This window comes from Panthera leo, chromosome A3 (assembly GCF_018350215.1).
Source record: "Panthera leo isolate Ple1 chromosome A3, P.leo_Ple1_pat1.1, whole genome shotgun sequence".
Taxonomy (NCBI): Eukaryota; Metazoa; Chordata; class Mammalia; order Carnivora; family Felidae; genus Panthera; species Panthera leo.
In genome coordinates this window covers 108,894,327-108,966,415 of record NC_056681.1, presented here as the reverse complement: position 1 = coordinate 108,966,415, position 72,089 = coordinate 108,894,327, and the positions used below count along the sequence as shown (strand labels likewise).

At 43.1% G+C, this 72,089-nt stretch overlaps 1 protein-coding gene across 1 annotated transcript; it reads left to right on the top strand.

Moving 5' to 3' along the window:
- Positions 1 to 32,128: 32,128 nt before the first annotated feature.
- On the top strand, positions 32,129 to 70,386 carry LOC122215264 (NADH-quinone oxidoreductase subunit I-like). Its single transcript, XM_042930337.1, is given in 6 exon segments — positions 32,129 to 32,332; positions 35,607 to 35,671; positions 36,587 to 36,641; positions 69,739 to 69,927; positions 69,929 to 70,094; positions 70,097 to 70,386. Coding segments are annotated over 6 exon segments (708 nt in total). The 3' UTR covers positions 70,126 to 70,386.
- Positions 70,387 to 72,089: the final 1,703 nt, after the last annotated feature.

The window sequence follows — 72,089 nt, the reverse complement described above, 5'->3', positions numbered from 1 at the left end:
GAGATGGGAAAGGTCACACAGGCCGGATTTCTAAGAGGAAATGCCATCCCTCTTTTCTCCAACATCTCTGGCAAAGTTGTCACCCAAAGGTAACAGGCCCAGCCAGTCGTGGAGGGGAGGGAAGTGATCTCCATCCAAAAGGAAGAACGTTTGACTTGACATTTGAATGAGTTACTTTAATTCTTACGAAGGAATGGTGCAAGAGAAAGGCAAAGAAAGCAAGGGGGTAGATAAGAATCGAAGGAACAAGAAACAATAAGTGGTGAATGAGGTTGATGCTGATAATTTCCGTTTTATGATAAAAGGCATTTCTGCGGAGGGGCCTGACGGACTGTGTTCCGACAGCAAGCACGACTTAGCGTCGGGGAGGTCATAAGTTAACAGCTCTGCTTGGAAAGCAGGAAGGCTGGAGGACAAAGGGAGGGAGAGCTGCTGAGCCCCCGGACAACAGAGCTCAGCTTGGCGGGGAACAAAGGCGCTCGCCAGCGCCATCTCCCCCGCCCATCCCCCAGCCAAAATCCCAAAGGGAACCAGTTCCTGCCAGGGAACTTGCTCGCTCCGCGCAAACACCCAACTCTGTGCTTCTGCGGAGCCAAACCTCCGGCAGCGGATCTGACTCCCTCCCGCTGCCACAGGGCCCCTCCTGAAGTGGATCACCTAAGGAGAAGCGAGCTAAGCCTGCCCCTCCTGCCCCCGTGCACCTTGCCTACCCACCCCAGCTAATACGCCAGATCCCCAGCACCACAAGCCTGGCAGTGTGCAAGTAGCCCAGACGGGCCACGCCACCCCACAGTGAATCCCGCCCCTAGGAGAGGGGAAGAGAAGGCACACACCAGTCTGACTGCGGCCCCAGCGGTGGGCTGGGGGCAGACATCAGGTCGGACTGCGGCCCCGCCCACCAACTCCAGTTATACACCACAGTACAGGGGAAGTGCCTGCAGGTCCTCACCACTCCAGGGACTATCCAAAATGACCAAACGGAAGAATTCCCCTCAGAAGAATCTCCAGGAAATAACAACAGCTAATGAACTGATCAAAAAGGATTTAAATAATATAACAGAAAGTGAATTTAGAATATAGTCATAAAATTAATCGCTGGGCTTGAAAACAGTATAGAGGACAGCAGAGAATCTCTTGCCACAGAGATCAAGGGACTAAGGAACAGTCACGAGGAGCTGAAAAGCGCTTTAAACGAAATGCAAAACAAAATGGAAACGACGACAGCTCGGATGGAAGAGGCAGAGGAGAGAATAGGTGAACTAGAAGATAAAGTTATGGAAAAAGAGGAAGCTGAGAGAAAGAGAGATAAAAAAATCCAGGAGTATGAGGGAAAAATTAGAGAACTAAGTGATACACTAAAAAGAAATAACATACGCATAATTGGTATCCCAGAGGAGGAAGAGAGAGGGAAAGGTGCTGAAGGGGTACTTGAAGAAATTATAGCTGAGAACTTCCCTGAACTGGGGAAGGAAAAAGGCATTGAAATCCAAGAGGCACAGAGAACTCCCTTCAGACGTAACTTGAATCGATCTTCTGCACGACATATCATAGTGAAACTGGCAAAATACAAGGATAAAGAGAAAATTCTGAAAGCAGCAAGGGATAAACGTGCCCTCACATATAAAGGGAGACCTATAAGACTCGTGACTGATCTCTCTTTTGAAACTTGGCAGGCCAGAAAGGCTTGGCACGATATCTTCAGTGTGCTAAACAGAAAAAATATGCAGCCGAGAATCCTTTATCCAGCAATTCTGTCATTGAGAATAGAAGGAGAGATAAAGGTCTTCCCAAACAAACAAAAACTGAAGGAATTTGTCACCACTAAACCAGCCCTACAAGAGATCCTAAGGGGGATCCTGTGAGACAAAGTACCAGAGACATCACTACAAGCATAAAACATACAGATATCACAATGACTCTAAACTCGTATCTTTCTATAATAACACTGAATATAAATGGATTAAATGCGCCAACCAAAAGACATAGGCTATCAGAATGGATAAAAAAACAAGACCCATCTATTTGCTGTCTACAAGAGACTCATTTTAGATCTGAGGACACCTTTAGATTGAGAGTGAGGGGATGGAGAACTATTTATCATGCTACTGGAAGCCAAAAGAAAGCTGGAGTAGCCATACTTATATCAGACAAACTAGACTTTAAATTAAAGGCTGTAACAAGAGATGAAGAAGGGCATTATACAATAATTACAGGGTCTATCCATCAGGAAGAACTAACAATTATAAATGTCTATGCGCCGAATACCGGAGCCCCCAAATATATAAAACAATTACTCACAAACATAAGCAACCTTATTGATAAGAATGTGGTAATTGCAGGGGACTTTAACACCCCACTTACAGAAATGGATAGATCATCTAGACACACAGTCAATAAAGAAACAAGGGCCCTGAATGATACATTGGATCAGATGGACTTGACAGATATATTTAGAACTCTGCATCCCAAAGCAACAGAATATACTTTCTTCTCGAGTGCACATGGAACATTCTCCAAGATAGATCATATACTGGGTCACAAAACAGCCCTTCATAAGTTTACAAGAATTGAAATTATACCATGCATACTTTCAGACCACAATGCTATGAAGCTTGAAATCAACCACAGGAAAAAGTCTGGAAAACCTCCAAAAGCATGGAGGTTAAAGAACACCCTACTAATGAATGAGTGGGTCAACCAGGCAATTAGAGAAGAAATTAAAAAATATATGGAAACAAACGAAAATGAAAATACAACAATCCAAACGCTTTGGGACGCAGCGAAGGCAGTCCTGAGAGGAAAATACATTGCAATCCAGGCCTATCTCAAGAAACAAGAAGAATCTCAAATACAAAATCTAACAGCACACCTAAAGGAAATAGAAGCAGAATAGCAAAGGCAGCCTAAACCCAGCAGAAGAAGAGAAATAATAAAGATCAGAGCAGATATAAACAATATAGAATCTAAAAAAACTGTAGAGCAGATCAACAAAACCAAGAGTTGGTTTTTTGAAAAAATAAACAAAATTGACAAACCTCTAGCCAGGCTTCTCAAAAAGAAAAGGGAGATGACCCAAATAGATAAAATCATGAATGAAAATGGAATTATTACAACCAATCCCTCAGAGATACAAACAATTATCAGGGAATACTATGAAAAATTATATGCCAACAAATTGGACAACCTGGAAGAAATGGACAAATTCCTAAACACCCACGCTCTTCCAAAACTCAATCAGGAGGAAATAGAAAGCTTGAACAGACCCATAACCAGCGAAGAAATTGAATCGGTTATCAAAAATCTCCCAACAAATAAGAGTCCAGGACTAGATGGCTTCCCAGGGGAGTTCTACCAGACGTTTAAAGCAGAGATAATACCTATCCTTCTCAAGCTATTCCAAGAAATAGAAATGGAAGGAAAACTTCCAGACTCATTCTATGAAGCCAGTATTACTTTGATTCCTAAACCAGACAGAGACCCAGTAAAAAAAGAGAACTACAGGCCAATATCCCTGGTGAATATGGATGCAAAGATTCTCAATAAGATACTAGCAAATCGAATTCAACAGCATATAAAAAGAATTATTCACCATGATCAAGTGGGATTCATTCCTGGGATGCAGGGCTGGTTCAACATTCGCAAATCAATCAATGTGATACATCACATTAACAAAAAAAAAGAGAAGAACCATATGATCCTGTCAATCGATGCAGAAAAGGCCTTTGACAAAATCCAGCACCCTTTCTTAATAAAAACCCTTGAGAAAGTCGGGATAGAAGGAACATACTTAAAGATCATAAAAGCCATTTATGAAAAGCCCACAGCTAACATCATCCTCAACGGGGAAAAACTGAGAGCTTTTTCCCTGAGATCAGGAACATGACAGGGATGCCCGCTTTCATCGTTGTTGTTTAACATAGTGCTGGAAGTTCTAGCATCAGCAATCAGACAACAAAAGGAAATCAAAGGCATCAAAATTGGCAAAGATGAAGTCAAGCTTTCGCTTTTTGCAGATGACATGATATTATACATGGAAAATCCGGTAGACTCCACCAAAAGTCTGCTAGAACTGATACATGAATTCAGCAAAGTTGCAGGATACAAAATCAATGTGCAGAAATCAGTTGCATTCTTATACACTAACAATGAAGCAACAGAAAGACAAATAAAGAAACTGATCCCATTCACAATTGCACCAAGAAGCATAAAATACCTAGGAATAAATCTAACCAAAGATGTAAAAGATCTGTATGCTGAAAACTATAGAAAGCTTATGAAGGTAATTGAAGAAGATATAAAGAAATGGAAAGACATTCCCTGCTCACGGATTGGAAGAATAAATATTGTCAAAATGTCAATACTACCCAAAGCTATCTACACATTCAATGCAATCCCAATCAAAATTGCACCAGCATTCTTCTCGAAACTAGAACAAGCAATCCTAAAATTCATATGGAACCACAAAAGGCCCCGAATAGCCAAAGTAATTTTGAAGAAGAAGACCAAAGCAGGAGGCATCACAATCCCAGACTTTAGCCTCTACTACAAAGCTGTCATCATCAAGACAGCATGGTATTGGCATAAAAACAGACACATAGACCAATGGAATAGAATAGAAACCCCAGAACTAGACCCACAAACGTATGGCCAACTCATCTTTGACAAAGCAGGAAAGAACATCCAATGGAAAAAAGACAGTCTCTTTAACAAATGGTGCTGGGAGAACTGGACAGCAACATGCAGAAGGTTGAAACTAGACCACTTTCTCACACCATTCACAAAAATAAACTCAAAATGGATAAAGGACCTGAATGTGAGACAGGAAACCATCAAAACCTTAGAGGAGAAAGCAGGAAAAGACCTCTCTGACCTCAGCCGTAGCAATCTCTTACTCGGCACATCCCCAAAGGCAAGGGAATTAAAAGCAAAAGTGAATTACTGGGACCTTATGAAGATAAAAAGCTTCTGCACAGCAAAGGAAACAACCAACAAAACTAAAAGGCAACCAACGGAATGGGAAAAGATATTTGCAAATGACATATCGGACAAAGGGCTAGTATCCAAAATCTATAAAGAGCTCACCAAACTCCACACCCGAAAAACAAATAACCCAGTGAAGAAATGGGCAGAAAACATGAATAGACACTTCTCTAAAGAAGACATCCGGATGGCCAACAGGCACATGAAAAGATGTTTAACGTCTCTCCTTATCAGGGAAATACAAATCAAAACCACACTCAGATATCACCTCACGCCAGTCAGAGTGGCCAAAATGAAGAAATCAGGAGACTATAGATGCTGGAGAGGATGTGGAGAAACGGGAACCCTCTTGCACTGTTGGTGGGAATGCAAATTGGTGCAGCCGCTCTGGAAAGCAGTGTGGAGGTTCCTCAGAAAATTAAAAATAGACCTACCCTATGACCCAGCAATAGCACTGCTAGGAATTTATCCAAGGGATACAGGAGTACGATGCAAAGGGGCACTTGTACCCCAATGTTTATAGCAGCACTGTCAACAATAGCCAAATTATGGAAAGAGCCTAAATGTCCATCAACTGATGAATGGATAAAGAAATTGTGGTTTATATACACAATGGAATACTACGTGGCAATGAGAAAGAATGAAATATGGCCTTTTGTAGCAACGTGGATGGAACTGGAGAGTGTGATGCTAAGTGAAATAAGCCATACAGAGAAAGACAGATACCATATGGTTTCACTCTTGTGTGGATCCTGAGAGACTTAACAGAAACCCATGGGGGAGGGGAAGGAAAAAAAAAAAAAAAGAGGTTAGAGTGGGAGAGAGCCAAAGCATAAGAGACTGTTAAAAACTGAGAACAAACTGAGGGTTGATGGGGGGTGGGAGGGAGGGGAGGGTGGGTGATGGGTATTGAGGAGGGCACCTTTTGGGATGAGCACTGGGTGTTGTATGGAAACCAATTTGACAGTAAATTTCATATATTAAAAAAATAAATAAATAAATAAATAAATAAATAAATAAATAAAGGCATTTCTAAGTGACTTCTAACCATTTTTATCAAGAAGAAGGAATGAATTAGCTAACTTACGTTCCACTTAGAAATGCATGTGTATTTTCTCTGCACGTGGAATTTGTTTACAAATTAGGCATTGCATGTTTTAAAATATATGGATATATTCTGGACACACACAATCCATCTGATATCATCTTTCTTCTTCTCTTCCACATACCATTGCTTTTCCTGCCAGCTTCGGACTCAGAGCAGATACTGCACCTGGTAGTTTGACACCTGGTAGTTTGTCAACCGTTGTGGAATAGCCTAGCAACTCAGAGTCTAAGACGAGTCCAGGCAGGCCTGCAGCTGCCACACTGTGATGCATTAAAACTACAACAAGTGGCTAAAACATGAGCTCTGGATCCAGATGTCCTTGGCTCAGAGTTTTACTCCATCATTTCCTAGACGTGTGACTACGGCAATGACTTACTTTTTTAAGACTCAGTTTCTATATCTGTAAAGTGAGGCTAATAATAATACTCGTCTTAAAGGGCTGCAGATTGAATGAGACGGTACATGAAAAGCATTAGCCCAATACACACCAATAATGTTCAATACGTAGCTAATTACTAGGTTTTTTTTCTTTTTCTGGGAACCCTGAGATATAGACCTTTATGATCGGTCCCAAGTTCAAGGATATGGGTAAATGTAAATGTAAGATTGTGGAGGAGGTGGGTTTTAAAGGATATATGCCATGACCCCTACTTTATATCCATTTAATACCTACTTTCCACTGGAATCCTAGAAGACAAAAAACAATTTTTTTTTGTAACAATCAGGAACATGATAGCACTATCAAAAGTATATTCATTTAGTCAGGCACATTGTAAAATCACAAGTAATAATTTTATTTGGCCACAATTTAAGAGAGGAAATTTCCTGTAAGAGGAAGTAAATAAAAGCAAACAAAACAAAACAAAACAAAAAACAAAAAAACCAACCCAACATTGAATGACATCTATGGAAGAACCACTAATCCAATTTTTTTCAAAACTTTTTCATTGGGGTAAAATCTATAATAACGTAAAAGTTACCATTTTAACCGTTTAAGCATACAGTTCAGTGGGATTAAGTACATCCCTATTGTCACACAACCATCATCACCATCCATCTCCAGAACTCTTCATCTTACAAAACTGAAACTCTATGCCCATTAAATAATAACCCCCTATAACCCTTCCCCCACCAGCCCCTGGCAACCACCATTCTACGTTCTGTCTCTGTGATTTTGACTAATTTTAGTACCTCATATATGTGGAATTATACACTATTTGTGTTCTTGTGATTGGCTTATTTCATTCAATGTCCTAAAGTTTCAGCCATGTTGTAGCATGCATCAGAATTTCTTTCCTTTGTAAGGCTGAGTAGTATTCCATTATGTGTATATACTACATTTTGCTTACTCACTCGTCCATCGGTGGACACTTGGGTTGCTTCCCATGCAGCTATGAACATGGGTGTACAAATATCTCTTCAAGACTCTACTTCCAATTCTTTTGAGTATGTACCCAGAAGGGGAAATTGCTGGATCGCATGGTAATTCTATTTTTAACTTTTTGAGGAGCCACCATAATGTTTTCTACAGTGGCCAATCCAATTACTATTACCCTGTCCATTTTCACCATGTTTTCACAACACGCTCATGAAAAATTAGAGGGATGCCTGGGTGGCTCAGTTGGTTAAGCACCTGACTCTTGATTTCAGCTCAGGTCATGATCTCATGGTTGGTGAGATGGAGCCCCGTGTTGGGCTCTGCACTGACGGTGCAGAGCCTGCTTGGGATTCTCGCTCCCCCTCTCTCTCACTCTGCCCCTCCCTCACTTGTGCTCTCTCTTTCTCCCCCAGAATAAATAAATAAACTTAAAAAATCAATCATTAAAAAAAATTAAAAATTAGAGTCACCATTTATTATCCCAAACAGCGTGCTATCCAAGACGTATCTGAAATAATGGTGCACTGTTTAGACTCGAGTCTTCTTAAGCAGCTTGATACTTCATGGAGTCAAGTGTTCTCTGGGCCAAATCACTTCCCCCCAAACATTGCAATATGCCTAGCCTTCTCATCATATGAGGTTCCCATATGATTTCTCCACCGTTTCTCTAAGATTCAGAATGTTTTTACATATAAGCCTTCATGATCTGACCAAATCACCTGAGAAATAGGCAACAGACAGGTAGTATTATTTTCACATTATGGACTGAGAAACTGAGATTTACAGAAAGAAATAAAGCGGCCACGTTTGGAAAACCGTCTGCAATGCTGTAAAAATGTCTCACCAGACTCTTGACCACATAGATCATGACTTTTATTGCCCTCTCCCTAGATGAGACACGGATTAGTTGGAGAGAGTTGTTTATAGTTTGGCAAGCTACTAAGTAAAAGAACCTAATTTCGATTCTCCATTCTGGTGGGTGGTAGCAATAAAGGGAATTTAGGGAAGAGGAAATGCTAAGCATTGGGAGGAAATGTTAGACCTGAAAGTTTTGTTTAGAATCCTACCAGATGGTCCACAGATTTAATTTAGCCAAGCATGGGTGTGGGGTCAGGTGGAGTTGGTTGAATTCCCAAGTCACCATTATGACCCTCAGTTAATGTTACTACTTACAACCTCCTTTCCACAGTAACAGCTCAGTGAGTTAACGCGTGACTAGGGTGTCACAAAGGAGAGGTCCAGAGGCAGAGGACAGAAAAATAGCTCATTTCTTCCATCTTTCTCAGTGTTTTTTCCTCTCTCTATGTTGTTCTCATCCATTTTTCACTCCATCCCATTTCCTCTTTCTTCCCTTTCATTTCCTCATTTGGGGACAGTTAGAAGTCACAGTCTTGCTGCCAACAGTTGCAACACTCTCAGGAGTCATGGCAGCCACAAAGCCCGGGTTGGACCCTGCCTAGCAGCCTTGAAGGAGTGTCTGTCTGGAAGAGTGTGGGGGAGGAGGTGGGGGGAGAGGGCCCTCAGCTGTCATGTAGATCCCTCATTTTAATTTGGCTCACAATGTCTTTTGCCAAAGAATATTTAAAATTTAAGGGTGGAAAAGTCTAATCAGTCAATCTTTTCTTTATTGTTTCCAGGTCTGTGTCTTTCTTAGGAAGACCTTGTCAATACTAAGATTATGTATGTAAATAGATATATCATATTTCTCCCAACAGAAATTTGGGCAAACTGACACACTGGAAACAGGGTTATCTCATAACATTTGCTTGTGTGGATATTGTGCATGTACTTGCACTCTAAGATTTAGTCTCTCCAAAATGTGCCCCGAGTTGTCTTTCCTCGTGGCTCCTTCACTCACTCCCTGCCCTGAACCCCCATCCCAACCATTTCATCTTAGGGTAGGGGAGCATTCAGTTGCTGTGACCAGAAACCCACTGAGACTAACATAAGTAAATGGGAATTTCTTATACATTTGTAAGGGAATATTATGCAACCTGATTTTGAGAATTCTTCCTGTGGCACTGAAGAGACAGCATCCCCAGGTAGCTACTCTTCCTTCTCCTTTCCTCTCAATTTTCTTTGTCTCTGAACATCTGTTCTGTTCTTCCCTCGAGTCCAGCTTCCTTCATTTATGCATGAGTGAAGATGGCTGCCTGCCTCACACGGGGAGCCACAGTGTCTCATGGGTTCAGCACCTACAGACAACTAACAGTTTCAAGGCTCTTGGTGTCCCAACTCCAAGTTCTACATCAAGAGATCTGATAGGCTCAAGGTGGGTCAGATGTCCACATCTGGTTCAATCACTGATGGCCAGGGGTGTCAGCCATGTGGTTGTCCCTTAGGTAAGTCTAGGTAAGCTAGGTAAGCTTCTAGAAGAAGGGAATATGGCAGCGAGGAAATGACTGGTGTAACTAGTCCAGATCCCACATCCATATTACTCTGTGACTTCTGTTCCCTTCAAGTTTGCCCTTGATGTTGTCTCTGATTGGATTTCCTTTCCACCCATGATAGGATTTATACTAGATCCAGGACCTTTTCAGGACAGATTTTAGTCCCATTGACCCGGGACACTCTGACCTACCATTACATCCTCCTGAAAGTTAGGGAGAGGGGGGAAACTCCTGGGATATAGATGGAGGAAGATGAGTAATTCCAGCGGTTCTGGCCATGGGCACATCTGGTGACTGTCTCACCACCATGCCAGCCACCAATGGGGGTGGGTGTAGGAAGAACGGCTGTTTTAGTCCATTTCTGTTTTTTCTTTCTTCTGCATGCTACTCTTGTCACATGGCTGGTGGAGTATGGTGGTGGCAATGAGCAGAAAAAGATGAACTAAGAGTTGCTTCCAGAATTCTCTTCATAGAGTCAATATAGCCTAAATAAATTTTCCTCTGAAAAACCTTTTCCATTTTTTGCAACCAGACTAAGGATTTGGTTGCAAATCCAAAAGGAAGGAGAGGATATGGTGGACCCTTAATCAGGCACACAGCTTCCATAATGCTCTGTTTCCTTATCTATAAAAGCCTGGTGATAGAAGCTCTTTTGAGATACCACTAACTTCAAAGTAACATTGTTGTATTAGTATAATTTATAACATAAAAATGATTGAATCAATATGCCACTTTTTAGCGCACCAAAAAATATTCACTGCTGAGATGCTCTTTGGAAAAAAAATCTGGGGGCTACATGTTGAGACGAAATACATATGGAAACTTTGTTAAAATGTGTGTCTCCAGTTTGCCTGTTTTTAACCAACCACCTTCCTCCAGAACATTCCTCCAGAGTATAAAATGCTTCATCAGCATGAGAGAAAAGCAAACGTTTGTAGTGATTCTCCATATGGAGGCTGTTACATAATCACCACAAAGGCACAGTTGGGTTTGAAAACCTCTTCGCACACCAGTTTTAAGCATTGACCCAGATTCTGTTGCTTACACAGGAATTGGCAGATGACTTTGGAAAAATCAATCATCCTCTGTTAACACATGATTCTTTTGGGAAACTCTGATACGACAATGGCAGTTACCTGCATTTGGATTTGGATTTAGAACCTCAAGGTGTGAGTGTGGTGAATATTCAGGAGCTCAGCAGGGTGTAAGGTTATCTGGTATCTTCTGAGCCAAGGTAGGTGGAAAGGGTTTGCAGTTCTGTCGTTTGGGCTACCTCTGACTGAAGGCACAGGCCTGGTTTGTGGAAGTTCTGAATCACATATGCCCAAACGTAACCCCAGACGCCTTCACGTCAAAGCGATTGTAATAGGCTTAAGTGGATTCATGGCATGTGAAACACAATCATGAAATGCTTATTCTTTTTCTTTTTATGTGAGTGGGCCCCAAAGAGTCAAGATTCCCTACTGTGCGAAACTTTTGTTCTTTTTTTTTAAATTTAACTTTATTTTTTATTTTTTAAAATTTACATCCAAATTAGTTAGTATATAGTGAAGCAATGATTTCAGTAGATTCCTTGATGCCCCTTACCATTTAACCCATCCCCCTTCCCACAACCCCTCCAGTAACCTTCAGTTTGTTCTCCATATTTATGAGTCTCTTTGTTTTGTCCCCCTCCCTGTTTTTATATTAGTTTTGCTTCCCTTCCATTAGGTTCATCTGTTTTGTCTCTTAAAGTCCTCATATGAGTGAAGTCATACAATATTTGTCTTTCTCTGACTTTCACTTAGCATAATACCCTCCAGTTCCATCCATGTAGTTGCAAATGGCAAGATTTCATTCTTTTTGATTGCTGAGTAATACTCCATTCAATATATATACCACATCTTCTTTATCCATTCATCCGTCGATGGACATCTGGGCTCTTTCCATACTTTGGCTATTGTTGATAGTGCTGCTATAAACATGGGGGTGCATGTGTCCCTTCGAAACAGCACACCTGTATCCCTTGGATAAATGCCTAGTAGTGCCATTGCTGAGTCGTAGGGTAGTTCTATTTTTAGTTTTTTGAGGAACCTCCATTCTGTTTACCAGAGTGGCTGCCCTAGCTTGCATTGCCACCAGCAATGCAAAAGAGATCCTCTTTCTCCGCATCCTCGCCAACATCTGTTGTTGCCTGAGTTGTTAATGTTAGCCATTCTGACAGGTGTAAGGTGGTATCTCATTGTGTTTTGATTTGTATTTCCCAGATGATGAGTGATGTTGAGCATTTTTTTATGTGTTGGTTGGCCACCTGGATGTCTTCTTTGGAGAAGTGTCTATTCCTGTCTTTTGCCCATTTCTTCACTGGATTATTTGTTTTTTGGGTGTTGAGTTTGATAAGTTCTTTATAGATTTTGGATACTAACCCTTTATCTAATATGTCATTTGCAAATATCTTCTCCCATTCTGTCGGTTGCCTTTTAGTTTTGCTGATTGTTTCCTTCGCTGTGCAGAAGCATTTTATTTTGATGAGGTCCCAGTAGTTCATTTTTGCTTTTGTTTCCCTTGCCTCTGGAGACGTGTTGAGTAAGAAGTTGCTACGGCCAAGATTAAAGAGGTTTTTGCCTGCTTTCTCCTCGAGGATTTTGATGGCTTCCTGTATTACATTGAGGTATTTCATCCACTTTGAGTTTATTTTTGTGTATAGTGTAAGAAAGTTGTCCAGGTTCATTCTTCTGCATGTCGCTGTCCAGTTTTCCCAGCACCACTTGCTGAAGAGACTGTCTTTATTCCATTGGATATTCTTTCCTGCTTTGTCAAAGATTAGTTGGCCATACGTTTGTGGGTCCATTTCTGGGTTCTCTATTCTATTCCATTGATCTGAGTGTCTGTTCTTGTGCCAGTACCATACTGTCTTGATGATTACAGCTTTGTAGTATAGCTTGAAGTCTGGGATTGTGATGCCTCCTGCTTTGGTTTTCTTTTTCAAGATTGCTTTGGCTATTCGGGGTCTTTTCTGGTTCCATACAAATGTTAGGATTATTTGTTCTAGCTCTGTGAAGAATGCTGGTGTTACTTTGATAGGGATCGTGTTGAATATGTAGATTGCTTTGGGTAGTATCGACATTTTAACAATATTTGTTCTTCCTATCCAGGAGCGTGGAACCTTTTTCCATCTCTTTGTGTCTTATTCAATTTCTTTCATCAGCTTTCTATAGTTTTCAGTGAGAACCTTCTGTTCTAACTGCATGGAATGAGCAAGATGAAGAGCCCAAATCAGTAAGGGCTTGTGACATCTCAGTCGACCACCCTGGTTGTGCTCACCAGAATCCACTGGAGAGATGGCCTACCTTTCCCACCCACCCCTACCAGGAGCATTGGCTGAAAGCAAAGAGAATCCTGGACCGCCAGAAAAAAACTGGTCTTTCTCTGAAGCAGGGGCCACCAAATGGTCTCTGTAAAGGGCCAGATACTAAGTAGTTTTGCCTTTGTGAGCCTTCCAGTCTCTGTTACTCAACCTTGCCATTTGCAAGCAGTTATTAGACAAAATATTTATATGAATGAGCATGATCAGAGCTGGCCTGTGACCCACAGCCTGTAGTTTGCCAGCCCCTACAAGAGACGAACCCTTTAGGAACTAGAGCGTTCTACGTGTGAAAAATTGGGTGCGGAAAATAAGGGAAGGCAAACTTCACATAGCTGATGTCATGTGCCTCCTAAATAACCTGTGTCACTGTTGGTCCCCAGGAAGGTCTTGGGCACCAGCCACGTGTTGGCCTTGGGAAGAAAGGGCTATTGGAGTAGGAGTCAGAGGATGAGTACCTTGTCTCCCCACCCCGCCCAGAGCCTCACTCTCCAGACTGGCACAATAGACCATAGTCTCCTAAGTTCTTTGACTTGAAGTGTAGGAAACGCAGAAGTATAGGAAACCCCTGCCAGGCGGGGGCCCCCGGCTCTGGGGTGGGGCTGACAGCAGCAGTGAGAGTTGGGCGCGCACTGTGGATGCTTAGCTTGGGTCTAGTACAGGGGAAAGAGTGCTGAGCGGCACTCAGTCAACAACTTTCAAGTATCACGTCTCTTAATTGTGTTACCGGATGTGTATCATCATCCTTTTTAAAAAGAGAAACAATATGAGCCTCTTCCTGCCAGCTCAGACTGTATCAGACAGCAGTCTTCAGAGTAGGATCTTGACACGACCACAGGCCAGCAGCTTTCCGCTTTTGTGTCTCTCCTTCAAACTGCCTGCCTCCGGCTGTGTCCTGCAGGGACCTATGCTCTCCTGACCACTTGTATGGAAGCATATCACCTGTCCACCTGGCCCCACCAAGGATCCAGGTTGCCTGTCTTTGTTCCTACATGGGTTGGGGGAGCATCCCCTATTTGGGACCTCTCTCCTGGGGCTCACATTCCCACTCAGTTCAGAAAAGCAACAAAGTAGCAAGTGTATGGGCCGGCTTCACATATATCCTTTCAAAGAATGTCCTGGGAGCTTCCACTTGTCAAAACATTTTCAGAAACGTTTTACTGAATCTTTTACATTATTGCCACAGGGAAGCCCCTAAAACTAAGCCTAGGGTTACAAGGAACTTAGAGGCTTCTCTCAATGTGTTTCCTTTTCACAACAGGCTGAAGGAACAGATCCAGGAAGGTATCACATGAATGATGCCCAGAGATGCAATAAAAAGAGTGAATATCTATAGTATTATGGAGAGATTAAAGAGGTTGGGGATTACCCTCTAAGTTCATGTTTTAAAAGCTCATTATTTACTTTGCAAGTACTGTTTGCACAGAACCCAAGGACAGGAACGCACTGAGCCATCCTTCCTCTGGCTGGCTGCCTTCCTGATGACCGTAAATATAAACCCCAGCAGCAGGGTAGTCCTAAACCGCCCAGTGGAAGCACAAATTGGAAAGTATAAAAAACGAGCTTCTTCAAGCCTCTGACTTCGCCAGGATCATGAATATGTAAGACGCAATGGTTCATTAGCAGACTCTAAGACATCGCAGATGCTGGGCGTGGGCGAGCGCCACTGACGCAAAAGTCAGGGTGTGTGGGACTCTTTGCCAAACTCTGGGGCCCTGTCTTGTTTGTGGCACACATGCTGGGGTCTCCATTAGGGCTGGGCAGAGGCCAGGGAGAACTCAGTGGCTGGGGTTGGGGAGAACAAGACAAAACTGAACGGATGCCTCAGAGTTCAGGATGCAGAGTCGTGTGTTTGAGAAATGTGTCTGCCCAGAGTCCTCTCCAGCTGAGGTCCTAGGGTCCCCAAAGAAGCAGGATGATGTCAGCAAAGAGGGGCCAGGAAGGCCAACCTGCCTACAAAACTTAACAGGTTCTCATAGGCCAAAGATCTCAAGGTTTCAGGCAGTGGGGCTAAAGGAAATGCAGTTCAAGACAGCACTGAGTTCAGGTGCCTTGTTCCAGGACCAATGTGGGATTTCCCTGAGGTCCTTCAAAAGAGTGAGGTTGACAGGCCTCTTGTGAAGACCTGCCTTTTTTTTTTTAAAGTTACCTTTTTATTTTTGAGAGAGAGAGAAAACAGAAGTAGAGGAGGGGCAGAGAGAGACAGAGAGAGAGAGAGAATCCCAAACAGGCTCCACACTGTCAGCACAGAGCACGATGCAGGGCTTGAACTCGCAAACTGTGACATTATGACCTGAGCTGAAGTCTGACGCTTAACTGACTGAGCCACCCAAGTGTCCCAAAGATCCGCCTTTTCATGCATTCTCCGTTCCATTCTCTTCGTTTTTTTTTTTTAATTTTTTTTAACATTTATTTATTTTTGAGAGACAGAGAGCACAAGCAGGGGAGGGGCAGGGAGAGAGGGAGACACAGAATCAGAAGCAGGCTCCAGGCTCTCAGGTGTCAGCACAGAGCCCCATGCAGGTCTCGAACCCATGAACTGCGAGATCATGACCTGAGCCAAAGTCAGACACTTAACCGACTGAGCCACCCAAGTGCCCCACTGTCTTTGTTTTCAAGGCAGCATAGGTTTATAGGTGAACTTGTTTAGAAGCACAGCATTTATGCAAGGGAATGTTTCATATTCTCTTAGTGTAATATCATCAAGAAGCTAGTAGAAATCAGAGATTACTGGATGGGGATGGGGGTGGTGGTGGTGGTTCAGAATATGCCCTTAAAGCTGCCACAGATCTCATACCCAAGAAACATTTGGGAGGCAAAAGGGATCTAGATTCCATAGCTCAGGCTATGCGGTCTTCTTACTGGAAGTCCTATAGCCTTTCCTCTTCTACTCCCCAAGTTGTGGTACAAGAGCCCCCTCTGCATTGCCCCGGTCCGAATGTAATTTGCGATTAACCACAGTGCAATGCCATGGCAGCGGGGCTATCAGAAACCCAGGATATGCTTCTCTCTCATCATGCTGCAGACTTTTGCAGACTGTTGTTACTGGCAGGGATTCCAGAGAGCTCTTCGGCTGGCCTTTCCGATTCTCCAACGAGATCCCTTACTTGGTGGGTCTGAGAAGCAGGTGTCTTCTTTCGGGAATCTTCATTTCTTCAGAGTTGATGGACTAAACTCTCCCATGGAGTTAGTTACAGGCAAATTCACCATGGCACTCACTGTTGTGAATGCCTGTACAGGCAAGTAGCGCAAAAGTAGCCACTCCTCTGGGCTATAGGCTGTTGAAGGACAGAGGTGATGAAGACAAACAATGGACTACCTACCATAAAGTAGCAAAGAGACTCTGCCTTGGGGTCAAACACATTTATACTTCAAGCTTGGTACCGTTTCTTTGGAAGTCAACCAGTACTAATGAACATCTCTGCTTCTCAGTTTGCTCATGGATACAAATAACGCCTCCTTCTGAAGTGAAGCATGACGTCTTACTATAATGTGGCCCAGCAGGCACTGACATAGGAGGTAATCAGTGCAAGGCAGCTGCTGTCCATTTTCTTAAGTTTTCATTCGATTTAAGCACATTAGCGGGTCTATTCAGCTGTTCCGTGAGCAAAAGATAAGTTGTTTTTCAGGATCGTTTAATTTTCTAAATGAAACACTTGGTGTGTGGGAGCCTACCACTTGGGTTTAATTTTCTTGTTTGGGACGAAGCTAAAAACTAAAAAATCAGCTCCCTTTGTTTGTGGCAGAATTTCATTTCCAAATTTGTTTTTAAAATGCTCTTTGTGACATGGAAATGGCTAAATAAGTTTTCCTTGTTTTTTTTTTTCTTAAAAATGAATAAAAATAAAAACCCCCTTTTGGGTTTGAGACGAATCACACTGGAACTTTGGGGAATGTAAGTTATTTTTTCAGAAATGTGGCTTTAGTGTGGGAGAAAGGAAGGGAAAGAAAGGGCTCAGTGAAAATCTATTTGTCCCCTGGTGGTTCCCGGCATGTTGGTGGCTCAGTAACTCACTGACTTATCTCTTCTTAGCTTTTGTGATTCACAGGAGGGAGTCATCCTAAATTATTCTTTACTAGGATTCTGGAGTCCCTTCCTCCCTCCCTCCCTTCCTTCCTCTTCCTTCTTCCTTCTTCCCTCCCTTCCTTCCTTCTTTCCCTCCCTCCCTCCTTCTTTCTTCTTTCTTTCCTCTCTTCCCTTCCCTTCCTTTCCCTTCCCTTCCTTTTCCATCCTCTCCCCTCCCTTCTCCTCACCCCCCTCCTCTCCCCTTCCTCTTTCCTTTCTTGCTTTCTTTTTACAAAACTATGGCCATAGATACCAGCTTATCTGCCCTTTTCTTGCACACTAAACACACATTATGAGAGAAAGTGTTTGGGTTTTGTCCCCTATCTCTACCCCTCTTTACAGCAAAACTCTCTGTCTTAGCTTGGGCTGTAATAAAAAATTCCATAAACTGGGTGGCTTATCGACAACGGACATTTATTTCTCACAATTCTGGAGGCTGAAAGTCTGAAGCCAGGACGCCAGTCCCATCAGGTTCTGGTGAGGGTGCTCTCCCAGGTAGGCTGTAACTAACTGCTGACTTCTTCTGACCTCATATGGCAGAGAGCAGGGAGAAGAAGCAAGCTCTGTCCCGACTCCTAAGGGCACTGGTCCTATTCATCAAGGCTTAACCCTCGGTGGCCTCACTTAATCCTAACTTCCCAAGGGCCCCACTTCCTAATACCATCACATGGGTGGGGGATAGGGTTTCCACATATGCATTTCAGGGGGAAACAGACATTCAGCCCATAACACTCCTATTGTCTATAATTGCTATCTTTAACTCCTCTTCTTCTATATGGGGCTTTGAGGACTGTGGGGAAAGTGTGGTCTTTTCCCACAAGACCTATCTATGTTTATGGTGCTTTCGGCCAAAAGAAGCATGAGGTCCTTGGACATGGGGACCCCTATGTCACAGGGCATGCTCATCTGGGTGACAAGCCTTTAGACTCCCTCAGTTTACTCTTATGGAAGGTGATGATATGCATTTTAAGTTCTCCAAATTTACTGCCACTTGGCTCTAGGCAGTGGCCAATTCACCATCTACACAGAGAGAGCAATCAGAGACAAGAGAACAGAGAGCAGAGAGAGCAATCAGAGACAAAAGACTAGGACATCTGCAACTGCCTCATTGCAGGCCTTCCTGGGCCCTGGAGCCTGCACGATTCTTTTGTCCTCCCTGGATCTCCCATCTTCCTGGCTATTTGGTCACTACCCTTGCATCTGGCCTATTTCTTATTTCAGTTCTAACAGATCAGCTTCATGTATTTTGAAGCTCTGCTATCAGAAGCATGTACCTATAGAGTTGTTATATCTTCTTGATTAATTGGTTCTTTTATCAATATAAAATGTTCTTTAACACAATCTGATAATACTCCTTGGTTTTACCAAACCTCATCTCAGTAAGATGGCAGAGCTCTGTTTGAGCTGTCCCTCCCTTTACTGCAAACTGCAGACTGCCTCCAGACATTCGCGGGGGCAATCAGGGTTCACTTTGTTTGTTCTCCTCCTCTTAATCACTACAAATCATGGGGAGCCTGATGTGTGGCTCAGTTGGTTAAGCGTCCGACTTCAGCTCAGGTCATGATAGCGTGGTTCGTGGGTTCAAGCCCTGCATCAGGCTCTGTGCTGACAGCTCAGAGCCTGGAGCCTGCTTCAGATTCTGTGTCTCCCTCCTTCTCTGCCCCTCCCTTGCTCTGTCTCTCTCTCAAAAATAAGTAAACATTAAAAAAAAGTAATCACTGCAAATTGTGCTTTCTGTCCAATGTTTGAACTTTGTTTCATGTATTTTGTATACTCCTCCCATATTCTAATAACTAAAGGCTGGGAGTGAAGATCTCTGTTTTTCCCTTAACAGGTAAATTAAGCATTTTCATATTTATTGATGTGACCGGTATTTTTGGACGCAATTTTGTCATATCATCTTACATTGTGATTGCTATGAGATTGTGTCATATTTACTGAGTTCATTATTCTATTTGGTGTACTTATTTACTTTTTGGAAAATTTCTTTTGGGATTAAGAAAAAATTTTAATTTTTTCTCTAATGATTACCTCTGTAGTGTTAATTGCCTTTATTTTAAATTTATTCTATTTTTAAATATTATAATTTTTTATTTTATTAAAAAATGAAAGCAATTTTTAAAAATTAAAAAACTTTTACTATCTAGTCTGTCAATTTTAAATGGTGTCTTCTGACTCCCACCTATTACTTTTAGGTGTAAAGTCAATAATCTTATTTCTACTTTCTTTTCTCACTCCCTTCTCTCATTTTTAAAAATTACATTCTCGGGCGCCTGGGTGGCTCAGTCGGTTGAGCGTCCAACTCCGGCTCAGGTCATGATCTCACAGTCTGTGAGTTCGAGCCCCGCGTCGGGCTCTGTGCTGACAGCTCAGAGCCTGGAGCCTGCTTCAGATTCTGTGTCTCCCTCTCTCTGCCCCTCCCCCGCTCATGCTCTATCTCTCTCTCTCTCTCTGTCAGAAATAAATAAACATTAAAAAAAATTTTAAATTACATTCTTAGAGGGGCAGCTGGGTGTCTTAGTCAGTTGAGCGTCCTACTTGGCTCAGGTCATGATCTTGCAGTTCACGAGTTCAAGTCCCACATCAGGCTCTGTGCTGACAGCTCAGAGCCTGGAGCCTGCTTTGGATTCTGTGTTTCCCTCTCTCTCTGCCCCTCCCCTGCTTGCACTCTGTCTCTCTCTCAAAAATGAATAAACGTTAAAAAATTTTTTTAAAAAATTACATTCTTGGGGCACCGGCTGGCTCAGTCTGAAGAGCCTGAGACTCTTGATCTCAGGGCTGTGAGTTTGAGCCTACCATCATGAGTGTAAAGATTACTTGAAAATAGAATCTTTAAAAAAAAAATACATTCTTTCTATTCTATCCAAAGATACAGTGTTTATATAACATTTTTATACCTATGTCTTCAATCTTGTATTAGTCCTCACTCTACAACATGTGAACAGCTCACCCTCAGTCCTTTTGCTGAAATGTCCCTAGTAATCTCTTGGCTTAAGGCAGCTCACTCTCTTGTGGACTCCTCAGGAGGGGCACTTGTGTTCAGTTTTCCTGAGTTCGGGCATATTTGACCCATTTGTCTACATCCTTGATACTTGAAGAACAGCGTGGCTGGTTATCAAGTTTCTTGGAAATGCTGCACCATTTTTGTTTTGCTTGATATGTTGTTTTTGACCAGTCTAATTCTCTCCCCCTTCCAGCTATTTCTGTGCTTGTCAGGACCCTCTATTGATTATCTTCTGTCTCCTTAAACCTAAGAAGCTTTGCTAGAATACCTCTCTGGGCTGATCTGTTCCATTGCTTTGATATTCTTGTTCAGGAACTCCAATAGGACATGCCTTGCCAGTCTTTCATTTCATTTGTTTTCCTCTGACCCTTTTTACTTATTTCTTTATCTCACTTTTACTCTCTTGGTTGTTTTCATGCTTTTCAGTAATGTCTTTCATTAAATCTCTTTAAATGTACTCTTCCTTAGGCTTTATGGTTTAGTTTTCAATTCTGGTAAGATTTGTTTTTTCTTTTTCTTTTATATCTTTCCTATTTCAACAACTGGGATTTCATTTCTTCTGCTTTTCTTTTTTGGTCCATTTGTGTTGTTAGGTTTTATATTTTGTATTCAAAAAAATTTAATAACTCTTCTTTAAAGATAATTAATTTTTACTAGACTGTACTGGTAAAGTTTTCCTCGGTTTCATGGAGGCTTTGGAGTGATATTTTCTTCAGCTGAATTACTTTGGTTTGCATTTTTTTTTTTTTTTTAAACAACAGTTTGGATATCATCTCTTTTTTCCTATTTCTGGTCATTTTGTGGAGGGGGTTTCGAGAGTGAAGGCAGCATCTCTTATGGGTTCTGCCCTTTTCTGTTTAGGCTCTTTAATGTAGGGTGTTGATGGTGAGGTTGGGAAGAAGGAAAGGGTTTAATGTGTCTTTTTTTCCTTCAGGATCATTAATTTTATCTTATTTCCTTCTTTCCTTTTACTGCTTGTCCCTCAAAGATACCCACAGCCTCTCATCTCTTATCCTCCCCAAGAAGCAACGCCCCTCCAATGCTGATGCTTCTGGTCTCACTCATGGTCATTTCCTTTCCTTGGAGCTGGTGTTGTGAACTACCAAGTTCCAAATCACATCCAGTATTTTTTAACTTAGTTGGATTTTCTCTTTCTGGGTCTGATATTGTCTGTGCTTCAGGAAAGTCCTTGATGCCTCTCTGCTCTTTTCAGATGCCCTTTAATTTTTTTTTTTTTTTTAACGTTTATTTAGTTTTGAGACAGAGAGAGAGCATGAACGGGGGAGGGCCAGAGAGAGAGGGAGACACAGAATCTGAAGCAGGCTCCAGGCTCTGAGCTGCCAGCACAGAGCCCGACGCAGGGCTGGAACTCACAGAGCGCGAGATCATGACCTGAGCCAAAGTCGGACGCTTAACCGACTGAGCCACCCAGTCAGGCACCCTCAGATGCCCTTTAATCCCCACTACTCAACTCTTCATGGCCACAGGCTTGAAGCAATGGGCACAAGAGAACTCTGTTGGCATTTGGCTCATTTTTGTACTTGCTGATGATTTGAAGCTTATAATATTCTCGGATTCCTTAGTAATGCTGAAGGCATTGCGTGTTATTTTTAATTTTCTCTCCTTATTTATCTCGTGGGTTTTGATTTTGTTTTTTGTTTGTTTTTGTTTTTGAAATTGTGTGGGGAGATTCAAAGTGAGGCAGCCACCATTGTTTTTCATACCTGGAAGTCTGTAAGTTTGAAGTTAAGAAGCAAGAAATTAAAAACTTCTGTATTTACAGGTATATTTCCTTTTCTAGTGTTTTTTAAATTTGTGTAAACATGACTTTATATTTGACATAATTTTTCTTCGGCTTCAAGAACTTTTTTGTGTAAACATTTCTTTTAGTGTATATCTATGGGTAAGGAAATCTCTCAGGTTGGTTTGCCTGAAAAGTCATTATTTCACCCTTCTTTTTTAATGATTACATTTTTTTTTTTTTATTTTAGAAAGAGAGAGGTGGGGAGAGAGGCACAGGGGAAAAGCAGGGGAAGGAGAGACAGAGCAGGGAGAGAGAGAGAGAGAGAGAGGGCGGGGGAAAAGAGAGAGAGAGAGAGAGGGAGAATCTTAAACAGGTTGCACACTTAGCACAGAGCCCAAGGTGGGGCTCAATCCACAACCCTAGGATCATGACCTGAGCCAAAACCAAGAATCAGACACTGACTGAGCCACCCAGGCACTCCAAAAGATTTTTTTCCTGGGTGTAAAATTCAGAGTTGAGAGTTCTTCTTTTAGCACTTTAAAGATATAATACAAATTTTTCAGTTAAAAGTCAACAGCTCTGCTCTCAGAGAGCAGGGAGAGTGAAAGGACGCCAGGAAGGAGAGTTGTTGAGCCCGGGGAAGACAGAGCTCAGCTCCACGGGGGATCAAAGGTGAGGGTAAGCACCATCTCCCTCTCCCATCCCCCAGCCGAAATTTCAAAGGGAACCAATTCCCATCACCAAACTTGCTTGCACCACGGAAACACCCAACTCTGTGCTTCTGTGGATCCGTCCCTCCAATGGGTCTGCCTCCCTCCCGGTGCTGCAGGGCCCCTCCAGGAGGAGACCACCGATGGCAAAGTGAGCTAAGCCTGCCCCTCCCGCCCCTGTGCACCTTGTGGATCCGCCCCAGCTAATATGCCAGACCCCACTGAAGCAGCACCACAAGCCTGGCAGTGTGCAAGTATCCCAGACAGGGGCCACATCACTCCACAGTGAGTCCTGCCCCTGGGAGAGGCGAAGATAAGGTACACACAGTCTGACTGTGGCCCCAGCAGTGGGCTGGGGGCAGACACCGGTCTGACTACAGCCCCGCCCACCAACACGAGTTACTCCAGACAGCACAAGGGAAGTGCCCTGCAGTTTGGAGCCACCACAGGGACTACCCAAAATGACGAAACGGAAGAATTCTCCTCAAAAGAAACTCCAGAAAGTAGCAACAGCTAATGAATTGATCAAAAACGATTTAAGCAACATAAAGGAACAAGGGTTTAGAATAATAGTCATAAAATTAATCACTGGGCTTGAAACAAGCATAGAGGACAGCAGAGAATCTACTGCTACAGAGATCAAAGGACTAAGAAATAGTCGTGAGGAGCTAAAAAATGCTATAAATGAGGTGCAAAATAAAATGGAGGCGGCCACAGCACAGATTGAAGAGGCAGAGGAGAGAATAGGTGAATTGGAAGATAAAATTATGGAAAAAGAGGAAGCTGAGAAAAAGAGAGATAAAAAAATCCAGGAGTATGAGAGGAGAATTAGAGAACTAAGTGATGCAATCAAATGAAACAATATCCATATCATAGGAATTGCAGAAGAAGACAGAGGGGCTGAAGGTGTACTTGAACAAATCACAGCTGAGAACTTCCCTGATCTGGGGAAGGAAAAAGGCACTGAAATCCAAGAGGCACAGAGAACTCCCTTCAGATGTAGCTTGAATCAATCTGCATGACATATCATAGTGAAACTGGCAAAATACAAGGAAAAAGAGAAAATTCTGAAAGCAGCTAGGGATAAACAGGCTCTAACTTACAAATGGAGACCCATAAGACTAGTGGCAGACCTATCTACTGAAACTTGGCAGGCCAGAAAGGAATGGCAGGAAATTTCCAATGTGATGAGCAGAAAAAATATGCAGCCAAGAATCCTTTATCCAGCAAGTCTGTCATTCAGAATAGAAGGAGAGATAAAGGTTTTCCCAAACAAACAAAAACTGAAGGAATTCATCACCACTAAACCAGCCCTACAAGAGATCCTAAGGGAGATTCTGTGAGTGAAATGTTGCAAGGACTACAAAGTACCAGAGACATCACTACAAGCATGAAACCTACACACATCACAATAACTCTAAACCTGTATCTTTCAATAATAACACTGAATGTAAATGGACTAAATGCTCCAACCAAAAGACATAGGGTATCAGAATGGATAAAAAAACCAAGACCCATCTATTTGCTGTCTACCAGAGACTCATTTTAGACCTGAGGACACCTTCAAATTGAAAGTGAGGGGATGGAGAACCATCTATCATACTACTGGAAGTCAAAAGAAAGCTGGACTAGCCATACTTATATCAGACAAACTATACTTTACATTAAAGGCTGTAACAAGAGATGAAGAGGGCATTATATAATAATTACAGGGTCTATCCATCAGGAAGAGCTAACAATAATAAATGTCTATGTGCTGAATATGGGAGCCCCCAAATATATAAAACAATCACAAACATAAGCATCCTTATTGATAAGAATGTGGTAATTGCAGGGGACTTTAATACTCCACTTACAACAATGGATAGATCATCTAGACACAGGATGGATAAAGAAACAAGGGCCCTGAATGATACATTGGATCAGATGGACTTGACAGATAATTTAGAACTCTGCATCCCAAAGCAACAGAATATACTTTCTTCTCGAGTGCACATGGAACATTCTCCAAGATAGATCACATACTGGGTCACAAAACAGCCCTTAATAAGTATAAAAGAATTGAGATCAGGGGCCCCTGGGTGGCTCAGTTGGTTGGGCATCCGACTTCGGCTCAGGTCATGATCTCGCAGTCTGTGAGTTTGAGCCCCGCGTCAGGCTCTGTGCTGACATCTCAGAGCCTGGAGCCTGTTTCAGATTCTGTGTCTCCCTCTCTCTCTGACACTCTCCCATTCATGCTGTGTCTCTCTCTGTCTCAAAAATAAATAAACATTAAAAAAAATAAAAATAAAAGAACTGAGATCATACCATGCACACTTTCAGACCACAATGCTTTGAAACTTGAAATCAACCACAGGAAAAAATCTGGAAAACCTCCAAAAGCATGGAGGTTAAAGAACACCCTACTAAAGAATGAATGGGTCAACCAGGCAATTAGAGAAGAAATATCACTGTATGTTTCATATGTCTTTTATTCTCTGGCTTCTTTTAAGATATTTAAAAATCTTTGCTGTACAACTATTCGATTATGATTTCCTAGATGTGGTTTTCTTTGTTGTTGTTGTTTTTCCAGTCTGTTGTTCATTCAATGAACTTCTTAAATCACTGAGGTGATATTTTTCATCAAATTTGGAAAAAAACGGACTATTATTTCTTTAAGATTTTTTTAAATCTCAATCTCTCTTCTCTTTTTCTGGAATTCCAACTACATTTATGCCTGAGCATTTAATAGTGTTTTACAAATAACAGAGTCTATGTTCTTTTCATTTTCTCCAGCCTTTGTATCCTCTTCTTTTCAGGTCAGATGCTTTCTATTGCTCTGTCTTTAAATTCACTGGCCCTATCTTTTGCATTATTCATTCTTCTGTTAAGTCCATTCAGTGAAAATTTTCACTTCAGATACTTTATTTTTCAATTCATTAAGTTCTTTTTAAAATAATTTCTATTTCTCTATAGCAGTCTCCAATCTGTCAACTTATTATGTCTATCTTTTCCTTTAAACCTATATACATATAATGGCTGTTTTAAAGTCTTTGTTAATTCCAACATCTCTGAATCTGTCCTATTTTCTGTTATTTTTTTTTTCCTATGTATAGGCCACATTTTCTTACTGCTTTATGTATCTAGTAATTTTTTATTGTGTGCTAATCATTGTAGATACTTGAAATTTTCTTCTCTTAGCCTCTGTGACACAATAATCTTAGGGTTTTTCTCCCACTTCTCTGGTATTCTGTCCATCTTCTTTAAGTCTGTCCTCTTCCCGACCTTTTAATGTTAGAAATCCTCATGTCTGAATCTTATATATTGTCTTTTATCACACTACATTTTCTCCCTAGGCAATCTCATCTGCATCTTCTGCAGTAATTACCACCTATACACTGATGATTCAAAAGCATATAAATTCAGTTGAGACCTCTCCTCTGAGCTCCAAGCTAACTGCTAGTTGTTTTAATGGTACATCAAACTCAATATGTGCAGGGGAGCCCAGGTGGCTCAGTCAGTTAAGCATTGAACCTTGGCTTAGGTCATGATCCTGCAGTTTGTGGGTTCAAGCCCTGTGTTCAGCTCTGTGCTGACAGCTCAGACTCTGGAGCCTGCTTTGGATTCTGTGTGTGTGTCTCTCTCTCTGCCCCTTCCCCACTAAACTCTGTCTCCCTCCCTCTCAAAAATAAATAGACATTAAAAAAAAAACTCAATATGTCCAGAACCAATCTCATGATCTCTCTAGCCTGCCTGTACACACACACACACACACACACACACACACACACAGTTTAAAAGAAGACTTCACTGTAATCATCAAGACAGTATAGTATTGGCACAAAAAACAGACACATAGACCAATGGAATAGAATAGAGAACCCAGAATTGGACCCACAAATGTATGGCCAACCAATCTTTGACAAAGCAGGAAAGAGCATCCAGTGGAAAAAAAGACAGTCTGTTTAGAAAATGGTGCTGGGATGGGGCGCCTGGGCGGCTCAGTTGGTTAAGCGGCTGACTTCGGCTCAGGTCATGATCTCACGGTCCGTGAGTTCGAGCCCCACATCAGGCTCTGTGCTGACAGCTCAGAGCCTGGAGCCTGTTTCGGATTCTGTGTCTCCCTCTCTCTGACCCTCCCCTATTCATGCTCTGTCTCTCCCTGTCTCAAAAATAAATAAAAATGTTAAAAAAAAATTAAAAAAAAAAAAAAGAAAAAAGAAAATGGTGCTGGGAGAACTGGACAGCAACATGCAGAAGAATGAAACTAGACCACCTTCTTACACCATACATAAAAATAAACTCAAAATGGATGAAAGACCTAAATGTGAGAAAGGAAACCATCAAAACTCTAGAGGAGAAAGCAGGCAACAATCTCTTTGACCTCAGTTGCAGCAATTTCTTACTCAGCACATCTCCAAAGGCAAGGGAATCAAAAGCAAAAATGAACTATTGGGACCTCATCAAGATAAGAACTTCTGCACTGCAAAGGAAACACTCAGCAAAACTAAAAGGCAACGGATGGAATGGGAAAAGATATTTGCAAATGGCATATCGGATAAAAGGCTAGTATCCAAAATCTATAAAGAACTTACCAAACTCAACACCTGAAAAACCAATAATCCAGTGAAGAAATGGGCAGAAGACACGAATAGACACTTTTCCAAAGAAGACATCCAGATGGCCAACAGACACATGAAAATATGCTCAATGTCACTCATCATCAGGGAAATACAAATCAAAGCCAGACTGAGATACCACCTCACACTGGTCAGAGTGGCTAAAATGAACAAATCAGGAAACTACAGATGCTGGTGAGGATGTTGAGAAATGGGAACCCTCTTGCACTGTTGGTGGGAATGCAAACTGGTGCAGCCACTCTGGAAAACAGTGTGGAGGTTCCTCAAGAAAATTAAAAATAGAGCTACCCTATGACCCAGCAATAGCAGTACTAGGAATTTACCCAAGGGATACAGGAGTACTGATGCGTAGGGGCACTGTACCCTAATGTTTACAGCAGCACTCTCAACAATAGCCAAATTACGGAAAGGGCCTAAATGTCCATCAACTGATAAATGGATAAAGAAGATGTAGTTTATATACTTAATGGAATACTACTTGGCAATGAGAAAGAATGAAATCATACCATTTGTAGTAACATGGATGGAACTGGAAGGTATTATGCTGAGTGGAACAAGTCAGTCAGAGAAGGGCAGATATCATATGTTTTCACTCATATGTGGATCTTGAGAAACTGAACAGAAGACCATAGGGGAAGGGAAGGGGGAAAAAATAGATACAGACAGAGAGAGAGGGAAGCAAACCACAAGAGACTATGAAATACAGAGAACAAACTAAGGGCGGATGGGAGGCTGGGGGAGAGGGAAAATGGGTGATGGGCATTGAGGAAGGCACTTGCTGGGATGAGCACCAGGTGTTGTATGCAAGCCAATTTGACAATAAATTATACTCATAAAAAAATGAAGAATAAAAAAAAAATAAAATTAGGCTTTGATTGTTTTTCATTGCTTTTTTAGGATAAAAATAAAAATTATTAAGATGGACTGGCTCCCGTTTGACTCCTCTTAATACGGCTTCTTCTCCCTATGCCTCTCTGTTATCCTAGTCCTGTGTCTGCCTGTTAGCTTTCATCCTGCCTCTGGTCTTTGTCTATACTCTTCCTTCTGTATGAAATGCTTTCCTCTCTTCATCATATGGTTAACACCTTCTCCTACACCAGATTAGAACTCAACTGTCCTTTTCTGGAGGAAACCTTGCCTGACCCCTCTTGACGAAATCCAACCCACTCTTCTAGGTTCACATTGGCACAATGTACTTCTCATACATTGTGTATGCTCATGCATTGTGTATTGCTTATAACAGTTGTAATTTTATACTGGTGTTCACGACTACTTCATTCACGTGTGACACCTCTACTGAATTTTGGACCCCATGAAATTTAAAGTTGTCTGTGTTTACTCACTCTTATATGTTAGGCATCAATCATAGCATAGATGTTCAATAAATATTTATAGGACAAGCGAATAAATGAACCAAAATGCTCTTCCATTGTTCTTTTTTTAGAGTCATGCTTAGATCTGTCTCTGCCTTTTTAAGAAATGTTCTAAGCAGGGGAGGATGCTGAGGGACTGGTCAAAAATCAGGAAAATCAAGTAACATGGAAACAAAATAAGTTGGTCCCTTGCAATTAGGCTTCTCATAAGAATTCTTTGTTTCTTCCTTAAAGATGAAACTGGAATATTAAAATTGATATTTTGGTCCCAGAATGATAAACTTAAAAACCATAATTAAAACATGTCTACTATTGAGACTGGTGGTACACTTTGTCCTTCTTACCTGTAAGCCTCAAATGATTGAGCCACCCAAATGATTGTGTCATCAACGGGATCACAAAGCCCAAGTCTTTACCCACTTTTTTAATGCTTCACTTCTAACATGGGAAGCTACCTTTTCAAGAGATCTCCTGCTACATTGTCAAGCCTCTGACTAGGCTCGGCTATAGTTGCCTTGAAGTAAGAGGGTCAGTGTTTTTAAGGGTAAGATATAGTTTGGGATGGTATTGAAAAGGGTAATCCTGGGGAAGTGAAGGCAATTATTAAGACCAAGTATGAAACAATGCCTGGTAGCCAAAAGTGAGTTCATATCAAAAATTTCTACAGAGAGAGTTATAGCTTCTGAAGTGGGAATGTAATACATGGTCTGGTTTAAAAAAAGAAACAAACTAAATATGAGAGAAAATACAAGGAATGATCCAGAAATTAGAGTAGATAGGGTGCATGTCAGGGGCAGAAAGGTATCATGGGACAAGTAAGGCCATGGATGTGCTGGTCTGGAACACAAGACAAAATATTACTGGTTAAGTTGGTTTTGTTGACTAGTAAACTAGATGGATTTGAGGCATTTTTATCTGTTCTTGCTCTTCATGTGATATTTTCTTCCCGATTCTTGCATCACTTTTGTTATCTCAGAAACACATCAGGAGCAAGACAGAAGCTCTTAGGTGGCTTATTAGTACTGGGACAAGTTGATCCTTCCTTCCACAAAGACATTCATTCCTCAATAAAATAGAACTTTCAGTCAAGTAGTTGGTCCTTAAAAGAAAGAAAAGAAAAGAAAAGAAAGCATGAACTCCGTCCCTTTTTTGACTAAATACTGAGAACCAACTTGTCTATTTCTAAGTAGAAACTTTCTTTCTTTATACATGTTAAATGCATATTTTTTCTTTAAAAAAAAAAGCCATTTGGCCCCTTTATTCCTGAGTTCTTGATAGAAAAACAAAATGGTCAATAACTCATTTCAACATCCACATTTAGCTGAGAAGCTTTTGGTGATTCAACCCCACAGATGTAGGTAAAAGGTTCCAGAGAGCAAGTGGGAGTCATGAGTTTACCAAAACTCTGTGAACACATTCTTTTTAAGGCTTGAAAAACCCCAAGGCTTGCCCTTGTTTTAGGAAGAATAACTACCGGAGAAGTTTCAGGCCACTAGAAGATATGGCCCATCATGAGGAGGGCAGGGACAGCTGGGCCCAGGCCACAGTTGGCATGTCACCCGCATCCCACCCCCCTCCTGTCTTGCAGCTCTCCCCAGAGATATCCACTGGGTGGGAAGTCTGTTGCCAGAGAACACAGTCTGATGTTTTCCATTCCTGATCCAGGAAGTCCCCCTTCCCCTGCCACCCCCACATCCTCAGCCCTGCAAACAACTTTTATAGAGGAGAAGGGGAGCAAAGCTGAAAAAGGCAAATATCCCTGGTGGAGTTTGAAGAGAGGGGCCCCTTGTTCAAGGATTTCTCCTCTAGACTTGAAAGGACACTTCAGAGTCACTCATCTTAGTTCTGATCTTTCTCAGTATGTAAGAAGCCACTAAGAAAATTTACCCTGGGAAGAAAAATTCCTGAAGCTGAGTTAGACACAGATAGCTGTTACCACATGATCTGGCCGTTAGTTACCTCTGACTTTGTCTTCCCACTCCCCTCTATGCTGGACTGGGCTGCAGCCACTCAGGCCTCCTTGCTGATTGTCAAACAGCTAAACATGCTCCTCACTCACGGCCTCTGCCCACCCTGGTCATGCTCCCACAGATCTGTATGGCCTGCTCTCTCGCTTCATCCAGGGCTCTGCTCAAATGTCATTCTGGCAGACACATCTTTCCTGGCCATCCTGCTCATACCCTTATTCTATTTTATTTTCTTTCGTAGCACTATTTTCTACCACTTGATGCATTTTATGGTCATGTTTGTTTGTAATACAGCTCACTTGACTAGAATATAAGATCCATAGAGAAGAGACCTTCCTGCTATACCCACAGCACACAGTGGGTGCTCAGTAAATATTTGAGGAAGGAAGGAACGAAGGAAGGAACGAAGGAAAGAAAGAAAGAAAGAAAGAAAGAAAGAAAGAAAGAAAGGAGGGAGGGAGGATTGTAGGGAGGGATGGAAGGGGGAAAACAGAAGAATGGAGGGAGTTGGGAGAGAGGAGGAAGAAGGGGATGAGATGAGAGGTGAACAGAGAGCTAAATGGGGTCTCTGAAAGTAGACATGGGAGGCACCCAAAGAAACATTCCTACTTCATCCATTCCCTGTGCCTGGGATAATCCATTCTGAGTGGTAAAGAAATATCTTGACTTCATGTTAAATGAACTATTGGTCATGTTATTGTCTTCCATCCCCCAAACCCACGTTAGCCTCTGCGTTAGTGCCTATTCTTTTGTTCTGCCGTGTTAACCCTAACTAGTCCCAAGCCCTTTCAGAAAGGTAGCCCTGCCCTGATCCTCAGTCTGATGGCTGGAGACCCTTCTGCCTTGCCTTACAGAAGTCTGCCCTCCTCCGTTGTCCCCATCCCAGCCTAGCAGCAGCCTGTGCTACCTGAAACACTTTCCCAATGTCAGTTGATGGGAACCCCCCTGACTCCTGTCTGCTACACAAACAGAGCCAACCCCAGCTGCCACAGTGATTTTCAGTCTTGTGCTGGATTCCAAACCTCTTCTCTTGCCCACCTTTGGTTATTGCAGAATAGACCATCTTTCTCTGTACCCAAGACATCATTAAAAGTTATAGAAAAGAGAATTTAAAAAGAAAACAATTAAAAAGTGAGATGGCATATGTGGATATATACATATGTATCATATATATGTATATATCAGAAGGCCTTTGGCCTAATAATAACATGTCACATCAAGGCAAATGACCAAAAAAGTAAAATTTCCCGACTTACCTCCCTGAAGTGGACTCATCTGCGGAGATATGGGCCTGGATGGGGTTCTAATTACTTCCTGCCCTTTAATTAGAAGGGCCTGTCAAATCCAGAGTTGACCCAATGGATCAGTATATAGGTCTAAGCTAAGGCAGCAAATGGTGATTCCCTCTGAGATGCCAAAAAAAACCTGGGCTCCCCTAGGTAAGCCATGGCTGGCCTTGGCTTTTTGGAGGTCCTGCATGACCAGCAAGTTCTCCCTGATCTGTGCAGGCCCTTGTCCCTGACACAAACCCCCAACATTGACCTAGAACCAGTGCCAGGTGGCTTCGGCCTGGAGTTTTTCTCAGCTAGACTCACTATCCTGGGAGTTTCCCAGAAAGTCATTGTCCTTCCACAGCCATCTCTCAATGCAGTGAGATTGTTTGTGGGAGAAAGTTGATGGATGAAGGGTGATGTCACAAGCTGCAGCCAGGCTGTTTTTCTTGAAGGCTGCCCACACAGTACTATAATCATGCAAACTGAAATTCAGGAAATAAAATGGAACACAGATAGTTTGTCATCCTTGTTAGCAATGGAATTGATGAATGAAAGGTCCAATCATCCAAAAGTCCTTGAATTGGGTCTTCTTGTTCAAGAAGACAACAACAAAAATTGGCTTTTAAGTTGCAAAGTAGACAAACTGAACAATAAATAGTTGTTGAAATAGTTGTTTGAGCTTCATCTCCCATTCTTGCTCCTGATCTGTGGTTTCCTAACCACAGTATGCAGAGCCAAGTGGAAACAAACTACCCAAATTCCGAATTATTAAAAACTGGATAAGCAGATTGAACAACTGAGAGAAGCCATATTTTCATAGTTTCCTGGGTGATTATTAAATACGATAGAACATTGTCTACTTTGTTATAGATTAGACACCCAGACTCACTTCCAAGAAAGGCTTCAGGTGAGCAAATGGTTGCCCTCAATTTTTCACTTTCCTTTTCTATGGCCCACCTAGGAGAGACTGAGGAGTTGAACCAGTCAGGAAGTTCAGCAGTTCTCAAGACATACTACAGACAAAAAGATGTAGTTTAAAAAAAACAACTGCTTTCTGGGGTGCCTGGGTGGCTCCGTTGGTTAAGCACCAACTTCAGCTCAGGTCATGATCTCGCAGTTCATGAGTTAGAGCCTTACGTCAGGCTCTGTATTGACAGCTCAAAGCCTGGAGCCTGTTTTGGATTCTGTGTCTCCCTTGCTCTCTCTCTCTCTCTCTCTCTCTCTCACTCTCTCAAAAATAAAATAAAAATTAAAAATCTTTCTTAAAAAACTACTGCTTTGGGGACAAATGTATGACCTGGCCAGAAAAAGGCCTTCTTAACCATTGGATTCTAAAGAATCCAGCAAAACTGAAAGTAACAGACAGGTACAAAATTCTAAACAAAAAGATGAGTTGATATCATAAGACACAGACAAATCAGGAAAGAATGGTGGGCAGTGGCTGTCAGACCAAACACATCAATGACATCCTAACATAGATTGTCAGGTCTGAACTAGTGATACAGCAAAGTTATAATTCTGATCCAAGTATGGGGGTTGGTTCCCCGCCCTCCTTCTGTACAATCTGCTGTATAGACATGCTTTGTTTGGTAGAGCTGTCCTTTATAGTACCCTTGGCAGACTCCTCCTAAGTGTTAGAATTCTTGGGTTTGGCTTCTCTTTTTATCTCTTCTCTTTCTACCCTTCCTACCTAGATCATTCTGATGGCTTTAAATAGCATCTCAAATCTCAAGCCTCAGGTCTGAGCTCCAGAATCATTGGTTCCAGTATCCACTATCCATCACCACTTGGATGTCCCATGGACACTGTTAACATGAAATGCACAAATCTTTCACTTGCTTCCTTGTAAAATATCTTTGTCCGCTTCCTATATGCCCCAGCTCAATAAATGGCATGCCCACTCATCCATTTCTCAACCCAGAAATGGGATCACATTCAACCCAAGTTCAGTCAATTCTACTTCCAAAATAGGTCTCAAAATTATCCATTTCATCCCATCCTCGCTGGCACTTTCCTAGTACAAGTCACCATCATCTTTTGCCCAAACTAATAACCAGTCTCCTTATATCCACTCTTGCTCCTTCAAATTCGTCCAGAGTTACTTCATCCATCAAAAGATGGATGATTGTGTCATTCTCTTTCAGTATATTCCCACTGAATTCAGGAGAGTCTAGTCTTCTTCCTGTGGCCTAAAGACTCCAAGATGTTGCTTTTGTTTATCTTTTGCCTTGTCTCATGCCCGCATTGTCTTCTGCCAGTTTCAATGGTCTTAAACGTGACAAGGTCTGTTTGTTTTTTAGCTCACTTGTTTATAATCTTCTTTTTCCATAAAACTGTTACTCATTTTGTCATTACTCTAAATCCTGTCCCTTAAAAGTGTCCTGCAGTAGGTATGCAATAAAAATGTATTAAACAAATGTTGATGGATGCTGGAAGTCAGAAAAAGAGCCACCTTGCATCAACTTGAATGGTTCCAGTAGTTGTTTGACTTTTGAAGAAGGAAGTATGCCAAACTATCTCCTCAATCAAAATATGCTTTTCCTGGGGTGCCTGGGTGGTTCAGTCAGTTAAGCCTCCAACTTTGGCTCAGGTCATGATTGCATGAATCGTGAATTTGAGCCCCACATTGGGCTCTGCGCTGACAGCACGGAGCCTGGAGCCCCCTTCAAGTTCTGTGTCTCCCTCTCTCTCTGCCCCTCCCCTGCTCACTCTCTCTCTCTCTCTTTCTCTCTCTCAAAAATAAATAAACTTTTAAAAAAATATGCTTGTCCTGTTTTCCTTTCTCTCAAGGTCTGACTTAGCAATACCGGTGAATTTAATAACTATTTGTTCTGGTCACTTACTATGAAACAAACTACCCTCTCAACATAACGGCTTAAGATGACAATCATCCATGTTATTATGTTCAGATATCTTGTGGGTCAGGTATATTTAATCAGGACACAGTAGCGGTGCCTTATCTCTGCTGCACAATGCTGGAACTTCAGCTGGAAAGATTCAGAGGCTGACAGCTACCTGATAGCTGGGAATTTAAACCATCAGGTAGCTCCTTCGCTCACATGTCTGGTTGCTAAGCTGAAAGAACTCAAAGATCAGACTGGTGACTAAATACCTTCTCATGGCCTGTCTACATGGCTTGGCTTGCTCACAGCATCATGGCCTCAGAGGTTTAAGAGCTAATGTTCCAGCAAACAAAGAGAGGAGGGCTTATCACTTTTTATGATCCAGCTCCCTACGTCAAATAGTGTAGTGTCACTTTCACCCTACTCTGCTGTTTAAACAATCACAAGCTCACTCAAATTCAAAGGAAAGGAAAGTAGACTCTCTTGAGGATTAAGGGACAAGGGCACCCTGTGGAAGAGAATGTGAGATGGGAGACATTGGCCATCTTTGGCAAATACCATCTACCACCTGTCACATGTTAAAGTACAGATGAAGAAGTGCTGTCTGCTCTACTCCCTTCCTTAGCTCACCCTACCTTCCTGCGTTCCTAGTCCTAATTATTTATAACATGTGGTCAACATACTGAGAATATTTTGCATCCCAAAAGAGTGAATCCCCTGGTGGGCTTTTCAAACCACACTAGAGGAAGTAAGGGAAAAGACTTGTAGCTCTAAGGTAGATGCCCTTAGATCTTACCCTTACACCAGGTAGAGACCCTACAGATCTTGAACTCCAAGATTTCCAGAGGCCACATGTCTGCTGATATCAAAGGGTCAGGTTTATATTCTTCACACATACATGTTAAGCATATACACCTGATCCTCATTACTCATGGGTTCTACCTTTGCAAATTTGCCTACTCACTACAATTTATTTGTAACCCCTAAATTAATATTCACAATACTTTCACAGTCATCTACAGACATGTGCAGAGCAACAAGAAATTTGAGTTGCCCCATGGGCTCATTAACAGCTGGGTCACACCGGACACTGCTTTGCCTCCTTCAGTGTTTCCATTCTCCCACACCGTACACAAGTGACCTTTTGTGGTCAGTGTAGTACCAGGTCTTTCACACTGGGAGTGTAGTGCTGATGCATAGTTAATTGGTCCTAAGCACACTAAGGCTGTAATGTGCCTTACATGTGTCAGGCAGCTTTATTCAGGCATGAGTTAGAATGCTGCTGGCTGTGAGCTCAATACTGATGAATCCATGATGTATGCTAATTAAGGTGCCTTTAATATGTGTCTTTTACACACGTAAAACAAGGTTATGTACACACATAAAACAAGGTCATTTGACAAAAATGTTGAGACCAGAGGCTCTTAGGAACCTAATTTTGTGTTTCTCCTAAGAGCAATTGTTTTGTATCTGCTAATTCAGTGTTTGCAGAGACTTTATGGACCATAACTACAATGAGTAATGAGAATCAACTGTAATATATATCAGGGCTGTTGTAAGCCCTAGAGATGAAATAGTGAACAAAAAAACACAAAAATGGAATTTACATTCTAGAGGAGAGAAGAAGACATAAAGGAAAAAATGATACAGTATGTTAGAAGGTGATAACCATTAAGGAAAAAATAAAGCAAGGGATGGGAGATGGGGAGTTTCCAGGGTGGACTTGTTTTTTTTTGTTGTTGACACTGTTGTTTTCTGTTTCATTTTGTTTTGTTTTTTCAAAACAGAATGATGAAGGTAGACCTGAAGAAGATTCAGATGACATTTGAGCACATGAAAGAGGTATGAGGAAGCAGGTTAAGCAACCTCTGGGAGGAAAGTAGAAGGAACAGACAGTACCCAGGGTGGTAATATACCTGACATGTCCAAACCAGAATGGGGCTCATGTGCCTGGAATGGAGCAAGTAGGAGATGAGGTCACACAGGTAAGAAAGTTCAGCTCAACGGGGCCTTCTAGCCCATTGTAATGATTGGAGTTTTCAATCTGAGTGAGAAACTGTCAGTAGCCTTGGTTGAAATAAGAGCATGATCAGAAGAATGTTGCAAAGATCTAGACTTGAAGGATGGTTATGGTAAGTTATGAAAAGTGATCAGAATCCAGATATATTCTGAAGGCAGAGCCAACAAGATTTGCCACTGCATTAGATGTGAGGTTGGGAAAGAAATAGTGACATCAAACATAACTCCAAGGTTTTTGGCCTGAGAAGTTGCAAGGATGATGTTGCCATTAACTGAGAAGGAAAAAAACAAAACTGTAGATGAAACAGGTGTGAGAGAGAATATCAGGGTTTCGAGTGTACCCATTTTAAGTTGAGGTGTCCAATTAGATTTCCAAGAAGAGATATAGCATAGATAACTGGGTGTTCAGGGCTAGAATCAGAGAAACCCACACTGGTAATATACCTTTTGAAGTCCTCAGTGTATGGATAGGATTTAGAGACATGAAACAAATGAGACCACCAAAGAATGACTGCAGGTTGGGAAGAAAAGAGAAAGGGTCCTCGATTGCAATCCCAGGTCACTCCACATTTTAAGAGATCAGAGAGACAAGGAATGAGCAGAGAAGTTTGAGAAGCAAGGTCTCCTAGAAGCTGACTGGAGACAGTGCTACCCAAACAGAGAGTGATAAATGGTGCCATCACGTCCAGAAGTCAGACAGAATGAGGACTGAGAAGTGACCATTGGACTAGCAACATAACAGTGATATGCTGGTTAAATGCTGCACAACAGGCTCTTGGGAGGGACAGAAATCCCTAATCTGTAGTTTGTCAGTTTCCATATTGAAAATACTCCTACCATGGCTGATTTCAAGCTATTAATGTGAGGTCACTGAATGCAGCTTTTAGAAGAGATGTGCACAATTGACTCTAAAGAGGCAGTACCAGCTGGCACTGGCACACCTCTGAATGCTAATGGTATTCATTGCCTCTGAAGGCTTTGGCTTTGGCTTCCAAGGGGGAACTGCCTGGTCAAGTGTACTCGGCATGGCTGAACTGCATCACCTAGACAGAGCCAGTCAACATTTATCTTATCAATCAACGATCATTTAGTGAGGACAGCTAAAGGACCTCACTGGAGGTACTGGGACCCAGAGCAGGATATCATGGTCCCTGAAGCCTAGACTCATGCTAACCTTTAAAAGAGAGAGCATTCCAACAATGAAAAAGTGTAAGGCACATCCCCTAAGCCCACAAAAAGTGCAGAGTGGAGTTACACAGCCCCAAGACAAGGAACACCAAGGACTGCCGGCAGCCACCAGAAGCCAGGAGAGAGGTGTGGAATAGATTCTTTCTCAGAACCTCCAAAAGGAACCAACCCTGCCAGGCCCTTGATTTTGTACTTCTGGTCTCCAGAAATTTTGTTGATGTAAGCTGCGGTAATTTGTTATGACAGCCCTAGGAAATGAACACAGATTGTTAGGATGACAGCATTTCTCACAGAAACATGAGAGAAAAGGAGAGGAAAAAAAGAAGATTAAGAAGTATGGTCCCTGAAGCCGAGTGAAAACAGCATGCCCAGGAAGAAGGAATGATCCCTGCCCTGCTGCCTGTAACAAGTTCTGATCCTGACCTGCTCATCATGGACTACGCTGTTCGCTTCAAAGCTGTAAAGTAACCTCCTCAGTGGCCCCTGGTGGTGCCTACCCCTTCCCCCTAGTTCTGTCTTCACATGTAGGCATCAGACAAAATTCACTGCTTTAACAGAATTAAACCATCATGAGCCATTAACACATCAGTTCTGTGGGAAGCAGTTCTCTGGTGATTTAATGTAGAGTGAGAGAGGAGAGAAAGACCCAACAAGAAACTACCTGGGAGTCCTGGGTGCTTGGGAATATTAGCAAGAAATGGAGAGAGGACTACAATGGAGGTGATAAAGAATAAGAATAAATCATGCTCGTGTCCTTATATTTTTGTGTTGGCTGTTCAGGGACCAAAAGTGGTCATTTGATGAATTCCATTTAAAGCCACTTACTAAGGACCTGCTAAGAGCAATACACTCCATTAGACGGCTAGCAGAGCTGCAAAGATACATAGATCCATGTAATAGATCCATCTTCAGGGAAGAAGGCTGACTCTCGGAGGAAGGGAACATGTATTGTCGTGAGTGAGCAGAGGGAAGAAAAATGTTACCACACCCCTCAGCTTCTGGGTAATGACGCTCCCGAAAGAGAGCAGAGTTTTTAACATTGAGAGGTCCGTGGAGCTCTTCCTTCTCCAGATGGAGGTCACGGACACCACAGCAGACTAAAGACTTCACGGGAATCTGGCGGCTCAGAGATCTTCCCTTAGGTCTCCTTACCCTCCTACCCATATTCTGAACAAAAGTTCCATGTGAAGGAGTTCAGGTGGAGAACCCACTGGAAGAGTCTTTGTCATTATAAGCAGGAAGAAAATGGCAAATGGGATAATTATTTGTTTAGTTCAGTCCCCTTGGAGTCCTATATTTTCCTCAGCTTTTCATGGTTTGGGGATAAAAGTTGTTTTTAGGCCTAAGGGACTCAGCTGATCGGCCGGTCTCCCAGTTCATCTTTCAGGAGTGGGCACAGCTTTGGGAGACCAGTTTTTACCCTCTGAGCTCTTGCATTCCGTCCCAAATAAATATGTATTAAGAAAATGACGCCAAGTGGAGCAAAGTTCAGGAGTGGGAGGAAAGTTGACATAAAAGCCTCAGCGACAACAGCTGGCCCCAGGAACGAATGACAGAACTGAAGGGGATATTAGTGAGTGGAGCTGAGCCAGTCACATAGCAAAGTTTTGCAGGAAGAAAAAAGGGAACAGGGAATTAATTACAACGAATTCCTCCTAAAACACTGAGAGTTGGAGGCCGCGCATAGGTTATTCAAAGGGTAACTTCGAACGCTGCAAGGTTTCAGAGCACTTCTTACAAAGGAAGCTGCAGGGATCTCTGCCAAGCATATGGAATTTCCAAGTCAAAGTCAAGGGAACTGGCTTCCGAGCCTCCTGGAAGTGGATATGTGGACACAGATGGCAGTTTTGCTTTCAGGTTTAGCGAGGAGTAAACTTCGGCTCCTTTGGTTTTCTTACTCGTCTCTATCCCCTGCTGATATTTCCCTTGGCAGAGAATGACTGCACTGACCAAGCCAAATGCAAGCAATAAAATCCAGCAATGCTTTCTATTGTATTAACTCCAGCAAGGGGTTAGAAGGCCCCGGGACAAACATGACTGCTGTGACATTGGAGCTTCATGGTCTAAAGGGGCAGACCAGACCCTGGAGAAGTCTAGTGTGTGGAGCAGAGGCTGAGAATGGGGATTGGAGTTGGTGGTCACGCCAACTTTGTTTACTTTTGGTAACTCTTCTCAGAGGATGGTGGGCAGACCAAAAAATCATTCTGGAGAGGAAGCCAAACAAATAAATATTTCAGGAAGGCTGCAAATGAAGAGAGACTTTTCTAATAAAGCTAATTGGACCGTGGAGAGGCTGCCAAATGCTGCTCACTCTGATCTGTTTTGTTGGCAGTGAAAGTAAGTGAAATAATTGCTAGCCCTTTCTTAGAAGTGACCCTTGTTGAGAAAAAAAAAAAAAATCCTGTGTTTTGCTAAGTGGTCTGTCTCTGAAGAACACTGTGAGCAAAAGAGAAACTCTAGCTGTGACTTTGGCCAAGTCAGGTAGTCATGCAATTCAGGACGGGGCTGGGTCCCAAGCATTCCACTTGATGCAGAAAATGAACCACCAGGGGGACCTGGGTGGCTTAGTCGGTTGAGCTTCTAACTTTGGCTCAGGGTCATGATCTCATGGCTCATGAGTTCGAGCCCCATGTCGGGCTCTGTGCTGACAGCTCGGAGCCTGGAGCCTGCTTTGGATTCTGTGTCTCCCTCTCTGTTTCTGCCCTTCTCCCCTTCGCTCTCTCTCTCAAAAGTAAATAAAAACATTAAAAAAATTTTAAAAAGAAAAAGAAAACGAAACAGATGAGGGGAGAAGGTATAGTACGACGTTGTTGTTGTTGTTGTTGTTGTTGTTGTTGTTGTTGTTGAATATTCTTTGGGCAAGGGTGCCTGGGTGTCTCAGTTGGTTAAGCATCCCACTCGATTTCAGCTCAGGTCACGATCTCGCAGTTCATGAGTTTGAGCCTCACATCAGGCTCTGCACTGACAGTTTGGAGGCTGCTTAGGATTCTCTCCCTCTCTCTCTGCCCCTCCTCTGTTTGCATGTGCTCACTCTCTCTCTCTCTCCAAATAAATAAATAAACAGTAAAAAATATATTTTAAAATATTAAATTTAAAATTAAAAAAAAAATTAACGTTCTTTGGGCAGAAGGTCACCACGCCCTAAGCCTGACCTGGAACCGCCCATCACCTCCCAGCTATTTGTACTAAAATTAAGTTGGCCAGAGGGATGAGGTGAAAGGTAAATAAGATTCCTTGTTAGTCCATGGTTTTGAACCCAAAGTATTCTCTTGTGGACACAAAGAGGATGTGGTAGAGTCAAAAGCATTCACTGAACAGTTCCCCTGTTGTTTTAAATCAATTAAAATTGATTTAAATGTGTCTGAGGACACATTTGATGAGACAGCAAACTTGCTTCTTGCCCATCATTGGAAATCAGTGTGACCAGTTCAAACCCCATCCATCCTCTTCTCACCAACCCAATTTCACAACAGGAAATCCGTACCCTTATAGAGACGGTATGGGTTAGCCAAGCAGAAGAAAACCTTTCAGACACAGAATGCAGAGGGCCTCTGTTATTTAATATCTCATGAACTACTCTCCTCATGATCAGAGAGCAGACCCCACTAGCATAAGTCACAGAGGAGCTGAGTTTGCATGGGGTGGAGGGTTGAAGGAAAGGTCTAGAACCAGAGTGTCATGTGGCATGGTCCAACCTAACAGCCTAAGTGAGGAGCCCTGGGAAGCGTGGGGATGGCGTGAGAACAGAGGTAGAGAGAGACAGAGCCTGGCTAATTCTTGGGTCAGCCCTGCGTGTCAAAATACCCTCTCGTCAGCCAGTTTCTGAGGCTTGGCTTGTCTCCACCTGGAGACATTTCTTTCGTCACTCCTGCTTCCCTCCTGGGAACATTACTCAAGCTGAGGAAAAGTTTGTGCTGCCTTGAACTTGAAACTAACTTGTGGCACAATCTAGTTACCAACATGGAATGATTTGGGGGGGCTCTGGGAAAACACTCTACTGCCCAACAGCTTCCACACCTTTGTGCCAAACCGCTTATCATTCCCGTATGGGTCACGTGCCCTTTGCTTTCTTCTGGTGATCTTCTTTATACGTGCATCTATCTTTCAACTTCCACTGGTCTAAACGTATGGCAGCATGGTTGAGGGCCTTCTGGTTCCAGATATTCCCCGGGGGGGCTGCTACAATTTGGATGTGCTAAGGATGTGGAAATGTAAAGGCATGCTCTCTTACTGAGAACAGTCTGCTATCAGAAAACACCACTCATTTGCTGTAGACCTGTAAACTGAGGAAGGCGGGCTTTTCTTGACGTATGATAAACTGGTCCAAAGCTTGCCTGGTTAATTAGGTTCGTTACAAAAATAGGTTAATTGCTGCTCCTGGGATGGCAGCCCCTCAGTGCCCTGCTCCTCCCTCCTCTCCAGTTCCTTACCACCACCCCCAACCCCTACCTGGGTTCTGGCCCCCTTTTTCTCTTATTTGGATTACCTACTCAACAGCCTCCACATTTGTCTGCTACAATCCCATCATTTCAAGGTGGTGCAGTGTACCTATTTACAATGCAAATCTGACCACGTTTCTCTCCCACCTCAGACCTCCTTCTGCCCCCATGTTTCCTAGAAAAGAACATCTGATGAGGCCTGCAAACCCCTGCCTGACTCTTCAGTGCCACCTGTCCCCCTCCTGCTGCCCTTCAGATGAGCAAGATGTCCCTTACTGACACCAAGCTATTTCTCTGACTCTGCTTCTGCTGTCACCTGTGCTCCAGGGCCACTTCTGTGCCTCCCTTGGCCAACCGCTATAGGTCAATGAAGACTCAGCCCAGGAGACTGTCCCTCGGCCGAGGCCCCTTCTCCTCCCTAAATACCTTGTATGCTTTCATCACAACACCCCCGTGAGGTATCATTACGAACTGTTCAATGAGTCTCTCCTCATTTCTTGACAGCAGTGAATGGATCTCATTCATTACAACCCCAACATCTAGGCCAGTGCTTCTCAACTGAGAGGTATTTTTTCCTCCCCAGGGGATATTTGGCAATGTCTGGAGACATTTTTGGTTGTCATAACTGGGTGGGCGGTGCTACTAATACCTAGTGAGTAGTGGTCAGGGGTACTGCTAAACACCTACCAATGCACAGGACAGTCTCCCACAAAAAGAAGTTATCAGGCCTCAAAATGTCCATAGAAACCTTGATCTAGAACAAAGCGTACATACCTAATGCTGCTTAATGGGAAAAAAAAAAATGTGAATATATGTCACTGAATCAAACTCTGCTCCCAAGCAAGGTCCATGTGATAGTTATTAGGTTGAGAGAAGGATTCAAATGAATGTACTCCTTCTTTCATGATGATTTAGTTTAAGCCTGATCTCCCATTGTGTTCTGAAAGTTCAGCTCCAGGAAAGGTATTTCAGGAATCAACTGAACAAACAAGAATGGTATCTTGGGACAGTTCTCTACTAAGAATTCTTAACCTGGAATAGAATCAAAGAATGTCAGAAATAAAAGGGGTTGTATAAACCACCCAGTTCAACCTACCAATTTTATAAGTGGGGATTCTAGGTCCTGCTTGATAAAGTGACTCACTCAAGGTCACCTTGCTAGGAATGATGGGAGTCTGGGAGCCAGTGGAAGAATGGCCTGTGTTGTGACTTCACCAAAAATAAATATAAGACTGTAGGGCCCATCTATGAGTCTCTAATAGAGACTGGGACCAGGGTGAGGAGGTGAAAAGGGTAGGTGGGGGGGGGGGGTTAGATTTGCCCCCTTGGAGAGATAAGGACAAGAGAAAAATATAGAGAGCTGGGAAAGAAACTTTATAATATATCTTGGTTTTCTGAACTTCCAGACCTTTCCTCAAAACTCATGCTACTGAATTTGATGTCAGCCTGGTGCTAAAGTCTATACCCTGACACTTCAGATCACACACAATCCAAACCTTTCCACCTGCCAGTGTCTCTCATTGGAAGCAGCATTGATATTCTGGACAGGACAATTCTTTGTTTCAGGACTGTTTGGCATCCCCAAATGTCTGTTGTATCTCCAACCATGATCATCAGAAGAGAAGCCTAAACATTTCCAAATACCCCCTAGGAATATGGTACTGCTTCTCCTCCCTGACCTTTCAATCAGGAACTATCAGTGACCAGATGGCAGAGTCGCATTTTTATTGAGCAAAGTACATCTTTGTTGGGACAAGAAAGCAATCAGAATAGTAGACTAGAGTGGTCTTAATAACCATCTTCATCAAAATGACCTGTGGAGTCTGCTAAAAATAAGATTCCCACCTCAGGGGATAGAATGCAAGAATATATATTTTGAGCAGTTTCACCAGGTGATTCCTATGTACACTAAAAGGTTTGAGAAGCATGTCTTAGCACTAGCTCTGAACCTTGCCTCCAAGAAGAATCAATGTTTAAAAACACCACTGCTTATATGCCACTCTTAGGGATCCTGAGTTAATTTGACTACATTGGGGCCCTGGCATGAGATGTTTTAAAAGCTCCCAAGATGATTCTGATATTCATCTAGGATTAAGAAACACTATTACTAAGGAGTACTGCAAAATAAGATGTGACCACAAATTCATTTTCCCCTTCTTTCTTCTGAATTAGATACAAATAACTTAAGACTCAACAACTTCTCAACCTTGGTTACATCCCCCAAGAAGCTTTATAAAATCCTAATGTCCGAACCATACCACATACCATTGAAGTAGGAATTTTGGGGGATAGGACTCAGGCATCAGTATGTTTAAGGGTCGGCAGTTGCCTCCAATGTGCAGCCAAGTTTGAGAACCACTGATTCAGACTATTTGCCCATATTCTCCCGTAATCTTCTGCTCTTGGCTTCTTCTATCTCTCCTCCAACCTCCGGGCTTCCAACGTCTGAGAGAACTTGTGGAGTGGGGGTTAGATGAGACTGGTGAGGGGATAAAGAGCAAGATTTGGCCCGTTCTTCTTTCCACTGAATTCCTGGCCATCACTTATCTAGCACTCTGGGAGTAAAGGACAGTGGAGAACCCTCCAGATTTACTGTTATATATTTCCAAGAGGAAGATTCTTGAACAAGCACCAAGCTTGTTTTTTTTTTTTTTTATTTTAATCTCTGTTCTTCCCAGAGGTTTCTAAATATTGTTGTAGGATAAAGATTTCAGCTTTTGTTCCTCCCCAACATTTCATTTATGTGGCACAAACAGGTCAAAGAAGCAATGGAAAGTTGGAAGCCATTCTCTTCTAATTAGCAGAAGTCACAATGGCTGAAATTACTTTAGCAGTAACAGAGCCAGCACAAGCACCTGGAATGTTAATTACTGTCACTGGTAACATGACTGCTTTCATAACTAAGAAGGATTATTAATATGTCACCGCTGCAGTTAGGACTCATAAAAGACTTCCATCCTATGTCTATTTGGGTAATGACCCCCAAATCTGCCTTTGGGTGGATTGGAAGGTCCCATGTGCCCCCCCCCCTTTAAAGAAATGCTAAATCTGACCTCATTGCTAAAGGCAGAAGAGTAACATGAGCATAGAGACAGAGATGCCTCCTCTTTGACATGTTTTATAGTCATGTCAAAACAGGGGCTGCCTGTACCCCTCATTTTGCCAACTCCAGCCCAATTTGTTGCTGCTGCTGCCTTGAGATGTAAGAGAAGATTGTTCTTTCTATGCTAGGCTAGGCCCCAAGTGCTCAGAATAAAACTAAGTCTGGAGTGTTCTGGCTCCTAGGGTTAGATTCTTTCAATACACATACACATGCATGTGTGTGCGTGCACACGCAGTGCACGCGCGCGCACACACACACACACACACACACACACACGTTCTCTCTAAGACATATCATTTGCATTGCGCTGGTGGATCCTGGTGTTGAGTTGGGAATCACTGGTCTACACTCTTCTTTCCTCTTACTCAGTAGTCCTTCCCTGCCACATGGTCTCACTTAGGACCAACTCTGATCATCAGATAGTTTAGCAAATCTGAACTGCAAATCCTTCCTCCTCCAGGAGAAACCCTTCTCCTTGCGTAAACTTACATCAGCAAACAAAGATGAGGGTAGGGAGGGAAGAGCACAGGATGACAACACATAACAATAGGATCTAAATCTAAATCAAAAATGTCCTCCAACAGGTCAATACTTGCCTGAAAACTGCAAACCCCAAAAGGGATCACTCAAGTGATTCTTCCCAGAATTCCAGGCATTTTCTACCCCAAATGGCCTCTTACAACTTAACATGGTGGTTACAACTTAACACGTAGTTCCCACCACTTACTATTTATTGAGCATTGTACTAAGCCCTTTACATATGAGATCTTAATCTTCACATGACCCAAGGAGGGAGGCATGACATCACTATCCCCACTTAAGAGGATGAAATGTGCCCAAGTTTACTCAGCCAGGAAGTGTGAGAATCTGAGTCAAGGTGTGCCTGGATCTGGAAATACACACCATTAACTGCTGTGCTTTATGCATTGGCTCACCCTGCTACTCTGACTGCCAGTACTGGCCAACCTTGCTTTCTGCCTATCATTCCAGTATGTGTCACATGCCCTTTGCTTTCTTCCTGTGACCCTCTTTAAACACTCATCTATCTCTCAACTTCCATATGGCTGGATGTGTGGCATGGTCTTGCCATTTCTCTGTGCTTTTATCATAGTTTCTGTCATCACATTTGTTGACCTCCCCACTCTTACAGTCTTGGTTTAGTTCTCGCTGAGATGGGAGAGGTCTTTATCAACCAGTTTCATGGTTCTTTAACTGGATCCCAGCCATGGCATCTTTGTGTTCTATTCCTTTTACCAGTGCCTTGGTACTATAAACATCTAGAAGCTAATATTCCAGGTTTGTTACAGGTACCCCCTTTTCTCTTCCCTCTGCTTCCCTGCACTTGTTTTCCCAACCACAAACTTAGAACCAGTTCTCCAGAGGTTTGGTCAGAAGCACTTTTTTTGGCACCAAGAACATTAGGAAGTAGTAGGTCTGCCAAACACCTTTATTCTCTCCCACTTCAAGGTGAGTTACTTGTCTGTCCATACTCTTCTTAGACTAACCATCTAAATGTTTTCACTACCAATTGCATTGCACAATTGTGCACTATAGTGTTTTGTACCTTCCCAGTACCCCTGATTGTGATTTAGGGAATCATCCTTGCCTTTTAGTCTATATACAATCAATCTATGACCTTGGGGTGGACATGTGATCCAGACCTTCCCACTCAGAATATGATTTCTCATTGGCCAAAGGATTGGCTCAATGATGTAGACAAATAAAGCCAATAAGAATTAAATCTAGACTAGTCTTCAAGCAACTGGAAGAGATTCCAACTCTTTACTTCTGGACTTGTAGTCATGAGGATATAAGCTGAAGTTGCTGGCAGCCACTGGTCCACAAAGAGTAGACAGTCTATGTGAAAAAAGAAGAAAGCAGAGCCAAGAATTGGAGAGTGACTGGGTCCCTATGACATTGTCTGAGGCTTTGAACCCAGCCATGACTCAAGCATACCCATAGACTCTTCAGCTACATAAGAAAATAAATTATCTTTTTGTTTAAGCTGGTTGGGTTGGTTCTCTGTTACCTAAGTGAAAAGGTTCACAATACAATATTCTTCTCATGGGTCATTGAATGATTCCTCATGCAAAAGAATAATCCAGATGCTGTTCTGGGATAGACTGGTACAAAAACATCTCTCTGATAATATACACCCTTATGTCCAGAATCTTGTAGACACATGAGAAATGCCTTTGTAAATAGTAAACCAAGTACTGATGAAGTAATATTCATATACTTTAGTGTGCATTTGACTTTCTCAGTATGAGAGTTAACTGAGGAAGCATAGAAAACATATAAGGCTCTGGGTGCTGATTCCCAGGGTATGCTAGAATGGGGTGTTAAGGGAAGAGGCTAGATTTGGAAAAGATAGAAAGAATCAATATGTATTAAAAATGAACATCTTAATTTTGCCTGAGGCCATGTTTCCATTAACTGGCTTTTGGACCTGAATCAAGAGTAGCAGAATTGAAAACTTAATAAAAACAAAACCCATGGAGAGAAAATTTTTCATAATAGCCCAAGTGAAAGTAATGACATGAGCTAATCCAACTTGAAGTTTAAACAAAGAAATTACTCCATGCAATGGGACTGCTTCATTTTGTTTCAGAACTAAATACCATGAAGTAGACTGTAGGTCAGGGAACCTGGCCTAAATACACTAGAGGATGGGAGAGATGGAGATTAATTACTCTGCTAGAGGAGACAGGGAAAAGGAACAAGAAGTTCTTCCATGGCAAACGACCATAAAGCTTTTAAAAAGAAGTATTCAAATAGCACTTCAACCCATAATGCAAGTTATGAGAAGCTTATTGGGCAAAATGTTGTTGATTTTTAAAATTCACTGAAAAACAGTCAATTAAATTTTTAATTTCCTTTTTATGATTGATGCACTTGACTTTTCAGGACCAGCGCCTATAAATTGGCATTCAGATATTAAGGTCAGTGGGAAGATGAAACATTTAAGCCTTCCTTTAAGGAAGGTAGTCTGCCACATTTTTCATGTCATTGTGCACACAGAAAATGACAATAATTTTATGGCATAATGTAAAAGGACTCAGTCATTTGAGGAAGAGGTTGCTATCCTGGGCCACCCCAGGTCCACCCAGATCCCAAAGACAGGAATACCTCTTTTCCACACAAGCAAGCTGAGTCCACCAGTTAGGAAAGTGAGTCAAAGACTCTCTGCAGGGGTAAGCCCACACTGAGGTCACATGGAGAAGAGGACAAGGCACTGAAGTAGAGGGCAAAGACTGGCACTTTGGTTCTAGCTCTGCCAAGTGCAGGACATTGGACAAGGCCCTTAGTCTCAGTGAAACTTACTCTGCTTACACATAAAACAGGTTTGAAGATATCTTACATTCCCTACCTTACAGGGTCACTAAGATCAAGAGTACCATGTTCATGACCGTAACTGGCAACCATGGAGTGCTAGAGAAATGTATGGCGTGATGATGATGATGGGTGTGGTGATGATGTTTTCTCCCCACCCCCACCTCCAACTACTCAAGACTTCCAGGAGTCACTTTCTCAAGACTTCCAGGAGTTACCCCGCAATGGACAAGAACTGACACTGAGGAGAACAATAAGCTGCTGAAGAGAATGACTGGGAGCATAGAGTGTGGGAAGCTAGTCTGCAGCTCAGCTTTTGTGTTGGGCCAAAGAGCTAATGGGGTTTTGGCTTCGTGAGCACCTCTGTTGAAACTCCCTGGGGAATTTTGCTTTATGAAATTCCCAGCCACATAGGATCCCACTGGGTTGGTGATTAGGAGCCTGGAGGGCTCTCTTTTCGACGAGAAAATGTGTTTGAAGTCTGCTGGGAAGAGCTGTAGGAGGGAGTTGGGGGGTTCTTCCCTGACTCCCACTGTGCGTTGACAGAAGCTGCCCCACCACTGCTTATTGCCAATTCATTTGGTCTCCAGAGCCAAGGAAAATATATTTGAAGTGAACTCTTTGAATTAGACCCATTTTTCACTAGGATCCACAGATGGTAAAATATTAATGAACAGGTGGGTTGCGCAATACTTCCAGACTATTTTAGATAGGTTTTTACAGACTAAGTTATTAACACCAGAGGTGCTGACATATATTCCAGTATAGTTAGCCGACCCAGAAGTCATTGATATCAGCACAGAGCAAGTTCAGGACTATCGGACACAATGTCTACTTTACCAAAAATGGAGTAGTAGATAAAGGGACAGACTGAGATTGCATGCAATTCATCTCTGCAGATAGAGACAGCTAATTTTGTAAGGCATTTCCAGCAAAAGCTGTGACAATGGCTACTGTAGAAGTCTCTACCTTTCTTTTCTGCCTGGGAAGGGTATTCTGTGATATTTACTGGAAAGGAAGGGATGGAGGAGGTGGAATAGTTCCTCTAGAAGTCACATCTACAAACGGAACAAATCCTGGAGTCCCTCAAATTTCCATCCATACAGGAAGTTACGCAGAAGGAAGTATGGCCTGGCAGCTAAACCATTCTAGTCTTGAAGACACATTATTCAGTAACACTTGTCCAGAGCCTCTCCTCTAGCTCACAGTGCTTCACATGCTCTCCATTACCAAACTTTAAAACTCTTTTCCAGCCCCAAACACTCAGTAACATGTGTGGCCCTTGCTTATATCCTGATTTGAGCAAACCAACTTAATGCAACAGTAGAAAGACAATGAGGGCAAGTTTCATTTGGATGGTGTACAATATGATACCAATAAACTATTTTTAGTTTTGATAGATATGGTGGTTATGTCAGAAAATGCCCATATTTGTAGTAATGCACATCTTTTTTTTAAGTTTATTTATTTATTTGGAGAGAGATACAAACAGTGTGAGTGGGGGAGGGGCAGAGATTAAGGGAGAGAGAGAGAGAGAGAGAGAGAGAGAGAGAGAGAGACTATCACACAGGCTCCACACTGCCAGTGCAAACCCTACAGGGGCGGGGTGGGCGGGACTTGAACTCATGAAACTGTGAGATATGACCTCAGCCGAAACCAAGTGTAGGACGCTTAACTGACTGAGCCTTCCAGGAGCCTCTGTAGTAATGCACACTTAAATACATAGGTGAAATGACACAATTATGAGATTTGCTTTAATACACTTCAGCCAAAAGAAATGGGAAGGAAGGAAAAAAGTAGAAATGATGCCAAAGAGGGAACATATTGACAATTGTAGAATTTGGGTAACTGATATTTGAAGTTCATTATACTATTTTCTCTAATTTCGTATATGCTTGAAATTTTTCCCAAGACAATTCTTTTACAAAAAGAGAAAGAAGAAAGCAAATACAAATATTCTCAGAACATGATAAGCACAGGCAAAAATAAGTCAGATAAGGGGCGCTTGGGTGGCTCAGTCAGTTAAGTGTCCAACTTTGGCTCCGGGCATGATCTCATGTTTCATGAGTTCGAGCCCCTCATTGGCTCTGTGCTGACAGCTCAGACCCTGGAGCCTGCTTGGGATTATGGGCCTCCCCCTCTCTCTGCCCCTCCCATGCTCACACTCTGTCTCTCTCTCTCTCTCAAAAATAAACAGTAAAAAAAAATTTTTTTTAAGTCAGATAAATCTTTATTCAAACAACAATAAAAAGAGCTATTTTACAGATAGATAAGTTCATCAAACAAACCTGATGTATTTGAGGACCATTTATGAAATCATGGGTCAACAGGGCACTGTGTGATATATTTCAATACAAAACCCCAAAATTATAAAAACAGGATCATGTGCACAAACATCTTAAGCCTTTATCATTCTTTTTCAGTCTGACTGGCCTAGCCTCACTCATAAAATATTTACTAAATGCATATTCCTTTTAAAATTAGCAATATACCATTGAATTCTTTACTTAGATTTTTAAAGAAAGACTTTTCAAAAACATTCAAATCAAGTCAAAAAAAGTGAGGTAGGGCTCTGAAGAGAAGGGAAATTGAGTTAAAACTTTTCAAAACGGAATTTAACCTCATATATTTAAAGCGTAGCTTTCTGGCAGGATTCATTGTTTTCCTCCCAAGCCCTCCGGGCTGTGGCTAGCGTCTGGAGGAAAGCATTGCTACTCATAAGTGGGGTTTTAAGAAACTGGCATGGATTCTGGAAGAAGCAGCCATGTGGGGGGGGGGGACTTTTTTGGGGTCCTCAAATAGTTTAAAGACAGCTGACATTTACATCTAACTGCTGCTTAAAAGACCAAGTTTCATTTGAGAACATTCAATCAGTTGGAATCGACTACCCCATCTTGTACAAGACAAGGCCACTGTACAGTCTTGCGTCCCTTGTCCCTTGGAAGCAGACAGCTCAGAAGCAGGGAGGCCTCCGGGAAACAGGCTGGGTGAGCAGAACGTTGCTTGAGCCAGAACACTCAGATTTTTTTCTGTTTCTCAGGGTCACAGATATTTTTCCAGCTTAGGCTCTTATTTGAGCAAGACCGATATCTTGATCTAGCCAACTGATTTAGCGGAGAGTTAGCTCAAATTGGTTATTTTGCATCTTGTTAGCTGAAGGGGAAAAGGAACACTTGAATGTTTCAGTTTTCACCCTGACATGGAGATGTGAACTTGGGCGAATGAGGATTCTTCCAGCTGCAGAGGTAAGATGAACACACAGGCAGCTTTAGGACCCAGAAGAAAGGGAGGCATCCTGCAGAAAGGTGTGGTTATGGGCTGAGACTTTAGAAGGAGAGAAAAAGAAACTATCTGAGTTAGACCTTGAAGGACAGGGAGGGTGAATCAAACAGTAGTTATGGCATAAGCCAGCTCACACAGGCCGTGGTATAGATAGAGAGGGTGTGGGAAAGAGTGCAGAGGTCCATCTGACTATACACAGGGTAAATCGAAGGGAGAAAGATCAGAAGTTTAGACAAGTACTTTATGGAAAATCTGGAATGCGGGGATGGGAATATTAGGTGTTAGGTAGCTCCTGGGTGGGGCACTGGGTGTTTGTTAGACATGATGGGAGCTGCCTTGAAGGTAAATCCAGCCGTGGTGAGGAAAATGAATTGGAGTCATCAGAAGACAAATGGTAATAATCACCCCTGTTACTGAGTTTTTCTCTGGTGCTACTTTGTATATATAATCTGATTGAATTCTCACAGCAAGAGGTATTATCCCAATTTATAGATGAGGAAATTAAGCAACTTGCCCAAAGTCGTGCAGTTGATAAGCAGTGGAGGCAATATGCTTACCTCCTCTAAATCCCTGGACTCCTTCTTAAGGAGGCCAGAAGGGGTAGGAAATGATGAGGGTCCGAACTAGGAAGGCGGCAACAATGATGAAAAAGGGAGATCAAATTCTTTTTTTTTTAAATGTTTATTTTTTTGAGAGCGAGAGCAGAGGAGGGGCGGGGGCGGGGTGAGGGATGTGGACAGAAGATCCAAAGCAGACTCTGTGCTGACAGCAGAGAGCCTGATGAGGGGCTTGAACCCACGAACATGAGATTGTGACCTGTGCTGAAGTAGGATGCTTTACCGACTGAGCCACCCAGGAACCCAAAGAGCTCAAACTCTCGAGAAGAAGAACTGAAAGACTTAGCAAACAATTGCCTATGGAGGGCCTTGATGTGGAGCCTGGGTAGAAGGAGAAATGGTACTGTGGCTAAGCTAAATAAAGATACCAGAAGAAAAACCTGGTGTGGGACAAAACATTATTAATCTGCTTTTAGCTATGCTGAGTTTGAGATACCATTAGAAACTTCCAGTGAAAATGTCCATCAGGCAGTGAGAAACAGTTTGTCTGCTGAAGGGAGGAGATGGAGGTAGAAAGAAAATCTGAGGCATTGCGGGCAACTTGTAAAGCAGTAGACAGGCAAGGGAGGGCAGTGGAAGGAAACCAGCCAGGTTTTCTGTTTCTTTTCTCTCAACTCAACGGTATAGATGCCTTTTGAGCTTTGTCAGCCACCACCACCCCCAAACCATCTACCCCAATTCAGGAATGAAATGCAGAAATGTAGGACAAAATTTTACACGTGGACACACGGAATAATTCTCTGCCCTTCTGTTGTTGGGTAGAGTTGAGGTGGCTTCAGTAGAAGTGTGAGAATTCTAAGTAAAATGATAAGGGGCAACCCACTCTCTCTACCTTGCCCTCCACCAAGATAAGCCAAGGGCATCCGTCTTTTGACCTCAAGTCCTGGTCACCGTCCCCAAGAGCCACCATGCACGCTGCCCAGCACAGACATTGAGGGGCTAACACAGGTCAGGGAGGACATGTGCCCTGTTTGGGGGTGGGGGAAAGGTGAGGCTCAAAGCTTGTAGGCGATGCATAGCACCCCTGAGATTTTTTCTGAAAATATTCTAAATGATAGAGAGCGCGGCGGAAGGGCAAGATTCCACTGTTGGATTCCCCAGCAGGTTCCACAAATGAATGACAGAGTGTCAGTGGGCGTGAAAGTGAAATAAGCACGGAAGGAGTTTGTGCAGTCTCCTTTGGTCAGGGACCAGGGCTATTGCCTCGTCACTCTTTCACTGATAGACATGTTCTCATCTCCATCCACCCTCTCCCTCGCCACTTGCCTCAGGATGTCACATGTTTCCGTTGTGAGCACACAGGGGTCACGGTAGGACAACTCTCCCACCATGAACTTGAAATGACAGGAAATCAGATTACTGAATAAGACCAAAACTTGAAAGTCAATGCTGATGAATCAGGGAAGAAATACAGGAGGGAGACCGCCCGAAAGAACAAATGTGTTCCTGGAACAGCAAGACTTGACTGGATTCTGACTGATAAGATATCTGAAGAAAAAAGGCATCCGTGAGAAGGAGAACCCTGCTCAGCTATGAACAAGGCAATTGTACTTGGTAAATTTTCCTGAGTACCGACTATGAGCCAGCAGTGAGCTCACATTCTATTGGAGGAGACAGAAAATAAACAAATGCACCTATAACCAAATGTCAGGTAGTGATTTGTGTGTCCCAGGTGGAGGATCTGCAGAGCAAATGACAGTGGCTGGTGCTTAGTGGCCACAGCAAGATGTGCCCATTCGAGTTTTGTGGCAGATTTCGGAGGCACGCTCGGACCTACAGCCCCAAACCTGGGTCTCCAGCACTTCCTGGTGATATTTTGACCTACTAATAGCCCTTCTGTTGATTTCCTTCTATGTGAATTTCATGAAGACACACACAGAGAAAGGAATACATATCAAGAGTACGCAGCTCGATAAATTTTCCAAACTGAGCATACCTGTCTAACCAGCACCCTGAACCCTTCTCATGCTCCCTTTCAGCTCTTTGTCCACCACAGGTTAACTACATACTGATGCTAACACCATAGATTTGTTTAGCCTGTTTCTGAACTTAATATAAATGGAAATACATACTGTCTGGCTTCTTTCACTCACTATTATGTCTATGTAATACATTCATATTGTTGTACGTATCAGTAGTTGGTTCTTTTTTTTCTTCATGGTAAATTTCATTGTTTGAGTATATTATGATACATTTATCCGTTCCATTTAAATGGACAGGTCATTTCCATTATTCTTTTTTTGTAAGTTTATTTATTTATTTTTAGAGAGAGAGCACAGGGAAAGGACAGAGAGAGAGGGAGAGAGAGAATCCCAAGCAGGCTCTGCACTGTCAGCTTGGAGCTCGACGTAGGGCTTGAACTCACAAATGAAATCACGACCTGAGCCGAAATCAAGAGTTGGATGCTCAACCAACTGAGCCACCCAGGTGCCCCCTATTCTCCTGATAAGTTCTTTTTCTGTTTAAAGCTGTTAGAGCTAGTTTCTAATGTTTGCAGCTATGAATCCTGACTGACACATTTTTGTCTTAATTGTAGATTGCTATTGAGTGGGAAAGTGACTGAAGATTTTCTGTAGAATTTCTGTAGAAATTCTTTCTTTTTAACAATGCTATGAAGACATGGACTTCTTCTTCCTCAGCTATTTGGCAAGGAACACAGCCCACTCTGTCTCAACAGTGAGGTCAAGGGATCAACAGTAACATTCTTCATAGTTAAAACTGAGTTCCCGGCTTAAATACAGTAATTTCTGGAATAGTAGCTATAACTTGGGGTCTCTTTGGTTGCCACACAAATTGGTTAGAAGGCTGTCTTTGCAGGGACCATTGAAATGGCCACTTCTGGGTATGTGCCTCGGCAGTTATAGTGGTTTCCATCTTGATTGTGCAATAGGAGAGGTTTTGAGATTGTGGTTTTGGTTTTCTTCACATCCCCCCTGGCCCCAGCAGCTGCTCTTGGGAACTCTGAAGAGCATTATTAATAGGGTAACACAATCCAGTGAAGAAGAAAACGACAGACTCAATGAAAGGACAGTCATTACCAGTTATTCATCCATCAGTGGGATCTTCTCATTTTCCACGCACACAAGAATGCCCCTTAATGTGGGAGTCCACCCTGTCTGAGCAGGGCTGTAGGAGAAAAGAATAGCCCACTCTGCCTTTTCCTCATTTTCCTCTCTGGCCAGGCCATATCAATTGTGGAGGCCATCATTCACGGCCTGATTTTCGAGCAATGAGTTGGGCCAGCCAGTAATTGTTCCCTTTGGTTATTCAACCCAGATGCTTGTAATCACCATGGCAAGTACTCACTGAGCACTTACTGTTTGTACCGGGTACTGTGCGAGGGACTCCATGTGCATACCTTCTTCATTAAAGGCCAACTTCTCTATCTGTGCTCTGGATACCATCCTTTCATCCTTCCCGAGGCCTCTCCTCCTGCAGTGAACACGAACCTCTCTCTTCTGTACGTAAGCAGTCACTCCCTCTCCCCTGGATCATTTCCACGAGCAGCCATTTCTCCCTCCGGGCACACTTCCATTCCTTAGCTCTTTCACAACACAACTTCCTGAAAGAATTATCTATGGTCATAGCCTCTCTTCCTCATCTCCCAGTTTCAGCTCAGCCAACTCCAGCAGACTTTCCTCCTCTCCCTGCCACTGAATCTGCTGACTTCAAGGTCATGAACGACCTCCTTTGGCCATCCAAAGGACATCATCACCTCCGTCTTCATCTTACTAACTTCTCAGTAGCGCTTGATCACTTGACCACTCCCTCCTTAAAATCTTCTCTCCCAGTTTCCACGATGCCATTTCTCTTTTCCTCCTTCCTAACCTGCTGCACCACCTCTGACTTTTTGCTGATTTCCCTTTCTCTAATCACTATGTGTTGGAATGACAAAAGACTTGGTCTGGATCTTCTTATCCTGTCCATCTATATACCCTTTTCCTAAGCGAGCTAATTCTATCTCATGGGGATTTTTTTTGGTTGTTTTAAGTTTATTTACTTATTTTGAGAGAGGGAGAGAGGCAGAGAAAGAGGAAGAGAAAGAGAACCCCAAGCAGGCTCTGCACTGTCAGCTCAGAGATGGACATGGGGCTCAATCTCACAAACCATGAGATCATGACCTGAGCCGAAATCAAGAGTCGGATGCTTAACCTACCTAGCCACCCAGGCACCTCTGATCTCATGTTTTTAAATACCGTCTACATACTGATGATATTCAAATTTAAAATATCCCATCTTGATACCAATGACCCTTCCCCCGAGCTCAAGCCCCTACATCCTACTGTCTGCTCTGGATCCCCAATGTCTAAGAAGCATTTCAAACCTGGTGTAGACAAACAAAGCTCTTGGTTTCCCCATCCCCAGCTTTGCCTCCCGCTCTCAATAAACAGCAGGAATACGCACCCTCTTGTTTAAGGCAAACATTTAAAAATTATCTTTAAGTTATCTGTCCCTCATTTTCCCAAGTGAATCACCAGCAAGTTCTGTTGGCAACAGCTTCATATCAACAGTTAATTATAAGTCTTGTATTGCTTTTCGTTTGACCAATTAAAAGAAAGTTGGGAAGATGGAGGGAAACACCCAGGTTTTCTCATATTCTTCATAATCACCATTTTAATAGCTGTGTGATGTCTCACTGAGTGGACGCATCCTGATTTCCTTCACAGGCCTCTGATGTCACATCTTCACTTCTTCTCATATTTTACTTTTGTGAACAATTGTGCAGCAAATACCTGCATGCACATACAGGTGTTGTGTTTTTGTTTTTAAAATAGAGAAGCTGATATTTTAGTTCAATATAAGATCACTGAGTGGTTGCCTTAGCAGAGAAGGAACTAATATCTAAACCCTGTTCCTCACAATTCAAAATTAGAGAAACCAAGAGTGGAGGAACCGGTGTGACCTCCCAAGGTCCTGTGGCCAAGAAAGGCAAGGAGACCACTGAGGCACAGGCCGTGGGGAAAGGAAGGCTCAGGCTAGTGGTCCAGCTGTAACATGATGGATGCTTGCGTTCCTCATGTAGCTGAGACTGAAGCACCTCTGGGCCCAGCCACCCTGTTCTGGAAAGATGCTGTCATTCTGGGAAGGATGAATGAACAATGACAACACAAGCATTTGAGCTGGAACCTTGGGCGCCAAAATGTTGAGACTATTAAAAAGCTCAGCGTTGGGGTGTGGGATTACATTTCAAAGACAGCTCCTGTGGCAAGTGCTGAGGCTAACAGGGACCTCAGTCTGACCTTGGACGTGGATGCCCTGGACCACTTTCAATAGGAGAGCAGGTGGTAATGACAGAAGCCAGAGTAACTGAAGCTGGAGGCTCTGCTGTGGTCTCGTCCATTTCTCTTCTTTTCTGACCCTCTTTGGATTGACAAAAGTGCCTAGTATTCCTGACCAATAAAGCAGACTGTAGGAAGCCTCAAAAAGTCAACATTCGACTTCCTGCTAATAGAGCATTGGAAGTTTAAGCCCCTAACTATAAAATGGATATTTGCACCTTCACACTGTGGCTCAGGCTTGCATGTTACATGCAGGATTCTTTCCTGAGGCTATATTCCCGGAAAAAGGATTACTGATTCAAAGGACACGAACATTTTTATGACTCTTGGCCAAAAGTACAATTTTTTTCAAAGGGATGCACTAACATCCACTTTCTATTTCTCCACACCCTCTCCAGAGATGAATAATTAAATGGATTTTTTCTTGTGGTCAAAACCAAGAATTCTTTTTTTTTTTTTTTTTTTTTTTTTGCGAGGGTGGGGAGAAGAGGGGGGAGAGGGGCAGAGGGAGAGGGAGAGAGAGAATCCCAAGCAGGTTCCATGCCCAGTGCAGAGCCTGACGCAGGGCTTCATCTCACAACCGTGAGCTCATGACCAGAGCTGAAATCAAGAGTCAGAGGCTCAACTGACTGAGCCACCCAGGTGCCCCAAACCAAGAATTCTTGAGAGGAGCGATCAGTGTGAGAAGCAATGGCCCACAGAGGAGTAAGTGCCCTTGTGAAACATACTCATTGCTACTGGTTCTGAAACGTACGTTCCCAGGCTGCTTCCCACATGCCTCATCCACTCTCTCGGGGCTTCCCTTCTGCGACAGCTGGGTCGGGTTCTCATGCCCTCACCCTCCCTTCTCATGCTCGTTAAAGCCAGCACAGGGGCAGCTATGACATCAGTCCCTTACCTATTCATGTGGCTCTAAATCAAAGTATCGCCTCTCTTTTTTTTTTTTAATTTTTTTTTAATGTTTATCTTTAGTTTTGAGACAGAGAGAGACAGAGCATGAGCGGGGGAGGGGCAGAGAGAGAGGGTGACACAGAATCAGAAGCAGGCTCCAGGCTCTGAGCTGTCAGCACAGAGCCCGACGCGGGGCTCAAACTCATCAACTGCGAGATCATGACCCGAGCCGAAGTCGGACGCTCAGCCGACTGAGCCACCCAGGCGCCCCAAAGTATCGCCTCTCTTAAGCACATGTGTGTCTCTTAAAGACTGAGGAATGAAAAGCTCTCTGTTAAAGGAACTTTGAGCTTAGATGTCCCAGACTGAGAGTCCATCAAAAGCTGGACCTTTGACTCGAAGGGCAAAGGACCTCATCAGGCTGTGATTTGAGAAGCACCAAGAGGCCAGAGCTTCAAAGTTGAGACCAGGAAGATGAAGTTGGATTAGGAGGCTCTAGGCGCACCAGAGGAATGAGGTGGTGGGAACCAAACCTGAGATGAGGAACTAAAAGTGGAAGCCCCCAAGGCTGAAAACATGCTCCACTGATGTCAGCATTTCGCCCAAAGCCGCTCCAAGGTGAGCATAGCTCACTTGAAATAAAAACCTGAAAGTTGTTTTTCACGCCAACAAATAAAGAGCAATTTAATAAATACTTGTCAATTATTTTTTTATAAAACGCACGTAAAGCATGAATGGTTTTAATCTTTTATAGTCATGACAATAAAAGCTTTTAGTCCTGTTCACGGTTCTATCGTTGCATAAGCCTGGGCAAGCCTTGCAATCCTGCTGGCCTTGACTTTTATTTATGAGCTATAGACAATTACACCCTGCCTAATGGCTTGGGGGGCAGGTGAGGATGAGGAGGGCAAATTGAGTGTTTAAGCTGAAAGTCAGATGTGTTCTTTAGTGCTTGATGCCAAGCATTACCTATGATCAAGGTCTAATCTTGAGGAGTTCAAGATTAAATAACAGGTAGACGTGAATGCCTTGAGCTCGTTGTCTCGTGTCACGGATGTGTAGTTAACAGCCTACAGCCCAGGTTTGTAAGATACTAATGGGAATATAACACAAACCCCACAGAGAGTAAAGGACAGAGGAAACTTAAAAATAAGAGGCAGGAAATCAATGATATTTAATTTGGACATGTGCCCCCCAATGCATCTGGAGAAAAATCAACAGAACATAGATATCAATGGAAAACCTAGAGAGATGAGCCATAATTACTCTAAAAAGATACGCAGACAGGAAATTGGATAGGAGGTTAGAATGTTGTTTTAGGCTGCACAGATGGCCTTTTGTGCCTGCAAAGGGAAATTTGTTTATCTCTGAATGATAAAATGGAATTGTCTATAAAATCAGGCTAAAATTTGCCATAAGCCATTTCTCAACTGCAGGGGTTTCTGTATTCTGTAGGTCAGTCCACGATCCTTGCAGAGACATGGGTGCAGGAAGGGGGTCAGGTTTACGGTCAGACACCTTCGTGGGATCTTTGCCTTTTGTAGGTGTGTGTGTTCTAACTTAGCAAACCAATGGGTTTCATTCAAGAAAACGGAGAGAAAAAAAATCTCCCGTTCACGGTTGTTGGAAGGACTACAGATAAAACAGATGAAGTTCCTGGCACATGCAAAATAACAAATAAATGTCAGTGAACGGCAGCACCGTGAGGAGAAATGAAAGTGGACTCCTGAGTTTTCAAACTCCACCCATCACAGTGTCTCTCTCTGCCCTACATGGTCCCACAGTCCTGATCCCTGCACCCGTGCTCCTCACCCGCAGCCAGGAGAAGCTCTAGAACTGTTCAATAGGAGGGGCTGGGAGATGATGGAGACTGGGCCAGCCGCCGGGAGAATGAGTTGGAACTGAGCTTACGTGGGGGACGTGCTTGCTAGCTGCCCCACTCACCAGCCGCCACCAGCAGCTCCCAATTCGCCTACAGGGTTTCTTAAATGGACTTGACAGGATCAAAATCTAGGCTATTTTCCCCTTTAAACTATCCATTTTTCCAGTGGCAAAGTACAGCACTTTCTTAGTGTCTTCCTTCTACAAATCATGATGGGATACATTTTCAACACAGGCTTTGCCAATTGTTTTTCAAATGTTGTTGCACATAATAATTTTAACCACATGCTTTCTCAACGGCTTTATATACTTGTTCATATGATAGTTTTGGCCACATGCTCTGCCGCATGCTGACTGCTAGTGGTTTGAAGAAAAGCTGTTAGAGATGCGTGCCCTTGTACCCCCACCGAGCCACCTGTTGGCATCACCACTATGGTGGCGGTGGCAGTAGTTCCTAGGAGGTAGTTCCTCCTCTGGAGAAAGTAGTTCCTAGGAAAGCAGGAATCCTTTCGGGCAATACCCTTGACTCTGATACCAAGCTTAACAAGGGGATGTGCTGCATTCTCAAAACAGAAATAACAGCTGTGTCCATCAGAACCCTCAGAGACCCTGAGATGTGGGGGAGGGGAGCAAGGGTGAGGTAGAGGGAGGCTGGTGGGAAGGTCTTACCTCCCTGACTTACCCTATCCTCAAGCTCTTTATGCTGAAAACTGCTGATGCCAGACAGACTCTGGGTTTGGGTTGGATGTTGATGTGCTGTGCACGAGTCAGGATCTCTAGTCCTCACCCCAAAATGACACCATGTCGAATGGCACTTTGCCCTCTGCCCTCTTAACTTCATTGGTTTCATATAAATGCAGCGTGGCCTCTGGGTCAGAGGACTTTTCAGAAAGGGATGGCCAAAAATAAATAAAGCCTCTGTGTGCACAGAGGAAAGGAATGGGTCAGAGCGATAGGCCAAATATTGAACTATGAGAAAAAGCAATTGGAGAAGTAAGAAAAAAATGGAACTCAGAAGTTGTAAGTTATGACTGACTTCTCAAAAGCTGGCAGAACACTTGAAGCCAGAGTAGAGAATGTAAAGAAATTCATAAATGGTCTCTATTTTAGCTAAAGTGAGGAAAAAGCATGAACTTCAAGTGAAAATAATGTTCAGAGATGAACACAGGGCGCATTAAAGATGTGGAGGAAATTAGGAGCAGAGAGATACACGCAAAGAGAGACTAGACGGTATTTTAAGCAGTGGGACTCAAATAAAAGTCCACACACACACAGATAAAACCAAAATATTTAGTGATTTCCTTTTCCTGTGGTCAGCTTTAGAATCTACCCCAAGGCCATTTGCTTTTGTGGTTATTCAGATTTTGTTTCTCTTCTTTCCACCTCCTACTGTCTAGTCCCTAATCCCCAGAGTTTGGGTAGAAGAAGGGAGAGGAAGTGAAATTCAGATCTGTGTTTGGCCTCTGTTCTTGGCCTTTTGGCTGAGAGATGTGAGGGGGAAAGAGGTGTCTGTGGCCAGAGTGTGGTTCCTAGACTGTGTGGGTGCTGTTTGTTTATTTTTGTGTTTAGCTGCTCTACTCATATTGCCCCAGTTTACCACATCAAGAACTGTTTGGGCAGGAAAGAGAAAGACTCAACAAACATTTGTTGAATGGCATGAGTCTGCTTTGCTCCCTCTTCTTTAACCTTCCTCAGCGGAGTTTATCAAGTTCCTAGTGCAGAACACGTGCTAAAGTCTGATTCAGTCTGTTGTCCATGATGCACTAATCGCCAGTGGGACACAAAGTGGTCTAAAGTGTGCACCAGCGAAAGATTTTATGTCAGCAACAAGGTAAATAAGAGAAAGTCTAAGCTACTCAGGAGCATAAGCCGTTTTCAAATATTTCCATATGTAGTTGCTTGCCAGTGAGAAACATGCGAAATACCAATAGCATTTCTCAATTCATTAAAGCAAACCAGCGGGGCCTCACCCTGGGAGTGCTGAGGACACTTTCTTAGCCACTAGTTCATGTACATTACATATACATGTTAGTTATAACCATGCGTCCTTTCCATAGTTCTCAATATTTCAGATCATTCGCTAACCTGGTCTGCCCTTCAGTCATTCCAAGCAAGGTTTTATCGTTACCTACAAAACTATGCAACAAGGCAGGGAGCAGTGTGTTCCTCTAATACTGTTTCTTTCTCCTTGTTTAATCTGGAAAGGACCCTCCCCACCCCACTTCCCCAAAATCAAAATTCTGTCCTGCGAGATGACTTAGGGCTGGATGAAAGATAAAAAAGCAAGGGTCTCTGAGGTCAGTGAGGATTGCAAATTGATTTAGAAGAGGAGAAGAGATCCAAGAAGTTGGAAAGCCCGGCTCAATGTGGGAAGCCTCTTCTCTTAGAACATGGGTTCCAATTCTCTTCCAGTTCCATACCAAGCTGGGTATAACCAGCAGGAAATTTAAAGTCCCTTTCAGGCTGTAGCCCATGAACTGGGGAGAAGCTCTACTCACCAGCATGCATCTGGAAAGGCACCATTTTGCCACATTGGGCTCCCAAAGAGCCCTGCACCTTGGGTGTTTTGAGAGAACCCCAGGTTACATAGGAGAGATACACTTCTCGCCTCCACCATTGATGGTAAGCATTTCTTCAGAGTCATCAAAAGAAGACAGGCTTTTTTTTTTTTTTCCTTTGAAAACTTGACAGGCAGCAAAGAGAAAAAGAAAGACATATACGATATTCCAGGAATCCCACATTTTTAGAGCCTTTTCATCTGTGAATCTACTTTCCACTGAGCTCATGTCTACCTTCTGATGGGCTGACCACTCTACCCCAAATTCAAGTCAGTAACTTGTTCAACTTTGACCAAGAGACATTTTTAAGAAAAGTCCCATAAAAGCATAAAATTTTACATATGGCAAAGGCAGTCAATATCTACATAAAACTGATAAACATGCATGATTCCAAGGGAGAAATTTTCCTCTCTGTATTATCTACGATTAAACTTAATATGGTTTATATATCTTTGGTCAATGAATCATCTCCTCTGATTTTCATCCATCCTCTTCACCATTCTTGGGAGTATGGGTCATACAGTCTCACCATCAGTAAGTCAGGGATGCAGGTTAGGGCAGCTTTAAAAAATCAAATTCAGTTATTGGAGCACAAATACGTGACTATATGATGACCTTCTGATGGAGGTGGTCATTAGGTCTTGGGCTAAGAAATCCTCAGAGAGAAGAATAAGGGAGCACCAGGTAGGTGCTGGTGTCCCTATATGACTTGACAAAGCAGTGAAGAGTAGATGTGACTTTCATCCATTCATCCCCCATTCTCCCTCCTCAAGCCATTCTTGTCTTCTTCATATATTCTCACCTGGTTCTTCCTGACCCTGAGTCCTAAAAGAAGCCTAATTTCACTTCTAGATCTCCCTCCATGAAAGTAAAGAATCGATACAAACTGGATCTACTTCTCCTTTTAGAAGTTAGAGGGCCTTCTAGCTGAAATCCACATTGGCCAGATGAGATGGTCTTCACGAATGTTGATTCTTACTTTGAGCACAGAATCAGCACAGAATGGGCCACTGGATATGTAAAAACACCCCCAAGTCACCCAGTGAAATGGACAATACTTAGAGCCATGGATACACTGTCTACATACCTCCTTCAAGTGAATCTTTATTCATTTGTTTAGTCGACAGCAGGAAGCCAACTGCTTCACTTCGGCCCAGAGTGGGGAATGCTAAGACACTGAACAAACTGCATGCAGTTTTCCAAGCTTCAGTAAATTCGAATTAAAACACTGACTGAAAAAGCCCCCAGTACTTTTACATGTTGAGCTGTTGTTGAAACCCTTTTTTCACATGTGATGAGCTCAGATGCAGAATGTTTTGACTCAAATTGCATAAAGGCTTGGCAAAGGCTTGTGGGGAGGAGCACCCTGTCACAGAAAGCAAGAGAAAAACAAGGCTGGGGCTCGGCACATTCTCTCAGAGCACACAGGCCACCGTGGGCCAGGGTTTCTGTTATTAAAAAAGCAAATAGAGACTTCTCTCAACACAGCACTAATTCCCAGGTTACAATAAGTCAACAGACACTTTTGTCATGGCTTCCTGTTACAGAGTGTCCCAACAAAGTACATCCTTGATGGATTGACATCTGTTCTAAAAGGCAGAACAATTAGACATTAGCCAATATCTGTTTCAGTTATGTTAAAGTCACAAATGTTTAAAACGGCCATCATTTCAGAGTTGACCGCATGCAAGATACATATTGCTTTAATAAGTTTATTTAACATCTGGAAGGGATACACATTTTGCTGGGACACACTGTTCTGAGGAGTTTATAAAGGATGCGGTGCTCACAGAGCCCAGGGTTGTTAGCTCTGACTCTGCTAGCACTGGTACTCCCCAGCATAGATGCCTACAGTGTGGATCTAGCTGCAGACTTAGGCTCAGATTTCAGTGTTTCCTGGGAAAAGTCCCTGGGAAGGACTATGAACACAGCTCATGATAAAGTTTTTGCCCTCAAAAAGACCGTCATTCTATTCCTGTGCTTCAGTTGAAACTGTAGGAGATCCAGGTTAAAGAGCTAGATGGCTGCAATGAATGGACCACACAGAATGCCATGCTGAGCTATGTACACTTTGTTTTTCCATTAATGGGGAATCCAGTGAAGTTTTAAAAGTTTCTTTGGGTACACGAGTCCAGCAAGAGAGAGGAAGACGAATTCAAGGGAGTAGACAATGTAGGGAGATGTAGGGAGCAATTCAAGGCCTCGAAGTGAATAATGCTGGGAAGAACAGGAAGGAAGGGAAGAAAATAAGAGACACTTCAAAAGAAGAAGTGATAGGGGCACCCAGGTGGCTCAGTCAGTTAAGCATCCGACTTCGGTTCAGGTCGTGATCTCACAGTTCATGAGTTCAAGCCCAGTATCGGGCTCTGTGCAGATAGCTCAGAGCCTGAAGCCTGCTTCTGACTCTGTGTATCTCTCTCTCTGCCCCTCCCCTGCTCATGCTCTGTCTCTTTCTCACTCAAATATAAACATTAAAAAAAATTTTTTAAATAAAAAAGAATTGATAGACCCTGATACTGAGCAGAATTCCAAGCAAGAATCTTGAAATTCACCCTAACTGGATCTGCTTGGTCACATGCCCACCCAGAACCAATCACAATGACCGTGGAGTCAAATATGCTGATCGGGGTCACATGCTCCACCCCCAGAATCAGGTTCTGTAGAGACAAATGGATTCCCAAACTGAAACGAGGGCTAATGGGCAAAAACTAAATAGAAGCTGCAGGATTAACCCAAATATCTATTATATATTGTTTGGCTGAATCCTTTTCTCTTTGTTTCTATTTATGACTTTTCTGTTAGATATGATTAAGTGGTTTGCCCAAAAGTTTCAAAAATGTATTATACAGAAATCAGAACCGCTGTACTCACCACAGTGTTGAGAAAAGAGAGCAAGTGTTTAACAAAAACTTTTGAAAGGGTAAGAAGAGTGACTGGAGTGAATAGATTCAAATTCTGGACAAATGCAACCCAGTCTTTGCCCCTGAAACATATTTTAGGAGCATCCTCTAAAGCCAGGTGAATTCTGAGGCTGCCGTGTTCTGCATACTTTCTCCCCTGATTCAGTTGTGGGCTGGGCTGGTGGTTGATGGCTCTACAATATGAGGCTACTTGTCACTCTGGAATCAGTGATGAGGGGTGTGACAAGGTTTGGTGTATCTTTGAAAATTACTTAAAAATGACTCCCGGTTTTGATTTTTCTCCCTACACTATTGCATAAGAAAGTCTTTAGCAACCAGTGGTACGTGCTTCTGAGAAGCATTGACCACAAGTGTCTCAGATTCAAAACACATATTACTTTGTGGAAAGAAAGGCACCACCCAACACACAGACCCATCCTAATTTTGAATGGACTTAATTTCTGGATTCTAGACACTGCCTCACAATGCTATTAAAAACAATAAAAGAGTCTCATTAAAACTCCGGAAGCTGAGCCCACGAACAGTGACTAACGGAGTTCCTAAGAGAAAGGTATATGGACAGCATTTCTAAATTTTGAGCTGGCTGGCTGGCTGAGGCAGATGATCTCACAGAAGGAATGGTTTTCAAAATATCTGACACTGACCAATCAGGGCAGACAGCCAACCAACCTCAATGGTCACTGATCTTACATGCTACCTTTCCTCACCCATGGACTGGGCAGACCTAAGAGGGAAACAAACACAAGGCTGTGTTAGAGCAAGAGAAGGCTGCTCTAAATGGGGGAATGGGAAGCCAGCCCATCCCTCCTAATTCAAACCGTTCCAAGGAGAAGACACTGATGAAAAGAAGGAGGGAAAGAAGTTGAAGCAGACATAAGAGGTGGCAGAGATGAACAATGATGAAGCAGAAGCGGGGAAACAGAGGGAGAAGAAATGAACAGAGGAGAGCAGGAAAGGACACGGACATAAAGGAGCAGACTGGGAACAAGGAAGAACAGTGAAGAAGTCCGAGGAAAGGGGAGGCTGAAAATTCAGCCAAGTAGAGGAGAAAAAAGAATGATGATGAAAGGTAAAGCAGAAAAAGAGAGGAGCTAAATCGTGATGAAAAATGGTAATGTTTCCGAGTGATCATTGGTCACTCATACCATATAACGCAGGGGTCAGCAAACTTTCTCTATAAAGGGGTAGACAATGAATAGTTAAGCTTTGTGGATGGTACAGTCTTTGTTCAACTCACAACTCCAGTAGCTGGAAAGCAGTCCCAGACAATAAGTAAGCAAATGGGAGTGGCTGTGTTCCAGTGAAACCACAGAAACAGGCATTGGGCTGGATTTGGCCTGTGGATCATAGTTTGCTGACTCCCACGGACGAGGGTGGTTCTGAAATTTCTGGTACCTCCACAGTGCCCAGCATGACACAGGCACAGAAAACTAGAAAATATTAGAACCGCCTGGAACAGCCATTTTACAGCACCCCTGCCCCCAAAAAATGGTCAAAATAGCAGCCATTTTCAATGGCTTTTTAATAACTTTTAACCTACATAATGACAGTTTCCTGTGATTCAACCTCTCTGCTGCTTGATTGGTCATTTGCTCCCTGGCCCGTATGATACCCCCATGGTCTCTCTCTCCCAAATAGATCCCATGACAATGTACACGGAAGAGAAGCACTAGGTGGCTGATTCAGAGCCATATTCAGTGCTGGCTGTTAAGCTTTCAGATTGGCAGAGTTCTCCATCCCCTATAGGTCATGGGTCCACAGAGTTTCAGTCTGGATCCCAGTACTGCTTCAGACACCAGAACCAAAAAACAAAACAAAACAAAAACGCTTTTTGTCTCTTTAATTTATACCCTCCCCTATTTCCTCCCGTTTGGCTCCTAGAATGCCTCCAACTTAACTGCAGATCTAGGTTCATCTCCAATCACCATTAATTTCCCTAAGGGGCCTATGGTGCTTGGGAACAGCTACCTAAGGAGGTAACAAGGTGTAGCCAAGGGGGTTCCCCTGGGTGTTGGAGCATGCTTAGCTCTCAAGCTCAGTATCAGAGAGGTAGGGGCTTACTCTGGCCTCAGGCTCAGACTTCTGACAATGACCTCACATTCTCTTGTTTTGTGATTGGGAAGAGCACCTTGCAGCCCCTGACATGGACAATTCTTGCTTGGCCAAGGGTTTCTGTTTGGGGAAGCCAGAGCCACTACTCTACGGCCTCTGAGGCACCATGCAGGTCCTGTGAGGTCGATTCTGTGGCTGGTTTTCTTTTGTTTATTTTCATTTGGTACCTAGCACGCTGGCCATCCTTCCAAGTTTGTCTTGGCTCCTGACCTCAATCATTCTCCAGCCACCAGTGGTCCTTCTCCCATCATTTCCCAGGGTAGCACAAGCCACCTTGTGAATTACCAGAGTAAAGAAATGGCCCAAGGGACATTGTCTTGAAGCCACACGATTGCCTGTAAGTAAAACTTGATGATGCCAAACATTCAGAAAAGGAAAAGGCAGCACGGGTCTAGCTTGACCACCCGATCTGCATTCCAAGGAGAACGAACACTCAGCTCTTGCGGGAAGGGAATTCTAACGTGTTACTCTCCTAGTCAATAAAGTGCAGAAACCCTTCTGTAGGCATTTTGCCTCTGCAGGAAAAAGTCCAGCTTGTATTTAGGAATGAATGAGTGTGCATGGGTGTGTTTGCATGAGCATATTTGCTTAAAAACATTTTCTAGTAACTGCTGACAACAGCAACCCTAAGCCACCAGACACGCGGTTCTCCCCATCTTGAAATGGCCTGTTTGCTCCCCAGAGAGGCAGCTGTGATGCTCCAAAGAATCATCCATGGCCTCCCCCGTCTCTGAAATCTACATGCCCTGACCCTTACTCCCCGGCCTCATCTGTCTTCCCAGCCTCTCTGCTCCTGTCACGCAAAGTTACTCAATACCCAGTAGGAACTAACCAGAGCCAAGGCACCATGTTCTCACAGCTCCCATCTTGCCATTCACTTTGTGTGGCTCGGTTCCTCTGCACTGTCACCACAGGGCACAGAAGGCGAGAGAGCTCCACATTTCCATCCCCAGCTTTGGGAACCAGATCATTCCTCCTCCTTTGTCCCGCACCAGTCACTACTGCCTCTGGTTGAACCCCTTCCCCACACCCTGCTATCTGCAGCCCAGCATGTGCTATTTTTTGTAACCAAATCTCATGGCAGGCTGCAGGCAATCCGGTCATATCATCAATAGAGCTTCCTCTTTTTCAGTCTACTTAGAGCTCAGGTTTAAATCTACCTAACTAGCTCTTTTATCTGCATTATCTTTCATACTCTTTTTTTTTCTCTTTGAGGTCTTAGTTGATCCCATTTGAAATGGTGGAAGAAAGAAGCTTTGTTGAAGATAGTCTGATTTACTACATCTTTCTCGTCTCTGTCTCTTCCTTTGTAAAAGGACTACTTCCTTTGTAAAAGTAACTACCCACTTGAGAAGGGCCCGCTGAGCCCATGCATCTGCAGGGAGCGTATACTGTGCCACTATCCATCCAGACCAGAGCGCAGCATCACCTGCAAGCTTTGCGAGGCTGTCTGCCCCGCCCAGGTCATCACCAGAGAGGTCCAGCCTCGGACCACCTGCTATGATAATCCACCCGGCCAAGTGCATCTACTGTGGCTTCTGCCAGGAGGCCTGCCCTGCGGACACCATCGTCAAGAGCCCCAACTTCGAGTTCTCTGTGGAGACGCACAAGGAGCTGCTGTTCAACAAGAAGATGCTCAACAACAGGGACAGGTGGGAGGCTGTGATCATGGCCACATCCAGGCCAACTACCTCTACCGCTGACGCCGCGCACCCAGCCGGCCTGCCCACAGCACGAGCTGCCCAATGAAAGAGCTCTGCCTTCTCCCCCTACCACCACCCCTACCCCCCGCCAGAAAAAGCATTGCCTCCTTTAGCAGTTGTTTGTTTCCATTGGTGGGGCCATCTTGAGATTTTTTTCTCTTAAGAAGTGAAAGATTACCTCCCCCTCTCAAGAATACTAGATAATTCATCAGTGTGAAACACGTTCCGGAGCCAGCTCTCTTGTATTCACTAAACCCTCCTTCCCACCTGATTAATAAATATGACTGCAGATGCCACTGGGTTCCTTCTGTTCTTGGAACAGATCCTACTTTTCCAGGGACAGGGTGGCTGACTCACAGCCCCCTGTGCTGCTTCTCTCCTGCTTGTGATAAAACAAACACAAATCAATAATTGTTTTAATGTTTATTTATTTTTGAGACAGAGAGAGAGAGAGAGAGGGAACAAGCAGGGGAGAGGCAGAGAGAGAGGGAGACAGAATCAAAGCAGGCTCCAGGCTCTCAGCTGTCAGCACAGAGCCTGTCATGGGGCTCGAACCCCCAAAATGTGAGATCGTGACCTTAGCGATCATGACCTGAGTCAAAGTCTGACTCAGTTGGCTCAACCAACTCTGACAGCCAGGTGCCCCACAAATCAATACTTTGAAACACACATGTACTCAATATTTTTTAAAAGAACACTTACATATACTAATAAACTGTTCGATTACATTCACCTCTCTTTTGTATTAAAACTATGGTTTTTACATGCTTATCGCTCTAGCGTATTATTATGAACGCATCACCTTTCACTGGCTCACCCTGTACCAATTTGCCATCATTGTATTCATTATTTGATGTTCATATGTCCACAGCCGGGCGAGTAGAAACTCCATCCAGCACCGTACTGAAACTCTTGAAATCCCTTTGTTTTCAGGCCACAGCAACAAGATGCTGTTTTTTGTGTGTTTTTTCTTCCTATCCTACAACCGGACTCAACCAACTTCCAAGAAATCCTGATTGCTTTGAGAACAGAATAATATTAGAAATGACAGTCCAAACTTCTCGTCTGTGTGTTGCAGAGAAGTGCCCAGCCTTTAACGACTGTGGCTTGGGGCCTATTTTGTGACACAGCCAGGAAAGATGTTTTTGTAGGGTAGGAATTCATACTGATTTTCCTTGTAGAGCATATTATGTTGCTATAGGTTTTAGTCAGCCAAGGTCTCATAAGAAAAATAGAGTGACAGTTCCTAGACAGTCTAAAGGTAGGTAGTTTTCCAGCTAAGCAGTGAGGCAGAAGCTCCCAGAGATACCCCCTCCTCAAGATAGGGGCACACAGCTTTGCACGGACCCTGGAGAGAGAACAGCAGGGCTTACAGCTTCCTTGATGGCACTGCCTGGCTGCCTGGTTTCCTCCCAGAGCTGCATTTCTATCAGGATTAACTCTTCATCTCCACTTTGCTGCTTTACTCCTCCACCTTTCTTTGCCACCCAGCAGCCTTAGTGCTGCTTGTAGGGTGCTCAGGACTGCGGGGGTTTCTAGGACGCAGGATTTTCTGTTTTCAAACCAAGATAGTCCCAGGCCAACTGGGATGAAGTGGTCACCCCATTGCCAGTGACCTAATAGCAGGACAGCTGAAGGAGTTCATCACTTCTGCACTCTGCTCAGTAGAATACTGGAGGACAGAATAAAAATATGCTTGGGATTTCCATGTAAGGCAATCACTCATGTGAATTTAAGAGTCATGCTGCAGTGTAGACAGTCTCTAGCTCATCCAGCCAAGATAATTACATGCAAAGCTGGAAGAGGTTGAGCTGTTTAACCTAGAAAACACACAGCTGTGAACAATTTTCTCATTCAAGAAGCTCTGGTCTTCTAGCTGCAAAGCCTGGTTTCCCCTTCCCTTCATCAGAGGACCCTCTAGAAGGTAGGTCTGCAAAACCAATGCAGGATAGGAGATTCTCCCG